Source organism: Lepisosteus platostomus, chromosome 2, assembly GCF_059453375.1.
Source record: "Lepisosteus platostomus isolate fLepPlt1 chromosome 2, fLepPlt1.hap1, whole genome shotgun sequence".
NCBI classification, from domain to species: domain Eukaryota; kingdom Metazoa; phylum Chordata; class Actinopteri; order Semionotiformes; family Lepisosteidae; genus Lepisosteus; species Lepisosteus platostomus.
In genome coordinates, this window is record NC_142612.1 from 75,935,452 (window position 1) to 75,996,924 (window position 61,473).

At 35.3% G+C, this 61,473-nt stretch overlaps 1 protein-coding gene across 3 annotated transcripts; it reads right to left on the reverse strand.

Annotated features, from left to right (window-relative positions):
- Positions 1-21,575: 21,575 nt before the first annotated feature.
- Positions 21,576-56,298, reverse strand: zbbx (zinc finger, B-box domain containing). 3 transcript variants are annotated; one of them, XM_088618570.1, is made up of 20 exons: positions 56,140-56,298; positions 54,973-55,093; positions 54,537-54,650; positions 48,173-48,269; positions 47,068-47,116; positions 46,800-46,912; positions 45,146-45,241; positions 37,938-38,099; positions 36,344-36,527; positions 34,205-34,325; positions 32,520-32,623; positions 31,512-31,621; positions 31,223-31,284; positions 30,588-30,766; positions 29,877-30,160; positions 28,712-28,874; positions 26,712-26,876; positions 24,497-24,715; positions 22,630-22,717; positions 21,576-21,965 (listed from the first exon to the last, which is right to left on the reverse strand). In XM_088618570.1, exons 2-20 carry the CDS (start codon positions 55,032-55,034, stop codon positions 21,884-21,886), a joined length of 2,454 nt encoding a protein of 817 aa, XP_088474696.1. In that variant the 5' UTR covers positions 55,035-55,093; positions 56,140-56,298; the 3' UTR covers positions 21,576-21,883. The 3 variants fall into 3 exon arrangements, with proteins under 3 accessions (XP_088474696.1, XP_088474686.1, XP_088474706.1); XM_088618560.1 differs by having other exon boundaries at positions 30,588-30,769; XM_088618580.1 differs by lacking the exon at positions 26,712-26,876 and having other exon boundaries at positions 30,588-30,769.
- Positions 56,299-61,473: the final 5,175 nt, after the last annotated feature.

The window sequence follows — 61,473 nt, forward strand, 5'->3', positions numbered from 1 at the left end:
CCAGTAATCAGCTTGTATGGAGGTGTTATCATGCATGTTATGCTGACTTTTACCTTGGTTCAGGCCTACTGCTGTGGTGTGATGTGAAATTGTGATGATGTGCCAACGGTTATCCCCTTCCTGTCAGTTCTCAAGGAGGACATAGTGCTAATACTACACTGGTACCACTTCAAGAAAACAATATCAGCCTCCTGCCATGGCAAGCTTTTTATCCAGACCTGAAAGACATACAGTACAATAGACTCCCTGTGCTCTGTGGAACCAACTCACCAACAGCATCAACAGGATACCCTTGCTATATATTTAAATTATACTTGATTCAATCCACTTGCCCTGGGTGTTCCATTTCTTTTGAGCATCAGCCGGTTTTAAGGCATTCAATAAGAAAGCGGACACAGGTACAGTACACTGTTTCAGTGTCATCTGTACTGTCATGGTCTTACAGTCATTTGAATTCTACATAAAATAATGACTGCCGCTGTGCCTGGAGAAGCAGTTCTGTTTTCCAAACTGTCACTCTTGATGTTTGAGGTAACATTAGGAAAAGTTACAATGCTGTAACATTGTCCTACAGCAGATCTTCCAATCCCCAGCATGAATAACACATTATCATTGCTCAGAGTCATATTAAGCAGCATGCTTGGGAGCCTCTATTTCCCACCATGTTAAAGTTTGGTGACTTAATTCAGTGACATAAATGTATGCATTAATGGGAATAATAACCTCTTGTTTTTTTAATGACTAATCTCTATTTAGAGATTGTAATGTATGACGAAATGTAAATAATGTAAGTAATGTACAGTATGTTATGTATGAAGAAATCACATTGACTCACATTGAGATCCGAGCAGGGTGCAATAAGAGCATCCCAGTTAGTGCGGTCAAGGCTTTCAAGTGTCAGTACTCGATTCCAACCATACTTTGTTTTCACAACAGCTTCTGCTCCTGGCTTGTAGGCAGGTGGAAACAGGATGGTATTATGGTCAGCAACACCAAGACCAGGCATAGAGAATGACCTATAGTACAGTATATGCACCAGGAAGAGAGCCAATGATACCTGTCAAGGATTTGTTTGTGGCGTATGACACTGTTAACATACTGGTGATATTGTAAAGCACTTTCCAGAGAGTGGTGATTAAAATCACCTAAAATAAACTGAGGGGCATCAGCAGAGACGGAACCCAATTTATGAATAACACTGACAATGTACTCAGATGTCTTATTTGCATTGACTGAGGATGGATATACACTAACACAAAAAAAGTCGCAGGAATTTGTGTGGTAAATAGTATGGATGGAGAGACACAGCCAAGAGCTCTCTATCTGACACACAGAACTTCTATAGAACTACTATGGTTTTACAACACCTCTGATTAACGTAGTGGTCAACAAATCTGGTTGTTTAGCCATGTCTCCGTAAAAGCTAGGATAGATGTATCCCTGTATTCTTGTAGATACTGTACTTGATGTTCACTTACTGTCCAATTTGTTCTGCAACGTGCGCATATTACCTTAATGCACCGGCGGTATAAATTTCCTCTTTTCTTTTTAGTCTTTTCTTATATGACCGATCTTATTATATTATTGCTTTATTATATTATTACTTTATTATATTATTATACTGTTATATAAGGTATTTTCTATTAGTTAAAAATAGTCTTCTGTTGTGATATACGTTATCACTGTAGTATGACTTTTAGACAAACCTGACCAAAGGCTAAAGATATACAGTGTGAATACCAAGTGTTATGGATGTAGTAACAATGATAATTTATAAATATGTGCTGTTGAAGCCTTTTTTTACTAAATAAACAGATTAACTTTCACGAAGGAGATGCAAATGTTAATACATGACAGTTTCAAAAGTTATTTGAAAAGAGTGAAGCAGGGAGGGCAAGAGGAAGAGAGAGCACAGTTTTAGTGCTAGCGCAGCAAGATGTCAAACAGAAATCTATTAGTTGACAATTTAAAGTGCTACGCTACTTGTAAATTTAATTAACAGGATTGAATTAAAATACCTTTTTGTCACTTATTGAACCATTTCACATTGCCCCAATTGAGTTTTAATTAGGCTTTTTCATCATTCTTTGTCATCTTAGATCCCATGGGATCAAGGACGATCTCTTAGTCCAAATCTTTTGATGTTGTTCTTGAGGGCTCATTCTAAGCTTCTTCTTGTACATCCATTCCTTAATTTATGAACATCCTGTTTACAAACTTTCATGACAATGAAGCTTGCATTTTCCAAACTTTTTATCACAGTTAGAAGAGATCAAGAAAATCTCTTTCGAGAAGAGATTTTCATTTCAGCGAACTTCTTAGAGCCAAACCGAAGATGTCATCTTGGTAGTATGACTTCCTCCTACACACTCCCACAACACAGTTTCTCAGTGCATCTGCATCCTTAGAATGTGATGTGGTGTGGAGTTAGCTGATGAATGATTAATGCGGAGTGAATGTACTATAGCATTTCTTCTCGGTTACGTATTCCTGGATTTAATCCGAATTCTCAGTAGACTCTGTGGAGTTGTGGATTAGTGCCGATTATATTTGGTAACTAGGCGCTAAGGGTTAAGCCATGAGGAGCTCCCATAGGTCTCTGAGGAGACAAGTGAACATGTTACTGCCAGTGGTTGTGGCTTTGCAATATTCTTCAAAGGTGACTATTAATCAACTGATTGTTCATTTCATTGGAATAGTTTGATTATCCCAACATATAAGAGGATGGTTGATCTGAGAGTGCTACATTTTGTTTTTGTATTTACTAGCCAATGTACAGTATTAAGTAAATTCAAGACTTTGCATGGTCTTGTCCTTTCCATCAGAGAAGACAGGTTTGGAAGGCAAAGTTAGCCATAGCTGCACTACCTGAAGGGGAGAGATTTGTGCCAGAGCTAAAGTGATTACTGTATGTCATCAGATGAATATAAACCTTTTAACTGATGCTGTACATGATACTGTTCAATGGCTTCCTTATGCTCTATGCATTTTTTGTGGCTGCCTTCAAAAATCCAATTCATCATAATGAGAGTATCAGGAATATATTTCAGGTGATCCCTCAGTAACCTCCTGTAACATACAGAGCACAATTCCTAGAGAGTGGGGAAATGTGCTCAGCTATGGAAACAGTAGGGATGTTAATGGGTATCCCATAGTGACAAGGATTTCTCTGGTATAAGCCATGTTCGATTATAAATTCCAATGTATTTGGCATCATATTAACAAAAACAAAATATCAGTAATGCCTAACAGAGTCTTAATTTTTTTAGGAACTTAAAATGTTTGTTCAATTTAGTAGCTGCATCTCATTATATATCTGTACACAATGATAAATTTAATGGGTGTCTTTAAATTAAAGCTCGAGCCTAGTCAGCCAATACTACTATTTACTTTTAAGACAACTAAGAGCAAATGTGTCTTTCTTCTTCTTACCCAACCTATGATTTCATGTGTTATTCAATTTCTAACATGAGCCCAAAGGGTAAATTAATATTATGTATTCAGCTATGTATGCAGATTTTCGGACACATTCATAATTCATGAGATAATAATTAAAATTCAGATGTTTTAGTGTTTAGGTTTGCCAGTATGAAGTGGTGGTTTTGCTGTAAGACAACAGTTACTGTAATCAAGTCTACAAATTGTGAACAATACAAACAGATATGACCTCAGGTAGAAGATTATACATGCAATCATTCTGCTGTGACAGAAATCAAATCAAATAAACTAATCATTTATATGCTTATGACATTTCAAACTTTATATGCACAAAGTTATCAAGGAAATATTTTCAAATTTCATGTTAATGTAAAAATACTGCATTGTTTAGTGCCACAGTGTATACAAACATATAAAAGATACATTTAACTTTTAACACTACTAGCCTGAGGTTCAAAGTACAGAAAGCTTAATGACATACAGTATGCACACAGATTAGAAGGTAATTGAGAGTAAAAGGCAAAGGTGAAGACAAGCTATAATTACTTTAGAAAATAGCCATTAAAACAGAGAAAAAAATGCTTCTTTATTCAAAGAGCACAAATTATACTGGAACACATTAGAATGGTTTTGTAGTGGTACATGGAGTTTATTTTGCTCTGCATAATAAAATGCAATTAGAATTTATTTACTGTATAATATACAATGATAACTCGGAAAGTTGCCTATAATGTACATAATAGAAAGTCCATTAGTCCTGAAAGTAAGCACTATAATTTTAAGATGATATTATGCTTTCATTGAGCTTCATAGAAAAAGCATTTTGGAGTACACTTATTGTAGATTAAGGATGTAAAAAACAACTCACATTAACAAAGCAAAAGAAGCTGACTAAAATGTGTTCACCCAAGTTACTATTGTATGAAAAGTATGCATTTCACCCAATTTGGGAAGATTGTTTTTTAAGATTTAAAATGTAAACATGCTCGGAAAAAAAAAACATAGAACGTGAATTTGTCAGATCATTGACTTAAGAAGACAAGAAAGGTCATTAACAAGAAGAGCCATTCAGCCAATCTAGCCTGTGTGATAGTTAGTAGCTAATTGATCTGGGGATCATAGGATCCAGCTTTGTATAAGCCTGGGTATCAGCTTGATCAGCGTTGCTGGGTAGCTACAGTAGTTCCATACTCCCACAGCCTTTAAATGAGATTTCATCCTATCGCATGTCACCCAAGCCATTCATTAAACCACCTGCCATAGTCTACAATCATTAAAATCCAACATCTGAGCCATACTGTATCTTCTTCAAACAATGTTTGATGTCCCAGTTGGAAGATGGAAGTTGGAAGCAATCAAGAGGTTTTTGCTGATCACATGACCTTAATTCCATTTTTTTTTTTTTGCTCCTTGTGTAGAGAAGTGTATCGGAAAGTGCGCTTATGTAAAAATGTTGCTGCAGAGGTTTGGGTCAGCTTCATTTTGTACTTGCTGGTTGGTCTCAGATCTGTTATATCAGTTCTGTATGTATCAATACCAATATATTGTCCTATACCAATATATTGGTGTACTGTACTTATATTTCAGTTTTTAAATTGATATGTAATATGTAATGTTTCATTATCTGTGGACCTGGAAGGACAGACATGACTTTTTGTATACCTAGATTGAAAATAGATTGTATCTACAGTAAAAGAAATCTGGCAGTCTTAGTAATTTATCGATCTAATTTATCATATTTCTCTCATTAAATCGTACGGCCTGAGCATAATTTTTGTTTGCAATGAATAATGTTTGCGCAAGTTCAATATTTTACGCATATATGTGTGTGTAAAAGAGATTCAGATTAAGTCTGTCAAGCCCTTTAAGAATGAAGGCATGAATTTCCTATACCTACAGTATATGCTTCTTCATTGTTTTATTGTCATATCCAAATGTTTTATTATTCCTCCATTTTTTATGGTTGTATTTCGCTGCATCAAATCAGAACTGAAATACATTGTCAGGAAACCACAAGATGAATGATGCACAACTCCCCTCACCCCACTGGGATATAAACCTGCCCACCGGCTGTAAGTGCCCAGTAGGCTGGAAGACTGAAGCGAAACCGTACGTCAGAGACATCGGAAGACATACTGATGTAGACATCAAGACGTCATGACACGTTGTGATTTCTCTCTTTTCAGCATGGAATTAACGGATTACTTGTCACTTGTATTATTATTTTGAAAAAGCAATGACGGGTTTGACAATGATGTGTGTTTCTCTTTTATGTAATTGAGATTTTACGATTCTGAAAAAGAGCCTGGATAGCATGGATAGATTAAGTAAATTATAAGCATTATAAGAATGACACATCAGAACACTGTGTGTTCTTATATGGGCCCCTAATTGTTATATGGTAATAACCAAATAGAACAAAATGTGCTCAGTTCTGTGCTAAGCTTTTTACATATTTTCATCATCTGTCTGTCAAGATACTGCTTGAGCTGATTAAAAAACTACTTCTGTCACGTCTATCACTCCAGTAATTCTTAGTGTACTGTCCTTGAACAGCATGAGTACCCTCTTTATGGTTTCCCAGTTAGGAAAAAAGGATTCTTGAAAATATTTGCTGACCTGCCCCATCACTTTCAAAATCCTCAGAGATTATGGAAACTACCCTTACCTGCCCAGACCTGTGCTGCCCGTCTAGAACAGATGGTTAATTATTGGTGCTGTTCCAATAAAAACACTACTTTAATTGCTGTGGATTCATTTGCACACCATCTGCATATTTGATGACACAACACAAATTTCACATTTTGTGTACTGTGGTGCTGTGTTGATTTAAGGAATATTTTTTTAAACACTTTCTAACACAAACCATGTAAGACATGAAATTGTAACTAATACCAGATATTATCAAAGAGCTGTCAAAGTTTGTTATGAGTGGCTTTAAAGATGGAAGTGTTTTGTTTTCCTTTCCATGCAATTTTAAAACTGCCAGTTCTTATTTTCTGTTATCTAAAGCGCTTCCTTACTGCGTAAAATGAAACATTGATGCCTCATTCGGAAACAGGACTCGTTTGAGCCTTTTGTGGTTCTGCTGGATATGGGTGTTTCCAAGGCAGGTTTCTCAATGTTTTCTTAGATTTGGAGGACTATAGTAATCCTTCACCGTAATGTGCTGTGTTTCTGTTAGTCATGGTCCTGGGTTGTGAAATTACAGGACAGAATTCAATCACTTTAAAGTGTTGTTTGGGGCCCACCTATGGTTCACCCATTATCTCAAACATAAAAGTAGAATGTGTTTGCTGAGATTCTTAGAGGCTTCAGGCAGAGTTTCCTTTATCTTACTGTTAGTATAGCGGTGCTTTATTACAACACACTGGGCTTCCTAATAAAACCCAGAATAACGGCAAGATTCTAATTAGCAGAGACAAAAAGTCTTGAAGTACCATGGAATAAAATTCTTTTGAAAAGTTTTAAATAGGCACTCTGAAAGCTAATCCAAATCTTTGCAAATGTCCTGCCAATACAGCTATGTGTTTTGCTTTGCACTTTGGCATATGTTGTCAGGTGTTATCACCTGAGCTGTCTTTAATTCAGTCTGAGATTATGCCAGTAGAAGCTCAGGCAACTGAGCTTGAGAAGGTAAGGAGATGTTTTAACAGTGCAGTGCGTTAAAGATATGACATTTCTAGTTTACAACTGATGTCAGTGAGATGTTATCAGAAACAACTTAGAGGTATCCTTCAGGAACAGTTTTCCTAATCCTGTTAGATGCGTACTAATAGACAATGTTGTCTTCAGACCATCACCCCTGAAGAAAAAAAAATCAATACAAGATATTGCTCTGGGTGGATAATTTGATTCACTTCATAAGTCTTAAGATGGTTAATTCTCTTGTGGAATTGATCCTCAGCAAATTTAAGATTGATAGCCTTTGCCGGGTCATTCGATTTTTTGGGTCTTCATAATTACACTAATTATGCTCATTCTGTTATTGTGGTGTCATACAGTCACACAGTTTTATTATTAGGAGTTGAGTAGCGGAAGCCCATAGCGATTTAAATATTTTTCTAACAATTTAACGGCTACATCTTACAGAAAACTGAATTTCATGCTCTGTCTTTAAATTTAGGAAAGTGATAATAAGAATACATTCAGAAACCATAAAATTACAGGTCTCATACAAAGCATTAATAATATATATGGTGGCTTTAAAGGTCTATACTGTAATTTTATTTTTTACCACACACCTAGTATTAAATAAAAGTGCAGTATAGTTAAATATAGTTACTGTATATATAAAATATATTTAGAAAAGTGTCATCTTTTTGTAAAATAAATAAACTGCTGACAAGAAGGAGCGACCAGCCATTCCTATGTACAAATTGCTTAACAGTACATGACAGAGCAAGTTGAAATTGCCAGAACAAGTTATTTTTTATTTCTTGTTTTGAAAGGGTGGTTTTACATGGAGTGACCCAGCAAACACAGCAGTCTTCACCTGAATAGTTCTGTAAAAGGCGATGATCCTTTTCAACAACGCGCCACGGCCATCCTGTGGCCAAGGACGTTTGTTTTCATTGTGTCAGATTTCATTTTTTTTTTCTAAATAGAGGAAATAATTTGCCTAATTGCCCAAACCGAATCCTATTTTTTTTTCTGGTCTGTTGTCAATTGCTGATATTAAGATAATGGCAAGGTTGGCATTAGAAAAGCAGATGGCTACTGTATATCATGCCATAAAATACAATTAAAAAGTATGTGATAAATGCTAAAAGTGACATAAAGCCTTTTAGATTTCTTCTTGACTGCTTTGATTGGGCTATCTGGAAGCTCTCTGGGATTTTGTGGAGTTGCAAATTCAACCTTTAGATTACTATAGATCAAAGGTAAAGATAGGGTGACCTTGTAAGGATTGCTCAGAATTATTATATTATAATTATTAATCTTATTCAAAATCCAGCAACCAGACAAAGGTTTTCTGTACAGTGTTTGTTATGTAAAATCAAATTTAGAGCTTCATCAAGATAGAAATACATCAATGAATAAAAAAGAAAAAATATTCAGATTTTCTGTGACAACACTTCTGTGCTACCTGAATAGATAGATAGATACTTTATTGATCCCCTGAGGGAAATTGCAGAAATTTCTTAAGGTATTGCTGAATTGCTGAATCTCTTAAGGTAAATTCTTCTAAAGGAAATAGACATAAATATTCTTCTTAGCTTGCGTGCAAGCTCTGCTCTGCTTTATTGATTTCCGGTGTCTGCAATTGCAACATGGAGAAACCATGGAGAACTTCCTGTTCTCCCTTTGCCTCAAAGAGGTCATTGTTAAAGGCTCTAACATCATTTGGCCAAGACCTTGCTAAAGGTTAACATCTATTAGTCAGACGTTCGACAAGCTCCACACGCTGCAACTGATCAAACCATGGTGACACTCAGATTCCTTGATTTTTTTTTTACTTTTTGAGAATGGCGTGCTCTGAGTGCTGTGGCGCTGCATATCCGATAACTACAGTGTTCTCTAGGGACAGTGGGGGGAAATTGAAACACAGAATACAATCCAGTTTACAACACTCAGATGTATCCTGGGCCCTGAGACTCTTTTATAACATTAAGCAGAGGCATGAAGGCAGTGCTTCCACTGCTTGTAGTTTCTCCTTTTGCTAACATCACTTGTTCTGGGGAGAGCTTTGAGTCTCAGCAATGGAGCTCAGAAACCTTTTCTGCATGCCCAGTGACTGTAATGAGCTGGTCTGAAAAAGTATCTGTATAATCTGCTATCATATCTTTCCTCGTGGCTTCAATCTGCAAAATCCTTCCCAAAACTGATTTGCAGATTTCTGTGATCTAAAGCTGTTCCAGTGTTCAGCTCATATTTCAAAGGGTATTTCATAAATGCACTCATAAATATGATTTTTTTTATTTATAGCACAATCATTTACATAAGAGTTTAAGAGCCAAATTACACACTCTGCAGGCAGTTAATGTTTACTTACGCCATATCTCTGTATGTGCAGTGTATTTTATTTGTAATGTATGAATTAAAAAATAACTAATTTGCATTTTCAATTTTATTTCTAATTACCCCCAAACACTTCAACTGTCATCAATCAAGATAAAAAGACAACAAAAAGAAAACAGCAAACGTTAAATTCATTTACACATGGATAACCCATAATGACAGTTTCGAAATATCTCGCTCTCGCAGCTTATCAGAGCTCATTTCAGTGTAGGAGAGCAAATCAACAACACAGATTTGTGATTTTGCTTCCATGCACTTTACTCATGACTTAGATTTTGCAGTTTTCATTTTTTAAGTTAATTTAATTGAAATAATGTAGTCACTTGAAACACTTTATCATATAATCATAACAGATGCCTCCACAAGGCCTACTGTTGCCAAGCAAGAAAATAAAATAGAATTCAGTAGAGTACAGTTTTAGAAACAAATTCTCATACATACTGTTCAAGGTTTCCCAGCCCTGGTCCTGTATGCCCACACATATGCTGGCTTTTGTTACAGCCTAACTCTATGTTCTTCAATTGAACCCTAATTAACTTATGAACAGGTTTAATTTGAACTGTTCGTTTTCGGCTCTTTAAGATGCTGGAGGCTGCCTTTTAACTATTGCATTTCCCCCATCGATCCATCCGTTTCCTAACAGCTTCTCCCAATCTTCCCGTCGAGGGGGAGTCAGAGCCTAATCAGTAATGGATGGATATGCCCTGGATGGGATGCCAGTCCATCACAGGGCAGACACACAGACACAAACGTTGACACACACACTCATATATAGGGCCAATTTTCCCAGAAGCCAACCTACCAGTGTGGGAAGAAACCAGTGTAGCTGGAGTAAACCCACACAAACATGGGAAGAACAGACAAACTCCATACAGACAGCACCACAGCTCCTGAAGTGAACCCAGGATCCCAGTGCAGTGAGGCAGCAATGCTAATTACTGCACCACTGTGCTGCCCTATTGCATTTCATAAGTAGCATAACATTCTAAACGTTTGAGTAGAAAAAAACCTGCATGTGTTCCAATCAAGCAACTTATTGGTTTGATAAGGCTTCAATTAGGTAATTGAGCTCAGGTGGAATGAAACCAACAGGTATGTGAGTCTCCAGGATAAGGACTGGAAACCCATAACCTGGAAGACTGTTTGTGATAAGTGTTTGCATTAGTCTTTTCTTTGCAAGCAAAGATTCTGGGAGGCTTCATAAGCTGTTCCTTCGATTAACCTCAAGGTATGAAAGTCGTATCATAACTTCTCTGAATGTGGTCTTATGGAGTCTGCAGTTTGTTCTACGATCTGGCTTCTTCATTCCATTTAAGGATTGTGATTGATAAAACTAGAAAAGGGTAAGAATACCTGTATTCATGATTTATAACGTTTAGTCTGAAAGTCTGTCCGTCTTTTAACCTTCTATATGACATCCGTGTAATTGTTATGGCACAGTGGCCAGATCATATCAGAGTATTGAAGGTGTGATCTAAGCAGAGCATTATAAAACTTCACCATGACCTCTGATTTGTTTTCTGCAGTGCAATTCCTTTCCCACAGGCACCTACACGGTTCTGCATGATGCAGGTTACATTTAACGGGCTGCATTCATATTCACAGCATGTTACACTTTTCCATTTATTAAAGTAGAAATTTTGTTTGCTATGCATGAGCCAATTTCTGTATTTTCACTGAAATCAGCTTGGATTTATTTCTCCGGGCCCATGTGAATAGGTTTGTGTGGGTTGGTTTTTTGGGGGGTTTCGTTTTCCTATGAATGTTTTCATGCACCTCTGTGAGAGGTAACTTTGAGAGCAGTGTAGTGTATAATTTAGCCCTTGTAAAATCCAGAACACTGCAGTGAAGGTAAGGCTTCACCTCGGAGGGGATCTGTCAGAAACAGGTATCCTATAAAGAGGACAAGAATTAAAAAAGTGACAGATGCTTCTCTGAGACTTTAGCATCTTGATGCTTAATTTCTACTAAACGTACATCTGCGGAAGGCATCGTGACATTTACATTGACCGCTGCTTAGATGTGGAGTTATAGATTCAGACAGCTCCAGATTTGTCCCACAACAGACTGCAGTGGTTGGTGAGTAATTGTAGGACAATGCTTCAAATCAGTTTATCTTAAAGGAGGCTGACAACTGCATCCCTGCAGCCAGGAATGATAAAGGCAAATTTGCTTCCCTAGGTTTTTCCTCTTTTCATTCAAGACCATTTTAATCAGGGGTGCCTGTACAATTTCCAGGTCTGTTTTGCACCAAATTCAAGGAACCCTCCCTAGTCTAGTACCAGGTTGTAGTGCAATATTAAATATCTATCCGGTGTTTTTCTTCTCCATTTTGGAATTGAGCTTACAAACCCAAAAGTTTCATGCCTAATGTGGAAGAAAATACAAGAGACCATCATTGTGAATCCATTTATAGAGATCCTGCAACTAAATAACAATAGACTGGCATTGATTTGTCTCCTTTGTAGCTTGCAGGGACACAAAAACGCTTGTTGGAAATCAAAAACATCAAGCTGTACATTGTCATACGGTATGTGTATGTTTCTGGGCTACAGAACCATTTGAACATGCGCTCATGAATTTCAATTAGCTCACATATCTGTTTAAAAGCTAAGCCCATTACCAGGGCTGTGTGGCTTTGTTCAGCTGAAGAGAAGAAATTATGTCCAGTTTGACAGCTAAAAAATAGTGAGGTCCAGGCAAGAATCTGATTAAAACTAGAACAGGCGTTGATGATCCTGGATGCTGTTAGCAAAGATAAAAAGACATAGAAAATTAATAAAGAACTCCTACATTGTCCAGTTTAGACATTTAATTTCCCATTTTATTCAGTGAATGTCCTGTCTCTGCCTTACTATTTTTAATCTTATGTTCCACATTTAAAAATGGTTTAAATGTGTAATTCAGTACTGCAGCTAGACTTTATTGTAAAATTGTTGCCTAGTTTGCATGCATTGTAAAAGGGCTTTTAAGCTCGTCTCATGCCTGAGTTTGGAAGAGAACCTGTTCTACAGTCAAATAAAAAGGAGTAATAAGGTCCAGAACCTTATTATAGACTATATCTGCATCCACTAATTAAGACTGTATTGTGCTAATGGTGATTTTCTTGTCCCGTCTAAATGATTGTGTTATCAACGTGGTACAATGTCTGAACGTTTGAACTTGGCTCAGGTTTCAGAGGCAGACTTTAATATTGCCACTCACATTAGAAAGAAGAACAGAACATTCTGATAACAGATTAGGATCAGAATTCTACCACCACAGCAGTTGGGAAAAGTGGCCTGTTTCACTAAATTGGGGTAATTATAAGCACATCCATGTCTAAACAAGATTAACGAAAAAGTGTTAATTAAAAGTCAAAACAAAGTAGAGGTTTTTTACAAGCTTTGCTTATTTCGTTTTTAATGAGAACCACCTGTTATTCTCATTCATTTAAATTCCCCTTTCAAAGTAAATTAATCCTCTATTCCATCACACAGTTCTTTAAGGGAATATTTGACTTTCACTAATGTGTATCATTTGCATAGTATTATATGAAGATAAATGGCAGAAAAACAATGTGTGATTTTATTAATGTGCTGTTAAATATCATTTGTTTGATATCAAAATATCCCAGGCTGTAATTCTAAAACTGGAGCTTGTGTTACACTATGGATTAACAAAACAACAGTAAAATAAGTCAAAACAACTATACTGTATATTATTTATCTGACAATAAAACAAAGAAAATAATTGCAATTTCAAGTTAAATTCTTGCATGTGTACAGATATGTATAAGCTGTGTTTAACAACATTGAAAGCAGATGTGTTTAAGCAGGCTTCTCATTTTGCATTGTGAATATATGCTCGAAGCTGGCTGTCACAGAAGACCTTTTTAATGCTCATCATGGGCACAGTTAGCTTTCACCAGTGTAACCAGCACATATACAAGTATGTGTCTTACAAGCAACACCAAAGCAGGGAGTCAGTTTCTCCAGCCCTGTGAAACAGTGAAAGCTGTTCATTCCCATAAAAGTCATATACACTCACTAGCATCTGAAATCAATTTAAACAGATCATGGTTGCAAGAATGACTGTTTCAGCATTCCTGATATTATGACAAGCAAACTGTTTTAATTCTCACAAAAAAAAACAATACATTAAAACAGTACAACAAAGAAATCCAATATACATAACGGATAATAAACACAATATATGAACAGTGTCTGAATTGACTGACAGAGGAGTTTAGGCTGCAGCTTCACCATCTCACTACGTTCCAGCACCTGCAGAGAAATACTAACATACCCAGAACCTAAAATTTACTGTAAATAGAATCACCTTCTCATTAGGTCAGGAAACATAAGAGACGTTGTTTGCCCTATTTTGTAGCCCTGGAAAGGCCAAAACACAACAAGGGAAAAAAAATGATCTGGCAAGCAGTTGTTTCACGAAAATCAATTTCCTGAGGATCTGGCACTGAGACAGAGCTGAAGTTCAGAAGCCAGAGTAAAATAAACACGCTGTCATTGCGAGGTGAGTTAAAATCCTGCTGTACCTTCAGGTAATTTCTAAGAGGACCCCTTCACTATGGTTCTCCTTTCTAGCTTTCTTGTAGAGCCATTGATGTCTGTTGTTTTGTTTTTATTCAGCTTTTTTCTTACTCAGCACCGTCTATTCTGAGAATTTTGCCTTGGACCGGGAAACAAAAAAGTCAAAGTTAAAAACAAAAAGAAAATTAAAAACAGGAAAATTAAAGACAGTCCCTAAAGGAGGTTGCATAGTATCCTTTATAGCTGACCTCAGTCTTCCAGTAATTTTTTAACACCTACCAACAGCCCAGATCTCCTATGTATTAGAGTCAGGATAAAAAGCAAGAAGTAGGTGGGGAAGAAGAGGCAGATTCGAACATGGAGTGGGTAATTTTATGACATTTCCTTTAGTACCCTGAGCTTACATTATTTGATATTCAAGTGGGAGCCAATTTCACCATTGAATATAACATTTGTACTCAGGATGTGTGCTAATGGGTTGGAACTGTCCTGTGCTCATACCATCACATTCAGAAAACGCCAGCAAGCTGCTGTGAACTAGCCACTGCTGTGTTCATACTGTACTTTGCTCATCTTCTTCCTTGACTTTCTAAGCTTACGAAACTCCAAAGGAGCAGCTGAAGAGGGCACAGTTCTGATGGAGCCAGCACATACTAAAATGTCATGTTCTCACCTGACCTTCACAAGTAATAGATTCACAATCAATGGACACCAAATTATAATTTATATCAGACTAAAAGACACAGTAATGGAAGATCTCGTTTAAACTGATACAGGGAGATTTGTTGTTCTAGGTTGGGTGTTACATATTTCATTCTTCCAAACATATGTTTTTAAGATGCTAATGATTTAATTTATACTGCTCCCACGCAAAAGATTAGAGAACAGCAGCAGTAAGCTCCACGCTTGGTAGTAATTACATCACTGGAAAAGTCTAGCCATCACGAGTCGAAGCAGCTCTAAACGAGATGTGAGTAGTGCTTTGACATCTCTTTGGCATGTCTTCCTGTTTTTTTAATTTGTAATTGTTTGATTCAACGATCACTAGTTTTAACCTCTTTTAGCCAGGTATGCTTTTATTATACTGTACATTCATATACTGTTGCTAGTTGCTATTAAGATGCTTTAGGAGTGAATGTGCCAACACACATGACTCACAGATTCCTATTATTCTTGCACATTACATGCTTTTTTCGGTGTTTTTTTTTTTTGGCCAAATTGTTGTGATGTGATGAACTTGTTCACTAATAGGACTCTATACGCTATAGTTGTTTGTACCAGCAGAGCTATTACATTTTCCTCCCATTTAAAAATCCATTGTGGCCATCAGCAGGAGAGGTGTGCAATGTGTCTGGTGTGTGATAAATTGTGTTTGTGTAATAAGCGCAATGCAAAGCAGACCTTGAAAACTACCAAGCAGCTAGATCAGTTTATCAATCTCTTGCCAGGAGCTGATGCTTTGTATTTTGCACATAAACATAATTTATCACCTACAGAAAAATTCATTTCTCTCACTGCCAGATCTATGGGCCACCCAAATCTAATTAAGAAACAAATTGTGATGACAATGTGAAAAAAAAATGTAACAGTTTTTTATCTCCTACAGGCAAATTGGCTCTTAGGCTTTTCTTCTAATATAGTCGGTCATGGAAGAGAACAAACATGTTCTCATGGAAAGTCACAGAAATGTCGCAGATTTTCTGAAACCACGTAGGCTTATTTCCTCCTCTTCTACATCTCGTGCATACGTTGAAGTCAGTGTGTGGTTTGGAGAACTCTGGCCACTGCATTAACATCTGCTGTCAGTGTGTGTTTTTTGTATTTGTTTCATACTCAGGCTGAAGCAAAGACTCAAGGGGTGAGCTAGTACAACATGTCACAGCAAGGAGCGTTTTTCTGTTACTGTTAGTTCCACTGAGGCAGAACGCAACCTGTAGATATATCCATTCTTTAATATTTGTATTGCCCTTTATTTTATTCAGAATCAGTGTAGCTTTCACAGCTTTGTCAGTTGTTTGAAATATCGAAAGTGTTATCTTTTTTTTTTGCATATCCTTGCATGTAAAGAAAATGCACAGCTAGAATAACAAAAATATAAATTATCTGCTGATCTACAGAAGCAAAAGAAACCAGCCCATGCCAAGCTCAAGACGGAATCAGTATTGCCACATCCGATTTATTAATTACATTTAATTGTCACATATACTTCCCATATACTGGTGCTTCAACTTGCATAATCTGATACACAGTAGAAGCTTTAGGTGCAATAGGAGGTATTGAATAATAAAGTCTTCATGAAGTGTCAAATGTTGTCATAGACCTTCCATTAACAAATCAGCAAAATACATTTATGAATGAGGGAATTCTAATTTAAATACCAATATTGTCCTTCCTAGGGTAATTTTGAGAGCTGTCTCAACATAAGGCTCTCAATATTTTTTGGTGCTTGTTATCATTCTGTCATGTTCTTTCATAATCCAAATCTCCTGAAATGCTCCTTTACTGGCAGGAGAGTCTTTAGGGGCTTTTTAAATAATCAGTACTGCTTGAATAATTACGTACAGTACCTAGATTTAAGTGTGGGATAGCAAGGCATTGTAAAACTGAAAGATCGCTTTCATTTGCAGCCTTATAGAGTCCTGGGAGACAATAAACACTGATTTGACTTTTCTGTTAATGTTTCATTTTACCCTGAAGTATCACATACCCATTTGAGTGCAGTGTAGTGTAGGTATGAGCCCACAGGCGCAATTCGCTTTTAACAGCACAAATAAAAGAAATATTGTCCTTCCTTGTTGGTCTTTTTACGTCTTCCTTTTCCATCCCAGAAATTTTGTTGATTATGTTATGGAATCAAGCATTGTATTTCAGAGAAGGAAGAAATATATTCACACGTTAATCCAAAGAATAGGATTAATGCAAACAATAACCAGATTAAAGACGCATAGTGACAGAGTGGTTAGGATTGCTGCCTCACAGCTCTGGGGTACTGGGTGTATTTCCTGGTGCACTATATGTGCGGAGTCTGTATGTTCTCCACATGTTTGCATGGAGTTTCCTCTGGATGCTCCAGTTTCATCCCACAGTCCAAAGACATACTGGTACATTAATTAGCTTCTGGTGTGAGCGTGTCTGTGTCTCTGTCTGTGTGTGCCCTGCAATGGACTGGTGTCCCATCCAGGGCATATCCTGCCTTGCTCCCATTGCTGGTCAGAACAGGCTGTGGTCCCCCACAGCCCTTTATTGGATAAAGCAGTTAGAAGATGGGTGGATAACCAGATAGGGGGGAGTGTGTGCATCAGAGACCACTTAATCATATATTAGATTGAAATAGCTCAAAGTATGACGTAAATAAGAACAGTCAAGAATATGCTGGGTAAACAAGTGACCCCAGCAGGGGTTTCCCTATGAGTCTGTACTGGTAATGTCAACTATGATAAAAAAAGCCCCTATACTCCTGCCTAGAAATGTATATAATACACAGTATACAGTATGAAAAGAGCTTGTAACAAAATTATTGTACTCACTTTCACTGCCACAGTGAATGCAATTGCTTCACCTCTTTAGTAAATGAGGCTTCACATACAGTGCAATATTCTGTATATCACTGCATATTTACAGAAGGAGGCTGTCGAACAGTAACTGTATCAATAAGCAACTTTAAAAAGGCGGGCAGAGTAAATCAGTTCACTGGTATAAGCAACTTAAAACAGAGTAGCTTAGATTGGGGGGTAATGCAACAGCTGCAAAGGCAAGCCTCTTACAGTACTGGTGTATTGTAATTAAATCTCTAACCTGAGACTTCAGGATCAGATCCAGTGAATTGCAAGGGATAGAAATGGATTGTGCTGTATTGGACAGGAACAGCAGAGCGTTATCTGCATGGAACAGCTATGTTTGTGAGGTTTCCTATCCAAGCGCTTTGTTGGTGGGTATGGAGATTGCAAATGCTTGGTGTCCAGGACAAGTTCAAATAATTACAATGAAAGAACATCGAGGATTCCTGCTTTCCCTGCCAAGTCAAAATGCTGACCAGCTCTGCAATCTACGCCAGTTGATAAAGAATTGCTTAATAACACTTTCGAGATACAAATCTGCTGCTACTGTTTACCTCTATCCGAAATGCATCTGAGGAGGCAGCCACAGCTGAAGAATAAGCAGCTACACAAAGCACACATTCTGAATTGTAAAGGATTATTATACATTCATCACTTTCTATTGATTGTGTGCTTGGAGAAGCGGTTTTATATATACGACAATCAAATAAACTCTATTTTTAACATCACATTTATTAAATATCAGTCTTTTAATAACGTATAATTAAACTGACATGTATGCCTGAAGGCAGTTAATAATATTCTGATTTGACATTTGGAAATGTTTTTTTTATTATTTTTTAGTTGCAATTGGAGACCTTGTGTGACAGTATTTTTAAATTAAAACTAATATGGTTCTGGAAATTCAATTTTGGGATCATACACTTACAATGATAATTACATACTTTAGTTAGTACTGAAAACAGTCTGATTTTCCAACTCATGAAGTGTATCTTAATGTGTTTTTCCTCTTAATTGTTTTTATTAATATTTGGAGTACTTCATCAGTCTCTACATGCCTACTGGGTCCCCACATTTGGTTTTCAGTACTATAAAAACAAATGCTATTGACGTTTTACATTTTCATATGATGCCTCAATAGTTTTACAACTCTGTGCATCAGCCATATCACAGTATCACCATAATTACAAATATACAAGTAACAAATTAATTACAGTGAATATGCATAGTTTCAATTCTAATGTTATTATTTAACATCTGTAAAAGTTCTACTGTTAATATTGATCTCTTTTTGACTGGTTTTATTTTCACTTGTAAAGCAAAAAAACTTTCCTTTTCTAATGCCGATCATTAGAAGTAAGGAAAATATGTTCCTTCCGATGGTCTCAGAAAAATTTTTTAAAGTGTAAACAGTCACTTTTAGACTAATTGAAACCAACACACGCTTTCCACATTTCTAAATCAGAGAATGATCATCAAGAAAATGCAGCATCAAGAGAGGCCCAGCTGAGACAACCTGTAAAACAGCTTTTCTGTCGAGAAGGAAGATCAGAAAACAGCCATATTAAGCCCATCTAGGATAAAACTCAGGGGACAACAACTTACACAGGGAGGCAACCAATTTGACAAAATAGGAAAGGTTTCTGATACGGTGATAAAGTGGCAATTTTAGGTTAGTCTTTTCATTAATTTCCAAGGTACAAGGTAAATCCTACTCACTGGTGCCCAAGGCAAAGTGCTGCTGAAACTTGAAAGGGTCTTCTATTTTCACATCGATTTTAAAATCATTGCTGGCTTGGTAGGATTTCGATCATTTTAGGGTTTTGGCTTGGAAGAAAAAAAATCTTTACTTTCACCCATGAAAACTTGGTTTTATTTAACATTGTAAATAATTAACTTGCACTTGCATCTTCCTGTTAATCTAGCAAAAGTGACCTGAGGCTACTAATCAGTATGAGAGGCAGTTTTAGTCTGATTAAGCATTGATGTTATGACTCAAATGAATCTTCAGTTCTGGATATCAGAAACTTATCGGCTAAGGTTCAGTTAGGTTATATGTCATCACCACTGAACTAATTAACCACTAATAATTAAGAACTGTAAGTACTTGATCCACAAGTGCTTTAGAACGTTTTGACTAATGCACATGGACCTTTAAAAAATGATAAAATCCTTGATCCCAGGGGTGAGGGATAAGCTCAGAGCTGGCTTTCAAAAAGACCTGAAGTGTGAAAAACGGTTTAGCACAAAATCATCCAATCGGGTCATTGTTCAGTACTGTGCTGGTTGTTTGTGTTCTCTATCCATAGCAACATGAGCCCAGTGATTGTGTTAAGACATTTTTTAACAATTGTTTTATTTTACTTACTGTTTTTTTTTTTTTTGCTGGTGTACTGTCGCTTACTTGACAAGTCAATACATTTACAGGCCCATGTTATGCACAAAGTGCTTTTGATTATAGTTTTAATAAATACATTGAGGTCTCCAAATTTTCAAATAAAGGAAGAATTACATATTCAAGATCCATTGCATAATCATACCTGAAATCTAAACTTGAAAGTAACCAATTCACAAATATTTAAATACAAGGATCATGTAGTAGTGATCACATTATATAGGGAACAATACAAAGAAGAACAACTATATGTTCAAGAGCAAAAACTGCCTCAATTCAAGCTTGGTATTATAAAGCAAGTATGAAAAAAGCAAGTCCCATCTTGCCCTGACCTGTGGGTTTTAATCCTGTTTGTTTTATAAAGAACACTGCACAGACTGTGCCTTTCAGACAAAATAGAATGTGTAATGTTGGGCTCAGTGGATTTGTTAATTTAATTTTATACACATTACTTTAAAGCTCAAAGCTCTATTAATAGGATAAACAAACTTTACTGGTGCTTAAAAGATTCAGAAATTGACCATTTGATTCTGGGATATTTTCCTGAATGAAGACTGTGGAGAAAAAATGTCCTTTTAATTAAATGATGTTTGCAGTCATCATGCCTTGTTATTGATTTTCTCCAAAGAACTAGATAAAGAAAAATACCATGCATCGTTAGAACAAGAAGGCTACCATATAATCTACACCTACCTGATTCTTACTTAAGGATCAGAAAGTCTGCAGCTCATTGTACAGTATACTGAAAAGAAAATGTTGGACTCATTGGGACATGCATTATTTCATGAAGGGATGCAGTACAATGACCCAATTAAATGTTTTTTTTTTAATTTTGCTTTCTAAGAGAGTGTAGGGCCTCATTCTCCACTGTGTCCCAACTGCCTTCTAACAGTTGTTGGAAAAAGAAATTAACAATTCGTGAAATTTGGTCAGACACCAAGTACTTTACATTTATTTAACAGAGAAGTACTGTAGGTAGGTCTTAATTGTGCAGGCAAACATGCATGGCATACCAACACATTAAATTTCTGTGAAGTTTAATGTGGTTGTTTTCTTGGCAAAGTAATCAATGTGGGCCAACAATGAATTATAGTAAAGACAAATTAATTGATCTTACATGCCTGCATTCCTTTTGACGCAAGATATCAAAACGACAAACATTATTTGGGGGCTGAAGTCAATTTAGTGATAATATTCTATTAGAAAGTCAATGGCCTGTGGAAGAAAATCCATTTGTTGGACCAAACAAAATTGTATACATTCATGTCAATTAAATACAGTAAAGTACAAGGAACTCTCTAAATCAAATGATCCTGCCATTTCATTTCATTTTCATGTTGGCTGAACAATACACATGCCAACTTCTTTAAATTGCTAAGGCCTTTCAAACATCTGAAAATAAACTTTTTTTAAAATAAGATTAACATTCTTACGCTCAATTTTTAATGTTACATTTTTTTAGGTATTTTGAACATATTACATCTTTTCCTCAATTAGATTTATGGTCGGTGTAACTAAATGTGTATTCACGGTGTCAATGATCAATACATACTTAATTTGAGGCAAACAGTTTCCCAATCAACCAAATATATGTTAAGAACATTCTTAAATGAAGAAACAAGAATACATTAATTACTTACTGGTAACGTCATCCAAACATTTATTTTCAAATATATACCAAAATGACATTAACAATTTAAAGCTTGCAAAGTTCTGCAACAGGAGTACAACTGCAGCTTGTAAGCTTCTTACAAACATGGGATAAGCAACTTGATACACAGAGTTATAATAATACAGTAGTGATTGCAAATGGCATGCTTTTTTCATACCACACCTTGGTTTTGCTTATCTGGGGGAACAAATTGATCTGGCTCTCAAGATGAAGAAAGTGTCAGACAGATACGTGTATCTATTGGTTGTTCTCCAATTCCCATTTACAGTCATATTAATGACATAACATTCTGTTTGTCTCTTAAAATCTCCTCATCTTCATCATCTGTGTGACCTTCAACATCCCAGCTTCTAAAAGATGAAAGCACAAGCAGAGTTTTAGCAACATTACTGGAACAACTTAAAAAGAAGGCAAAGACTTACAGGCACTCCTGAATAAAACATGAACACAGCTAAGCATGTATAAATATTTCTATATTACAGCATGAGAACTGTTATTCTTTTTCATAGTTGGCAACAGTATTTGTAGACTTTTTGAATGTTTACTTTAAATATTGCTGTTTCCAAGGTTGCAGGGACTACTTCACCCCTATTTGCTAAAGCAGGATAATAAACTCAGGTCCTCAGGGGCAACCGTCTGCTCTGGTCTTCACTCTTAACTTTGCTCTTTCTTGCTTCATTGACCTACTTATTAGATTAATGAACATTTTATCCTCTCTAGTGTTTCGCAAATAGCTCTCAAATCAGCAAGTTGGATAAAATGACAAATTTAATATGAAATGAAAAAGAATCTGCAGAATAAGACAGTTGGATTTTGATAACAGTGAACCTAAAAATTTTAGCAATCTTGCAATCTACAGATTACAAAATCTCAACTATCTAAAATATTTTAGGTAATTTAAATAAGCGTAATTATTATCAAATCATCAATTAAGGAAACAAAAACTCACGTTATCAAGCAAATATTTATGAGAAATAAATTAAAAGACTATTTTAATCTCTACAAAATACCTACTTTGTAGAAAAGGTCCTCATATGGTTCTGTGATCTTAATCCATTTTGACTCTGATAGACATGTGGATCATGCAGTGATTTTATCACATCTAAATATATTAAAACAAAGAAGAATTTTATTCACATTGATAACAAAAATAGTTTACCTCAAAGTAAAAAAAAAAGATTTTGTGGGCTTTAAAAGATTCTAAATACCGTCAAAAAGTCATCATGAATTCATAATCTGATTCATTGATGTTTTTTGAAATTGCACAGTGATTGCCAGTTTTGACTTTGCTCTTAAGAATGATCAGTATCTGACAGCCTAAAAACAAGACTTTAAAAATGAAATTTCATTAGTCTGTACTGAATCTTCAACCATCCCAGAAAATTATTCACATACTCCAGAGGAAGATATAAACTGCCAATAAGCACAATTAACCTTTTATTTAAAAATATCACACAAGCTTCCCTGAGGAAAGCATTTGGTCTTAAACCATAGTACAAAGAACAACTATGTCCATAAAAGTTAATTCAGTGCACATTTGCTTTTAGAAATAACTTCACTTATATTTAAGTATATTTTAACATAATACATTCAGGGGGCTATAAATGGACAAGAGTTCTTTGTTAGATAGTTTCTCCCTAAAGAAGATTGTTCTACTGAAGTTTACCTAAAAAACATGATGTATTCCTGTCTCAGGAATACATCATGGAAAATTTACCACTAATAGTGAAACATTAATTAGCATTAAAAAGAAATATTGACCAGTGATAAAACAAAATTTCAATGGGGCTTAGGTCAGGTGAGCAAGGCATACAGTAGCTGACACATTTAGAAAGAAAATCATTGTTATACAAGGTCCACTGCTGGAGAGTCCACCTAATGTGCTTTTCCAAAGCAAAGGGAATTGTTCTTTTGATAAGTGGGATATCTTGATTTTCAAAAGGCTAAATCACCTCATCACTTGTATCCAATCAACTTTCTCATTTATTAGGCGATTTAATTAATGCAAATCAAAATGATACCTAAGACATTTAAACACTATTGAAAATCCCCGTACTTTAATGTTCTAAAATGATACTGTACATGCATTAATAATGACATACACCCACACCTCTTTTTACAATGTTCTTTTTATGGAAATTCGATCCTATGATTTGTTACCTGCATTTCAAATAACGAAAGCCAACTTTCGAAACTATGAGGAAGTGATACGAAGAAAAATTTCTAAACCTCCGCCACATGTAGAGAGTGAAGGGAAAGGTGTCATAAGACTTGTTTCATAATGTGTGTATGCATCACATTCCACTAACTAGTGTGGGTGAGAGCGAGCACAGAGCCTACGGAGTAGCCTGAGAGAGATGTGTGATGCAGTTCACCACGTCTTGCTTCGTGTGTTCACTAGAGTGGGTGCTCTTACTTACGTTACTTTATCATGAACCCTAAAGGTTTTGAGAAAATAAGAAATAATAGGTTTTCTCTTTCTCTACAACTTTTTGCTAGCGTTTGATACATATAAAAACAAAATGTGCGGGTTCTTGGGAATGCAGCAGGGAGAGGCTAACTCACTGGCTAGATTTGTCTCATGATTTAATTCTGTTGCACCGCTTATTTAAAAGCTGCTGTTAACAACTTTGTTTTAATCCCACTCTGCTCTTCTTCCTTCCAAGGAATTGGCCAGACAGAATTGCAAATAAGCAATCTTGAGATCTTGAGACCCTATTGTACCTTGCATTGCATTTTGGAGTTGCTATGATCACAAGTCTTACAACAGTTCCACTGCCTATGTCAACTAGTTGTGGATTTTTATGTGTTCTATGAAGAAATAAAACAAAGTATTAATCCTCCTTATTCCTCTTAAATTTACAATCTGTAATAGAATTACCTTTGTCATTAACAAGCATTTTGAATTCTTCTTCCAAGCTTGCCAGTGCATACTTAGCAGCTTCATCTTCTAGGTATGGATCGTCATTCTCTGTACAATCAATGGATTCGATTTCCGAAATTTCAACTGCAGCTCTGGAAAGTGGCCGTGTAGCTGCACCAGCTGATCTAGAAGACTTAGATTCTTTCTTCGCAGTTGACAACAGTTTCTCATTTTCCACTGGAGTTCAGAATGGCAGGCATGCAGAGACAGTTCAGCACATGTTAAGACTTATTTGACATTCCTTTAAACCTCATTAAGGTTGTTAAAATGGCACAACTGGGGCATTTATTCTGTTTTGCGGTTTCAGAATATGGGGAAAATTCGGCTAATTCCCCGTATTTTTAGTCATTTTACAGTATATCACAAAACGACATACCTTCATAGAAAATAAATAAAAAAATTACCAATTCTGAGCATTGTTTAGAAAACAAATAACATGAAAACACAGCTATTTATACCATGGCTAATAAACATTATATTCCCAAGGGCTTTAGCAGTAACTAGAGCAGAAAAGTCCTACAAAATATTAAACATTAATTTTCTTTGCAATTTAAATATTCCTTTTCTAATTCCTAATAACTTCCATACCGGCTGTATTAAAAATGTTAACAATTTTTTAAAATCTAATAGAGATTATTAATTTTGACTGAACCTGTTTTATTTTCACAGTTCAGGCACTTGAAGTAAGCCCAAAATTTGATTTGTGATGAAAGAAATTAGACCTGTCACAGAATGAACGGATTATTTTTACAAGCCTTTGAGTGATCTGCAGAAGAACAGACTTACCTTGGAAAGGGTCCTGCATTATATAATGTATTATTTTTTAATAGAAGAATCATTGCCAAGGGATCTATTTAAATCACAATTGCATACTAAATTAGTTTGAGGAACAGCTACTATACATCTGAGTTCCAGTAGCCCCAGATTTAAATGAATAGCTGCCTTATTTATAAAAAAGGGCTCTTTAGTTCTTAAATATTAATGTCTTTGTGGCCTTAGGAATATGAAAAACTCTATCAACAGTGAATTAGGTGTCTCATAAAGATCTGCAACTGTATACTAAAATTGTATTAGGTAGTAATTCTTATTATTAAGTAAATTCTTAAATTATAAAATGTGGTTTTATTTGGGAAGAATCAATAATTGTTCCATTTCACCAAGAAACCAGTAGTTAAGTTTCTAGTATTTAGTTATTTACAGTAGTTAATTTTTCTTTAACAGCAGTACCTTACAGCTCTACAAACATTATGTGTCTAATCAACAGCTTTACTCATACACTAAATATAGTACATCAATTACTTACTGTATATCAGTCATCATACTATATAAATCAGCTGTTTTAATACATTAATCACCTGCCATATTTGTATTCAAATATATAGGGGATTCCTTATTTGCTCGACTACTAAAGAAGCTTATTGCAAGCACAGGTTGAGACGCATACCCAAGCCATTACCTGACTGCCAACAGGACCCACGCATCAGTGCACAGCTGGTTGAGCACCTCCAGGGTTAGCTGTCAGGGAGGCAGATGGGTTTGCCACACAAGCAGTGACCCTCTCAATAGCTCCAAAATATATACTGGTTGGATATCCAATACTGTCATTATTCTAATGAACTTCACATTGTTCATTATTATTAACCAACTGCGAATATGATGGTGAGTCTTCAATGCAGCAGTTCATACTAGGAGCACAAGAACTCCAGCCACAGTTCTGAGAAAGGTTTCATTTCAGTATATATGAAAAATGTAACACTGTATTTATAGACCCACTATGGGGAAGGAATTAATAAGGTAAATAAAATGCACACTCCCTCATTAATCCTGACTCATCAAAAATTATAGTGTACTTTCATACTTTCCTACTGAGCTCAATAGTAATAAAATAACCCCATTGAACAAAGGTTAAGTTAAAAATGTAAAATGAGAATTTAATTTTAAATTAAAGGGTGCATTCCAGTGAAATTCATTTGCTGCCTAAGCTGAAGCTGTTATTAATATTTGCAAAGCAGCAGGTGACACTGATTTTCAAAAATTATAATGAATAATGAGAGAACGAGATGAGTTTAACAGACTGAAAGCGTTCAACATAGCGAACAGTTGCGTGAGACACAGCAAGCAACACAGAATATAAAGAAAGGAAAAAGTGTGATAAGAATGTTTAATTTCCTACCTAGCAATTGCTGTCGTTGTGTAGATGAGTCTGTTCTAGCAGCATAGATCAGTTGCTGAGGACTGCTTAATGGTCTGCTCCAAACACTGCCAATTACACTGCTGACAACTGACTCATCGGCTTGTTCTGTAAAACTGCTGCTAGGTCTCCAGTCCTCTTTTCCAACTGTTAAACACACACATACCTGTTGAGACCCGTTTGTTTTTTTTCCCAGGTAATTTAATTGCACATGATCTATGCTCTGCTCATTCACCCTCTCTCCGACTACATTGCCCTTTTAGGAACATGTAAGCTATCTGAAAATAATATGGAAATGAAAATGGAAATGAGGAATTTGAGATCAGTCATGTGTGTCATATCAAGTAATAAAATGATTTTTTTTCCTCACATTTTAAAGCCGATAGTCATTTAGCTCAGCTACCACATACTAGCCCAGATTTTACATTTAATTGAATTGATATCCTAGTTTAATTGCTCCTGAAGCATGCCAGGTCTGAATATGTCATATCACTAAACAGAGTCCTATAGTTATTCTAAAGACAGCAGAACATTTTTCAGTGGATATATACAGTATACATATACTGTATATGATCCTCCATAATCTGATGGCTCCTCTTTAGTTTGTGTCTCATTCCCCTATAAAATATTTATACTATTACACAATCCTGTTTTTATCAATACAACACTGGGTGTTTTCAGTAACTAATATACTATAGAAGGCTCACATTGTCGTAAGCTACAAGGAATTAAAACTTCATGATGCAGTCAACAGGCATTGATTTTACACAATAGACGTGTTATGTTACTTCAACATATTATTATACTAACTGGATATAAACAGGCAAATATTTATTTAAAAAAAACTATATCCCTGGCCTTATCGACTTCTGCAAGCTGACATGTTGTAATTTAAACTTTACACAGTTAAGACCATTCTAACAATCATTTGAAACTAAGTAGAATATTTTTTTCTTTCTTTAAAAAAGAAAGAAAAAAATAACTATCAAAAGAAAATAAATCAATAGTTCTTTTCTGACTTGCAGAATCCTTGCTTTTTATACTGTGGGATCAAGCATTGAAGCATTGTGAGTCTATTCAAACCCTAAGATAAGCAAACACACAACCCAGTATCAACACTTGTATTTAATTATCTGAGATGTAAGATATAGATGTAAGATACTGCATTTTGTAGTTATCTGAAAACCTTCAAGGTCATTACTTAGAAAAGTGATTGTAAGTCATATATACTATTATCTATATCGCAATAACAACCTGCAATAAGAACCACCATTTAGGAGTATACAGATTAATACATTAATTCATTACAATATAAAATATAGTCGTCTGGGTATGCAGTTTGGCCCTCAACTTAATTATTTATCTAAAAACAACAGCACTGCAGTGTCCTTCAGACATTCTTGATAGTGTGTTTAAACTTCTAGTCACATAATATTTACACTTGCATCTGTTCATGTTGACTGTATGCTCTGAGGTAAAAATTAAAAACATAAAGATTTTGGTACAACCAGGGATTTTAAAACAAAATCAGAATGGGTTTGTAAACAAAAGGTTCCTTCAGAATAATTCCATTCCCTAGACCTGGATATTCTACAGAACACATTACGCTTTTTCTTTCATTATTCCTTTTTGTTTTTATGCCGTACAAATATTTTCCCTACTGTCTTCAAATAATTAAAATACAACAATTTCAGGTTTATGCAGTTAATTTTAGCTCCATTTAAACTTAAGATTTCCTTCCAAGAAGTACTTCATCCTCCATAGCAAGTACTGATTGTGAATGAGATCTAACAATGGGAAAAATTGTACTAGCTTTTGTGACATTTTAAAAAGTCACTATGATCAAAAAGTCAATATAAAGTATTTTTGTTTGAGTTTAAAATAATTTTGTTTCACAGGTGCCTTTTCTTTAACTTCAGTAACATCACTTTTATATTGCATCCTTACAAAAATGCTACATTTTTTAAACCATTTAAACTAACCTGCACGCAGGCATTCCTCATTTCTACCAGTTTCCAGTGAAGTTTGAGGAGGAAAAGGATCAGGACAAATACTTTCAGGTTCCAGGCCTAAAGTAAGAAACCCATTCAAGCCACAATACTGGTCTCCTTTCATCACTGTTCTTTGAGCAAGACTGTGCAGTGCCTACCGGGAAAATTGAAAATGCATTAGTAGGTCATGTATACTGGAGCTGAGCTGGTCACCCTGCATTGCTTTTTTTAAAATTGAGCTCATGCTGTAGCCTCTGAAAAAAAAATGGAAAACATCAGACCAGACCATTCACATATGCTAGTTGACATATTTAATAATATTTAATATATTTAATAATTTAATAAATCATTTTGAAGTAGCTGTGAGAGGAAATAAAAGATAACTTTTATTACATTTCAAAGAAGCAGAATATGTTTAATTTTTTAACATCTAAATACCTGTGTTCTGGAGGTAGTATGAAAATGGGGAATAATTATTATTTTTTTGCCAAAGGAATATAATTTCTTAGATGTAGTACAAGCCTAAGATGACAACTGTCTGTGATCAAAAATGTAATTTTACACATTTAATAAATGTTACTTTTTTCCCCTTCCCCTGCAAGAATTGTATCATTAAAACTAACAACAAGTGTTACTTTGAAATTACATTCTTAAATGCCTTGGGATTTCAAAGTAGTCTGCACTGCAGCAAGTAACAAGATATAAAATTAAATTATTTAAAGAAGAATTATCTCTAATTAATCATTTTTTGCATCATTAAAAACCTGTGAAATGATATTCCATGGTTCTGAATAGCTTATTGTTCACTACTGACTGACTTTCTCACTCATCTAACAAGCTGACATTGCCATAAGTGCAATTAGAAGTACAGTATGTGAAGTTTGACCCAGACACACGCTTTTGTCCTGCTTTAATGCAATTATACTTTTTAAAAAATGTTTAGCCAATTGTTTCATAAACCCCATGTGTGCATCTAAGTGGCCATTAAAGCCCTTTGAACACAAATTACTAGAATAATTAGTATATCTTTAAACCATTTTGCAATCTGACAGAGGCTACAGTCTGTAGAAGGGAAATTAACCTTTCATTTTTATCTTTTGTGCAGCACTAGTTCAACATTATATTCAATTACCTGAATATTTTACGAATATTTTACCTTAGATGGTTGTAATGTAAGGCCCAGGTCTGTAGGACTGCTACTCTCAAGCCAGTGATTTGGGTTGGATCCATTCTCTGAAGTGGATGGTGAATCTTCAAAATGCATGTCTAACAAAAGTGATGCTGTCTGAGTACAAGTATGAGAATTCACAGGTGAACTTTCAGTTTGCTTTTCTGTTCTTTGTCTCTGTCTTTGTTTTGGTTTCTGTGGATATTCATGAGCCCTTCTTTCCATTTCAGAAGAATCCTTCAGAGGAGTTTGTCTTGATGTTTTAACAGAAGCTACATGAAAAAACATAAATTAGATTTATTACATGACCTATTCATGCTCTTGCCTTCTTAAAGTGTTAAAAATATATTTTGGAAGGGTTTACACAAGCTATTATTAATGCAAATCCAGTTTATATAACATTTAGCTAAGCATCGAGACAAGAGTTTTGATTACGCCTGTCACTAAGACATTAATAATGGTTAAATAGTCTTCAGCTTTTTGATAATGTAACATGAAAGTATATTTCTCTATAAGATATAAGATAATCAATAAAGCCATTTACTTTATACATGAATATGGTCAATGGCAGTGCACAATTAGGCTTTATTGCCACAATAGGTTGTCTGATACCTTTACACTGTGTGGAAATTGCCAATTTACATAACTGCTTTTGTCAACCTAAAACGCTTCCGGATAGTTGTAAGGTTTTCTAAATACCTGCATTTCCTGGTGAGGGACTTGTCCTATCACCTGAAGACAGAGGTGTTCTTTGCAAGGATGGAGTACACATTTCAAGCTTCTTCAACTGTTTAATCTCTTTGTTTCCTGTCAGTTCTTCAGTTTCCAATAAGCCATGCAATTGTGGTGAGCCCCCCCCAGTCCTTTCAGCTTCCTTTCTTCTTGGGGAACAAATAATATACCAAGTGACGCTTTGTGACATGTTACTCCAACCAAGAAACATATTTGAATCTAAACTATTGTAGTCTTTCCTTAGATTTAAAAACTAAATATTTACTGTACATGCAGCCCAATTCTGTTGATTAAAAACGTGTTTTTTAATCTATGTAAAAACAAGTCTGTACAGACATTCATCCATCAACTCTAACACACTTATCATCAATACCTGCAGTTATTTTGTTTTTACACGAGTCATGTATTTCACTACAAAATGAAAATAAATGTTTGAAGCCTGCTGATAAGCTTGAAGTGGTTTCACATTAAAGTGGTTTCACTCTAAATTCTGCCTGTTGAGTCTGTTAATATTATTAAACACCACACACCAAAGAAAATCTTTTTTTATTCCTTTACCCTTGAGTATACAGTAAATGCACTGTTATTGAAAGTTATCTTACTCTTTGGAATCCTCTTCTTGCACTACACAATAGGTTCTTTTCTCCAAATGGTCTTCAAGAACCTGAAACATGAACATAAAACATGTGTCCCAATAGCCTATCATTTGTCACATAGCTATAATTTTGATGTACATAGTTCTCTCTTGTATCAAAAGTACTTCTATTCATTTTCAAATTGTCTTAGAAGCATTGATTGGGATGTCATCTTTATTATGTATGAAAACTACGTAAAGGGATTTGTACACACTGATGTCTTACATCACATGGGAGCAGTTAGAAATGTACTTACCTCATCTAACTCCAGCACACTTAAGCGTGATTCTGTACGCTGAATATATTGATCTATCTTTTTTTCTGTAAAAAGCGAAACACAGTATCTGTGTATCTCCAGCTCTTCAGCTGCAAAATGACAGAAAATATTTTAAAGACAGAAAACCTCAGTGTAATCAAACCCTATGGACTAAGGGCTATGATGTAAAGGGTGAAGTTAGACTGCTTTTAAAATATGTCCACTTACAATATGACCAAAGCAATGAGCAATGAAGGTCAAGAAAACATTTTTGTTTACTCTATCAATTTGTGCTGAGAGTTAAGTTGCTATACTTCAGGTTTAAGAACATGGTTTAAGTACACCACATCTACAAAAAAGATAATAAATTACATAACTAGTAACTCAAAAGCCATAACACATGTGGTTATTGTTTATTCACAGGCTTAAAAGACAGGGATTTTGCCACTTCAAGTGGTCACAAGCATCTCTGTAGAGAAATCTGACAGGTCTGTAATTTTGTATAATTTAAGGAGGCAAAAAAATGTCAAATGCCAAGAGCAATGTTAAATAAATAAAGCACCGGTTTACAAAAATGAATACTGAAAACCGTAATTGCTTTCAGGATAATCATGTGTGTGTCAACACTTTCATTCAAATAAAATTTAATTGAAACTGCATGTCATAATTTTAAGATTTGCCAGGTACTGGAATGCGTGACGATATGTAAAAAATTACAGTTTGGTCGTCCCCCAGTTTTCTGATGGTTGACCAAAATGTTATCATACAGTCTCTGAGAGACAAAATATGGATCCTCTCCAAAAGACGTTTAATTATGTCTGGTCAAGGCATACTTGTGGGTACTTTTTGTTTTCTTCCAATCACTTTTTTTCACCTTTTACCTCAAAAAAAGAACAATACATTTCAGCAGGGAGATTGATTCAAATATGATGTAGACTTTTGACATGAGCAAAACAGAACATGACCTACAGTTAAGTACTGTATTGTTTTTAAGAAAATTAATTTAACCTGTCAAACTTAAACCTTCTTCATCTATCAATCTCTTTGAATCCACTGGAGGTCTTTGAAATGAAGTGACAGAAGACACGGCTTGATATTGTTCTACAGGAGTTCTGGAAAGAAAATAAAGGTAGGAATTGATTTAAGTGCTTCTAAAATTAATTATCTTGTTTTTTCTTTTGTAACCCCAGATGGATAGAGGACATCTGGCACTTCAATATTAGGTATTTGAAAGATTAAAACAGACTTGAACCATGGGTTTAGTCAGAATATATATGAATGAATTGGGATAACTTTGAAATATCTGGACATACAGTACTGTATACTGTATTTATAATGGCTCCATGTTTCACTCAGGTACGTGCAGTGGTGAATTACATGTCTTCCCCTACATGTAAAGCACTTTTGAATCTTTGAGAGTGAAAAGCACTGTACGACTGCAAGGAAATAATATCAGTAATTACAGTACTTCTCATACATTATCTTATGTAAAATAATACATACACTGTTTGTCTGTATTTTCAGAATTTTTTGTCCAAAATGCTTTAATACTGTTTTCTAGATGTTATTAATAAGATAACATCCTGAACTTTCTAAACATTAGAATTCAGAGTATGTTATGTGCAATGAACCCCTAAGGCACACTATCAAAAGTGGTGATCTTCCACACCACATGTTCTTCTGCATTCAATACCATGTTGCATTTTAACTTATTAAATTAAGGTTGCACATCCTCAATGTAAGAAACATTACATGAAGAAATACTCAAAAACCCATAGTCTGAAACAATTATGTAACTTAACAAACACCAAAAAATGCAAAGTAAAATTAAAAGCAAAAGCAAAAATCTAATCCTAAAATCATTTTCTATGAATATGGCAGCAAAAAATGTGCATTTTAATCTTTTTTTTCAGACTGCTTCCAATAAACACTTCACAATTCCATATATTCTGACTTGTTATGATATGAAGGGATGATCTGACATGCAGGCAAGATGTCATGGTCAAATTATGGGACAATTACTGAGGCTTTTTGTACACTGAGGTTTGTGCCTTGTATATTGCACTGGCCAGATCCGAAGATTAGCACTTGTCTTACACTGCTGATTTTCTCTTGCTGTCAAATGAAGGTTTTCCACTGTCACTGCAAACACCACACTTCCTTTTGTCGTGTGCTGGGGATTTGTCATCCGTATCGAAGGCTCTTTGCTAGACACTTAAACAGCAGAGCCTCAAGCTATTCTGCCCTACTTCTACAGCAAGCTGTGCTTCCAAATGTGTACAATACAGGAAAATGGATTACTACATTGGAATAAAGAAATTAAAAGGAAATTGTTAATCATATACCATGTAAAACATATGTAAAAAGGCCTAAAATGTACAAAGATTACATTAAGAGACCTGAATACTGGGATAATGACAAGGTTCCTTACTTATTATGTTTCTGAAAGTTGTTTTATGGTATTAGCTTTCTTCATGTTTATACATTGGTAGAACACAACAAAACATATAAGAAGATAACCATAAGCAATTGAATGCTATGTTACTTTTGACAGAGCCAATGCTAACTCTCCTAAAAACATACCATATGGTGGAGTTTGAACAACTTTTAAAATAATGCTTAATTTTATTACACAGGTTCAAAAGATTATAATTAAGATTTACAACTGAAATATATATATTTATAGACCTTACCGTCTGTGTTTTTTCAACAACAGCTTTTCCATATAGCTCAAACTGTGTTCCCTAAACTCAATATCAATTGGTTTTCTTTCTTGCACAAGGTCTGCTTGAACTGCAGACACTTCTGTTGACACTGAAAACAATGACAAAAATTTAGAATTTTGAGTTGTTTAATGTAGCTGGACCACTCTGTATGGAACTACAGTATGTGAAACAAGATCTGGCCAAATACTGTACATCACAGAAAAGTTAAAATATAGAATTACAAATGTCAGTGCTCGCTTGAAAACATTTTTACTGACAAACTGACAGCACTATTTATTTTATGGCGACTGGCAGATTGAAAATTTTACTCCTATTATGTTCAGCAAAGAATTGTATAATGCTTCTGCAATGGGCTTTAGAACACTCAGTGAAGCTAATTTCCTTCACTATACATTTTCCAACAATCACCTTCTGAATTTCTGCTCAAAAGCTATTTACAGAAGCAGTAGGCACAGTAAATAAAATCCAAGGAGAAACAACAGAAAGCAGAGATAATAAAATAGCGTACACAAGAAAATGGAACAAAAATAAAAAATAAAAATGATATATAAGCAACCGTTCCTTTCACTTTTTGCAGACTAGTTCTGATTTCTACAAGAAAAACTGCTCTTTTAAATTACATGTGCATTAATTGCAGATTTCCACATGAAACAGCACTGTTTCTAAACTAAGTTCTTGGAAGTAAGCATTTCTACTTTGGTGCAGTCAAATTCTCCAAAGACAGGAGTCATTACCTAAAAATGCAAGTGTGTTAAATTTATCTCCACTGCAAAAGTAAGCAGTTTTACCATACAGTGGGAGTAACAGAAAATGATGCAATAACAGAATTTCTGTAGCCTGAGAAAAATTCACAAGCTTCTTTTTAACTAAATTTCAATGGATTTGAAGTCAATATTTATGGAATTCACTTTTATAACATGCATTTAATCCAAGTTTATATATTAGCTATTAACAATATAAAATTTTATTTCAGTATCACCAGGATATGACAAAGGAAAAGGAAAGCTTCATTTCAGAATAAATCAAAGGAACATTAAAGGAGAACTGCAATAAAGAAATACTAATAATTCAAAATGAAACAATACTGTCACTGTCCATGAAGGCAAGAAACATTTTTGATTTAGCTACTTTCTTTACATAAAATATGAAAACTGTATTATAGCTTTATTATATGATCTTCTTTAAGCGTTATGGGGAGATTATGCACCTTTAATCAAAACAGTGGAACACTGCAGAAAATGTACACTGAGAATATACTGTGAATCAGAAGAAACCTATCGACCTATGCAAATTTGCTATGTCTGTTTTATTGAACAGACATCACATAGGTGAACACATTATACTGATTGACATTTATCATCAACCAGAGGATTGATCAATTGAGGGAACTGTACAGTACTCATGTACTGTATAGCGCCACTAGGTGATTAGAGTGTTTGACCACCTTTGAAAGCTGTCCATACATGTGCTGTCCTGCTGGTATATTATCATATAAGATGATGTTTCTCAGGAAGAGTAATAACAAGCGAGGTCCCAGGACTTTATAAATGCAGAGCCTACTACTCATGGTCTCCCAGACATTGACAAGACTGTAACATCTTGCCAAGTTAGACCCTGCTGGTTAAGAAGAGTGCAGATGGTGAACAATGGTGTGCTGACAAAGTCCAATCTCCTACATACTGATGTTATCAAGGTACTTTCCTCTTAAAAAACAGGGTCTTTTAGTTCATTTTTGTGTTTTTCTTTCTTGTTTTACATAAGGCTTAGCATTTAACAGGTTTTCAAACATCTCCACGCCTGTGCCCAATCACCTCTCTCATGAATGAGTGCCCACGTAACAAAATCACAAAATTTAATGTTATCTCGAGTCAGTTATGATCAATTAAACAGAATGATGGTAAAAAAAACTTTAATCGATATCCCAAAACTCTTTTTCTAAAAAAAATTTTGTACTGTATAAATACAGCGGAGGTTTCTGATGATTTGCCGTATAGTTTGTCGTTTTTTTTAGTCAAACAATTTTTACTTTTTTAAGTATTCAGATTTTATTGTTGATAATGAAGCTCAGCCTTTGCACCTATTGTCTATAGTGGTTAATCCTTGTACCTGGGACGGATTCCAATGGTTTCCAATTCTGATTGTTCCTTCCATTACTAGCTCTCCATTCCATTAGTACTTCCTGAAAGGAGTTTGCAGATTCTGCCTCATCAAATGCACCACTTAGTAAGGACTGGGTCTCATCACTTGTGTCAGGATTTTCAAATTCCTCCTCAGGGTCTAAGGTTAAAATCTTAAAAAGCAGCAGTAGTAAGACTGAATGTACTGATGAAGTCGATTTAAAATATTACACATACTATACATAAACACGTACATGAACATACTGTATATACTGTAATAAAATAGGTCGGTCCTAGAACAAAAGAAACAATAAAACATTAAAGAGCAACATAAACTATTTTTCTCGGCGTACAATGAAGAGTTCATTGGTGCACTGGAGTTACAGCTAAGTATAAAAGATTACAAATGAAGTTCTTAAAATCTAAAACAAATTATTTCAACGTAGGTTAGAGGAGAGTATTTTCATGTAGTGGTTAGTGTATGACCATCTTTGGTATGACGAGTGTGGAGGTACAGTACAAGCAATGTACTGTACACACATTGTGATACAATGGGAAAGTAGTGCTACTGTGGTTTTAAAGCCAAGTTCCTAGCATAATGCCTTGAAAATGTATGAGTGTCTCATACATGTATAAATATGTGTAGAAATAATTATACAAACTGCCTGACTAAAATTTTACATCAAGGCACTGATTAGTTTGAAGTTATTCATTAGTTTGTTCATGCAAGTTGAAACATTATCAAATTTATTCCCATGAAATTCGGTGCTTGGTGCACCCATCATCCCGGTCATTGTACAAATTGTCTCTTTGAAGTAATTATTTTTAAATTAACATTATTATCAAATGCAAATTGGTGGAAATTCCAACTTCTGTAATGCACTTCAAATTAGCAGAAAGACCCCTACAAACTCATTAATATTAAGCCTTAATTTTATACCTCATTTTGTTATAGATAATAGTAAATGACATTTCCACCTCTAGCTTGTGAGCACCTAAATTATTAAAATCAGCAGTATATTTAAGTTTTAAATTCAGGAGGAATCTGCATAGTGTTTGAATACAGAACATACAGTATGACAATATATACTGGTTTATGTATTCACTGACCTAACATAACTTGTTATAATGATGAATTTTAATCTAAGCAATTGGGTATCTGCTACATTTTGAATCAGTGACTGTGTAATTACAAATTTAAAATTAAATGAAAAAGCAGAAAAATGCAACTATTGGAGAAACTTAGATGCACATGTTAAACATGAAAAAGCAAAAAAATCACAATTTACCTTAAAATGTTGCACTTTTTAAATTCCCTAGTAAAATCTACACAACATGCTATACAAAGGCATACAACAATGTTTTCATCTATATTTAAAAATTACAGTTTGGTCTGAATTTTTAATTTTATGATCATATTTATAATACATTAAAAATCTGCCCTTTTAAAGCTTGCAGTTAAAGCTACATTGGGGATAATCCCAATTTAGGAAGCAGAACCTGCACTGGAAACTAAAACACAATAATGTGCAAAATGTTGAGAGAAATCACTATCTATTTACTACTTCAGTGACCTCACTTACCTCAGCATTTCTATTAATTTCAGGTGACGGATTTCTTACAGGTGACTGCTTGCCCATTACGGCATCCTTCTGTTTGGTTTTCACAGCTGATTCTTCAGGATCAATTTGTTTCTTAAACTGACTAACAACATCTAATGTGCTGACGGAAGTCTGGATCTCCATCTGTTAGGTGAGCAATAAAAGATATAAATTAAAGATTGACTTCTGCATCCTTCGAGGCCATTTAATTACAATTCAAATTTAACCCGACAGTGAATTTAATAGTCTTGTTATCTTGTAATGCAGATTAAACAAGAGTGTTGTTTATTAAACTTTAAAAGTTAATAAACTATAAAAGAGTTAATAAAAACTTTGTGTACCATCCAATAAACAATGTTTGTTTATTACTAGCAAAGAAATGTACTTAACTTGACCTGTTAAAAATAATTAGTTTGCTAGACAATTTGTGGGAACAACTCCACTACAATGTCCATTTAAAAAAAAAAAACTTTTTTTATAAAAAGAATACCATAATCAGTTTAAAGTCTTATTTTACAAAACATAAAAAGAAGCATAAAACAAGAACAAGCCATTCTGCATATTCAAGTTAATACATTACATGATTCTACTGAATTTAATTAGCCTGTAGAAAGTGGCCCTGCATTAATAATTGTCCGTAAAACATTAAATTAGGGGTTGCAAATGGCATTTCTGAATTCTTTATAAATGCTAGTCAAGTACTAATAGGGTGATAGAAGTGTGATAAAACCAAGTTCTAATGTAAAGTAATTGCATGTTAGTAACAAAATCCTAATCCTGACCATAGCCAGAACCAACGCGCCTAACCCTGGAATTACTGAGAAGTTAGTTCTTACCATTTATAATGCTTCATTGATCTACTAATGGCTAGTTTGTTATCCATTTATAAACATTTCTAAAATTAAATTTAGAAAAAAAATTAAAGCTGCAAGATTTAGAAAGATTTAGCAACCCCTAAAGAAGGAGTGCTTCTGCAGATCTTTCTTTGAATTAATTATACGTGATTGATCATATTTTGACTGAGATAATTAATCATTACTGAGTCTCTTTGAAATAAAACTGTGAATTTCAGATCTATAACTAAGAAGTACCTCATCAAAATCAATCTGAAAATTCAAGTTAGCAATATCATAAAGCCTACATGTGCCAAAGTTTACTGCAGCTACTTTAAGAAACTGTTAAAACCTAAGAAAGATACCCATCTATTGAACACATCTTTTTATTATACTATAGTTTTTTAGATAATTTCTGTTTGTATTAAGTAACCGATTCTATGTTTTACACATTAAACAAAGTGTCCTTACTTTCCTAGTTTATTTTCTTATGTCTGTAAATTCCACATTTTGGTATTCGGGCACAACACAAGAATGTCAACAATAATTTCTATAGATTTAAAAATGTTAACAATAAACAGCAGTTAAACACTTGTTTATGTCTTTTCCAATATTTCCCATACCCACGGGGCAAATACTGTCAAGCCCTAGCAAGAAATGCTAGTCTTAAAAGTTGGTAATCTAATACTATATTTTCTTAAGTGTCAAAGACATCATTACTTGCAATCATTGATTACAATATTGTCATTAAATAGTGCAATGACTAATAAAACAAAAATAAACAATACAATTAAATACATAATTAAATGTTATGCATTTAAAGTTATAAATTGTAAAGTACCAGGCATAATCAAATCCATTAAATTCTCTGTTCACATTTCCATTTTCCTGAATTTCTTGATTCATTTAAACCCTGCCAAGGTACAAACTCAACTGAGTACTGAAAGTTGAGTACTTGAAAGCTAAGATAATAAGTAATAAGTAATTAAAATATTACTGTAATATGTACAGTACAATGAAATTGTACTTAAAAAGTTATGCTCAGAACCTTCCATTTCAATGACCTAAAAACATAAAATATAAATAACCACATGAATGCCTTAATACAAATTCTGATTGGATTTGTATTTCTTACTATAAGCAAAACATATTGTTCATGGAAATTAATCAAACATGACCAGTTCAAATCTTTTTCTTTACCTATAGGCCTGAAATCTGGCTTTCAATGATACCAAGAGGTAAAAAATAAAACTTGCAACTAAACACTCAGCAAAAAAGAAAAATCTGCATTGAACTGACAAAATATTGCTTTGGCAATATAAAAACCTAAACACATATTTTGTGTACTAACTGAAGGCAATACTGTATAAGCTGCACAGTAAATAGATTCTTATTGGAGGTCTGGCCCACAGTTTTATGTCTAGTCTTTCTAGATTTAATTACCTCCAAACATACAGAGATGGACTATGATTTTAAGTTACACTTTTGTTCACAGTGCTGCATCATTGACTTAGACACTTAATCAAAGTAATCATACGCCTCTGAAAAGGAGAGTAGGTTGAAATCCTGCCCCAGGAGTTAAAGCTGCTTGTCAAACTGACACAATTGACGTGTCTGAAGCTCCAAGACTGCGTTGTGGTCAAGCTAAGGATCCCTTCTGAAGTTGTATGGGCTACAATTGTATATTTTACTGAATTTAACTTGTCTGGGTGCTCTTAGCTGAGCACTGAAGATGCCCAGAGAGCCAAACAAATTACCTGTTGTAATGAACATCATTCCAGAATGGCTCAACTGGCAAATTTGCTTAGAGGTGGGACAAATTACGAACCATAGATCAGCTACTGTCAGGACTAAGACCGAGTATATGATTAGTCACCTAAGACGATTCTCTGAGCAGTGGTGCCTGAGATTTACTGGTTTCCAGTGAGCTTCCAGCATCATTAGCAAGACATCCAATATTCTTTCAATTGATGCCACCTCTTCTGCAAGCACTGTGAAAACTTGCACTGTAAAATGGTGGATGGTTCTGACATGTGCCTTTTTCAGAACATGCTTCTCCTCCCTACTGCTCTAGTACACAGTTTTGCAGAGTTCAAACTGAGTTCAATCACAATTTGTGATTAAAGAGAATTAGGTGGGTGTATTGCTTTAGGATTTTAAACCATTTCAAAGTATTATTTCAAGATTATAAATATATATTTCATTTTCAATTAATTAGGAGAAGAAGTCTAAAATGTTCTAGAATGTGGATTATTGTTGTACAGTGTATTCAGTTTTGATTTAAATTAGTTTTTTTCTATACACAGCCAATTTAGACGAGCCAAATTTTGTTTTAACTATATCAGCTCACAGCCATGAATCCCCATGTCCACACACAGGGGAGAATAAGGAAGAGTTAGAGAGACTCCTTCAACTAACCCATGTGGCGCTACGCGGGGCATGTTCAGCGCGGAGGCAGAGCCCTTTTCTGAGGGTGACGCGTTGCCTTGGCCAGCACAGCTGGGGCAGTTAATCTTGGATTAGCCACAGCTGGGGAAGTAGGTTGAGAACAGACTGAATACTTCACCGGAAGAACCAGCTAGCAGGACTAGTCATGAAACCCCAGGAAAGAGAGATATTAGAGCGACAGTCCCAGAGGTGACTGTGAAGAAAGAGGTGTAAGGCCATCTTTTTTTTGGAGTTTTTTTTTTCTCCTCCTCTCCTGTCCCCGCTGTGTATCCTTATCAGGACAGGCTGAGCTTTACCTCCCCTGTCACGCCGCGTATGCTCAGCGGGGCAGGTTGAGTGTTCAGGCCTCGCTTCTTTTTACTCCAGCTGGGACGCCACTGTTCCACACAGACACTTTTTTCTTCCTTTTCTCCTTCTCTTTTTTTTTGTTTTACTCCTTTGTTTCTGACCTCACACCGGTGCCTCCAGCCCTTTGAAACAGGGCATTGACTTTTACCGGTGCTCACCGTGCCTCCTCCCAAGAACCCGCATTGTTACCCACCTTCGAACTAATCATCTTCGAACACATCTCAGCCCTCACTGGAGGTCCGAAGCCAGCTGGAGAAGAAGGGCATCCCTCACTAGCAGCACTGCATGCCTGCCAGCACTCAGGAGGTCACTGTGAGAACCCGACAAATCCCACCATATCCAGTCAACCGTGCACCACTGCTTGAGGAATTCCAGTCAGTCAGCAATCAAGATGACCCTGACTCAAACCTATGGCCATAGAGCTCAACCTGTGCAAGCATCTTTACCAGTTGAGTTATTTGGGGTTTGGGGGTATTTTTGTACTGGGGGATCCTTTTGCATGCAGACAGCAATACAGCTTAACGCTTTTTTACCCAGACTAATCTCTTTCCTGTAAAAAAAATGAGATTCTTAGATTTTCTTCATTGTCAAATCAAGACTGGATTATTAATGAATGCACTGTTGTCTTGTTACATAAGCAATTTTGTAAATAGGATACTGAAAATGGCCTCCTTATTGCTGTCAGAATACATTTTTCACATCTGCTTCACCTCTATTAAATATCCACATGTCCTTGAAGCATTATAATCAGCACAATACTGAAAAAAATATGTTAAGTGGGAGGGTAAACAATTCATATTCATGTTATTTTTCAAGATTCTTGATGACTGAAAACTGTTCAATTTCAACAAAAAAGAAATGTAGGTGCATTGTGAAAAAGGTTATAAATTTAGGCCATGTGATACTTTCACTGACTGACTGCTCTCAGCATGAACTTAATTCTGCCATCTATGTGCCTGAATTTCAAACTCAGTGGAATCCACATGGGGTGTAAGTATATATCCCTTCACATCAAAAACTTGTCATTCATGACTGGCAGCAAAGATTTGTAGTCTTAAAAGAGCAGTCTTTGTATGTCTAAAAAATAACCTCTTTAATTCACCAAAATGTCTCCTGTTAAAAGTATGCAACACATACTGTATATGGATAAATAACCTCATACCTATTGCAAAGATACAGTTCATTGCATGGTACAGTAAAATTGCATGGTTCTATGTGAAAACACACAAACAGTATACTGTGGATGTTATATATCTTGTTTTATTTTTGCTGTGCAAGTACTTTATGGACTGGATTTCTGGTCTATTTTTCAGACAAATGGAGCCCATTTATCCTGAGTTGAAATAAAAAGGCTAAAAGTGAGCCAGGTAATTTGTGTTGGATTTTATTGGCATGTTTAATGATGTTGAAAAGCAAGCTGGAAGCAAATCAATGTGACCACAAGAGATATGATTAGGTATTTTCACTTAATGGTATATACCTTTTAATGTGCTTTATCATAAGACATAAAAAACTGCACGCACCATTTCTACAAATACCTGTATCTCTCTACAAACTCTAACAGTTTCTATTACAGTTGAAAAGGCACTTTATGCAATTTCTAGAATATTTCCATGATTCATTACAGCAAAGGTACATGAGAAAGAAGAAAAGAACATTATGATTATTACATTAATTTAAAGCAAACTGCATCACTACCCTGTAAAGCTTTCAGTGATGCTTAATCCAAGTACTACTTTTTGCCAATAGATAAAGCTAAATGTGTGCATATGTGCTGATTTTATTTTGTTGTTGCCATTGGTTGTTGTTTTGAAAAAGGAAAACAGAAAGTTATGACATATTGTTAAAGGAGTAGATTTTAAATCAAACAACGTTATGTGAAACTGCTGCATGTACAGTACAACGCACTAGACTTTATTTCAAATTCTGTGTCCAATTTTTGTTATCACATTGCAAAAAAGAGACTGCTATCATGGAGCCAGCCCAGACGGGAGAAACTACATGCAATCATGGTCTTAAATAAATGTCCTACACTGACACACTAAAAGAACTGAACCTTTCTAATCCTGAACAGAGAAGAATACAAGGGGAGCTGAGCCAAATATTCAAAATTCTTAAAGGCACTGACAACGTCAACCGAAGTGGCACTCCCAAGCATCTACAAAGTATTTATAATACACAATTCCTGCACCCATTTATTGCTCTACATCAGTTAGGTTGATCCATTTGGGTGTGTATTAAATCAAACAGTCTAAATACATAAATTCAATAGCAATGTGAACAGCACACCTAACCTGCAGTATTCACACAGCAATGTAACAGTGGTTGGTGTTAATTATAATGGTTAACAGCGGTGTAAGCATTTTGGTTCAGAATTGAAATCCAGCCTTGAGTCTACTTTAGTAAAATGCTTACTAACCTAGCAATGTTAAGCAACAGTGCTTCAGCAACGGTTAAGACAGAAAGATTGAACTGCACTTTAAAATGCTGGATCAATTTTATTTGACAAACATGATTCATCTGGCTAGCATGACATTCAGTCACAGATACAACCCTGTTGTTAACATTCTCTTGGAGTTATCAGCATTAGGTTAAAGAGTAGAGGCATAATACATATGTTTCAAAATATAATTAGTATTTAATGTTCTTATATATAAATATTGTCTTCCCATTTGCATGCAATTGTTAATTGCAATAATTATCACATTAAACAAAGAGCAAAAAATAGGGTTGTACAGTGCAGTTTTTGTTTTTAAAGAAAATTTTAACAAAAAAATACACGTCAAGGTTTATTTTTTTATAGTTGCCAATGTCCATTGCAGGGTACAAATGCATTTTGCAAAGTGCAAAGTGTTTGATGTATACATGGATACTGTGATGAAAATCTTTTTTTTTAACTTTACAAAGGAAAAGAAAGCAAGGTAAAACAAAAACCTCACTATATTTAATTGTTCTCATGGTATTAGAAATGTACATGTTTAAATACTCACTGTACTGTACAGTAAAACCTCTAAGATATAGGATTCAGAAGCTCAGACCAGATTAATTCCTGAGTTAACAATGCACAAGTGGCAGAACAAAAGGTACTACAACACAGTATATAATAACTTAAGTGCAATGAAGTGCAAGATATGCTAGCAGCTCTGTATGTTCTGCAAAAAGATGTAGTGTTTCTTGAGTCTCACGATATCACCATAATAGTAACGTAGTGTGTTGTAAACTGGCAGGTTTTGATAAAACCAATTTTTTGCCAAAACATTAAATCTGAAATAATTAGACAACTGGAATGAATAAAACCTTTTTACAGTATGTTGCAGTTTACAAAAAAAGTATTACACTTTTATGAAAAATGCATTAGTTCTTCTGTCCTGCAAACAAATTATTACATGTACTGTATCTTCACCATATCTAGTTTTAGAAGTTAATATTTTGTGACCAGTTAATTTTAATGTGAAAATGGTACTGAAATATTCTATTCTTCATGCTTTGGGAAAACAAGAAAACCAAAAGTCATTCTGTTGTCCTAACTACTGTAATTATGACTTTGAGAGTTTGTCATACCTGAATAGGTATCATTCTGTGGAATTTCAGTGCCCCCTTCTGGTGGAATCTGGCAAAACACCCAATGCAGTAATCTTCTCCACATTCCACACACATCTTCAAAGGAGTAAAAAAAATCTTTAGAAGATCGTCTTAACAGTAAAACTGATATAATATATATAATTCTATATCATCCAGAATAATAAGGCTATATATTTATATAAAATGTGCACCTTAACCTAAAGGGACCTAATTATTTCTAAAAACACAAAATACTACTTAAAATCAGGAACAGCTAAATGAAATAAATAAGAAACAAAAAATACAATACTAGCTTATCATAAGCACACAACCCTATCCATTACAGAAGCTCTGTTGGGACCTACTGATGTTATGTACCACCTCTGTGTACTTGCAGTGATATGCCCCCTTTGACAGACTTCATGTTTGGCAAGCTAAATATGGCAGCCTGTTTCTATTCAATGTTAGGAAGAAACGCAGCCTGATTTCACAGCTGTGGCCATAATTGACAGAAACAGACAAGCTTTATTTTGTGACATAAAAAGGAATAAATAAGGATTAATTCATTCAAGCTACTGTGTTAATTTGTCTTGGTTTATTAATTCCTACAAGGTTTGCGTGATTCTATTGATGTAATAAAAAACTTGTTTAACCTTGTGCTGGTCACACTCTCAATAGAATTATCCTTCCCACTATGTGTTTTGTGGATATGAAACAAAAGACTAAGTCATTATCTGCATACTTTACAGGAACAGCAAGGTTGTTACCAGCTCCGTTCACTATTACAAACAGCAATGAATATACTGTTATACTCTCACTTCAGTGTCGTTCTTGGAACATGAACTTGGTGACTGTAATTGAAATCAATGCCTTGTCTCTGAGTTTAACTGTAAATGTCAATGAGAAACTGAGAACTAACGTCAAACGTACCATGCATGCTCTGTCTATAAATAACTTTGCCATGAGCTGCTCAATTAACCTCATTGAGCATGAATGGGCTATACATCCTAGTGCACGGATTTCCTGGAGCCCTCTCTTAAGATTCTATGCCAGGAATGCTTCATTTTTTTTCAATTTGGAAAAAGGAAAATGCTACTTTAAATTTATAAGAATATTTGCACCATGTATAAGGAAAAAAGCGGCTACCGTAGATAAGACATTAAACCCATTTGTATATTACCACTGCTTCCATATTAAAAAAAACAGGGGCTGGTAAACATAGGCAGCAATGTACTATGGTCAAATATTTGCATATGTAACATAAAATCTAAACTGGACTGATTTTGAAATTATAATTATAAGATATTGTAAGATCTTGAAATTATGAGATAGGAAAAATACATTTTCTTTTATCTTTATTATCACCTTGTCTTTTACAAGATTGCCTGTTAAATGAAAGAAAAACGTACCACAATTTCCACAAACTGTAATTTTCAAACAGTCTCATCAAATAAATAACACTGTCCATGATATCTGTGTGATGTAAGGCCTGGATACATTGATCTGCAAATGTCGTCTGTACATTCTCTCAATTTATTTTTTACATAAAACATTCACGTCTCACCACAATTTTCCTGATTTATATGCTAAACAATCTGAGACTCCTTGGAAATGCACAGGCAGCTGTTAAGTGATTTACTAAACTGACACCTACCACCCCGGCCTTTTTTGATTCGCACTGTCCACAGTCTTTTCCCTTCAGTTTAGTTTTTCGGCTTGGTTCCAAACTCACTGATGTTTGCTGTTTTGCCAGTGTTTTCTTGAACTCTGCAAAAGCAACATTAAAAAAAATCAAAACCTTCACGAAAATGACTTGCTTAAATTACAATAACCACGGTTATCGCAAACAGCATTTTATTTTGGTTGCACAACGTCTATTTCAACAGTACAGAAAAGTGACATTTTTAATATAACACACATACCTTCAGGTTGATCTTTGAGAACTTTTACCTTCATGTTTCCAACTGAGAACTATAACGAAAAGAATAATGCAAATACATTTGTACTTAATTAGAATATTAAGTAATCCAAGAAAACTTAAAGGCTTGTTGAACATTGTAGGAAAAATATTATTATGTTATTAGCAAAGCTCCATTGTTCATTGTACAGAATAATACAAACAAATCATGTCTTCTGTTTTTTACTGTAATTTGCTGTTAAGCAGTTAATATGAGGAATTCCTTTCAGAATGATAATAATACAGATTCTTCCTTAGCAAGGAGGAGCTAGCCATTGAAAAATATTGTAATTAGATATTAATTAGAAATTTCAAGCATTGTGCTGCAGCTTCACATTTTAGGCCTTACTAACGGTCCTGGTAGTTACTAACGATGAAGAGACTACATCCAGAACTAATTGCTACAAGTTGACCACAAAAAACAGATTTCTGTGAAACTGCAAAATTAAGAGTAGCTACAGGGTGGGAATTCCCAGCTACAGGGTGGTGTGGCAGTTACTTCAACAAATTAAAACAGTTAATTATTTTTCTTGTATGTATCTACAAATTATTCACATCATTACTGTATATGAAACACCTGGATGTCCCAGCAGCTCTATATAATTATCTGAGCACTACCAGTGTTGGATGGGACTAGGGAAATCTCAGTTCACCATGTTGAGTGTAATCAGAAATGGTCTTGTCTATCCTCGGGCAGAAAACAAAGCTCTGCTGCTTGTGCTTTTGGCTTGCAGACTGCAAAAACGCTTGTCAGATACTTTTCACCAGACACCAACAACATGACACCAAAACAAACCATGCCAATACATTAAAACTTTGAAGAACATCAGTTGCAAACGGATGAGGTAGCCATTTCATTTGAGGATCTCATCCATCTGTATGATGAAGGAAGGCAGGGTATCAGCTTCAACAACATGGCTGTGTAGCTTTTTCCACACTCTCACAACCTTCTGTGTAAAGAAGTGCCTTGTGTTCTCTGTCTCAAATGTACTGCTCCTTAGTTCCCACTGTGTTCTCTATGTGTTAATTGTTTTACTCTTGATCCTGAAGAAGTCCCTGGGTTTCCTCACCTTTTGAAAACTGTTCTCCTTATTTTGTGCCGGTCCTTGGGTTTGATTACTCAGTCTACCAGCTTGTCCTGACTTCCAGTGATATACTTCTGAATTTCTGAAAGACAGAATGATATGCACTACAGAATAGAGTAACAGGTAAATAATAGTGATTTAAGTGGAGTAGCATCAACTACTTTTCCTGGAAATATAGAATGATTTTACTTCCTTTGTCATTTTATGCAACATTCCATATTTAAGGATATTTTGAATGGATTAGATGGAGAACTGTACATGGCAAAACATGACATCCACAGCTTTATGACATCCATAAAAATACTTTAATACAGATCACCTTGCCCTTAAGACTGAGAAGACATGGATGAAGCCAATTAAAGATATGGACCACTGTGTTTTATAGCCTTACAAACATTTAAGACATATTGAATATTAAAGTACTAGATTTAACCTACTGTAGGAAGTAAATGTGTATCAATCATACATAAGGTCCAAGTAAATTAATGTTTTGGATGGAACATTGCAGGACTAGCTCAAAGGAAAGCAACACACAATGGGATGGGAAATAAAACACAAGGATGAATAATTTGGACTAATTTAGGTTGAAACCTTAAAAATGAAAAGTCCCTGCTTGCACCCCAGCTCCATCTTTTGAAAACTCTATACATGCTAGAATATATTAATGTTGTTCTGTATTCAACCAGCCTGCATAACCAATGCAACCACTGCTTCGGGGAGATAAAAATCATGATTTAAACATACAACAACCACAAATAATCCAACTCATCTATTCTAAAAAGAAATCTAAAATCTAAGGCAGATGCTTTAATAAACAAGTATATCTTCTCAACATAGACCATGGACTATGAATTTAATATTTTCAGTCACTGAATTCCTAACTCCATTACATTTTTGCAGTACCTTTATTCAGTATTTTTCTAAATGATATATACTGTATGTATTTAACTATTATGTGCATTTTTCACTACTTTTTGCATAAGCAGTTTCTAAATATATCTTCATCACATTACACTGTGTAACTTACATGCAATGATAAATGAATTTCACTGAACAAAGCATATGTGTTATGCTGAAATATAAACTTATCTTGGTATGCATTTCCCCATGGAATTCCCATGCAATTTATTATGATTGAGCATGTGAGGTGGAATTATTGTACAATGTATTATGATTGAGCATGTGAGGTTTATAATGTGATATATGCACTATCCTCTACAGCAAGCAAACTTTCATTAAATAAATTATGCCATTGTGTATTTTGACAATATGCCCTCAAACGGGTTCTTCATAATCCACACCACGGTAGTCTTTGGGTAAAAATTATAGCCTTATTAATGCAGGGGATTTTCAGAAAATAAATGCACAGGCCAGAGGGTCTTGAACGCTGAATGTGGAGAGCTACAGGGTTGTCAAGTTTGCATCCAAACCAAGGTCTCAGTTATCTAATTGAACCAAGTAATGCCTTAAATACTGAAGACCAGGATGATATGTAATATGCATCTAATTAAAGATACTTATAATCTCCAACATCAGTGGCCATGCTTATCACCCATCTCTTGGCTAACCACTATGTTCTGCACAGCCAAATGCTCAAATGTTCAAAAGTGAGGCATCATTTTTAATATACAGTATATGTGAGCTGAGAAAGCCAAAAAAAGGATTAACATTATTTGGAGACCAAGTTTCCCTTTTGTCTTACAAAAGTCTATCTCTAGAGACTAGAGAGCAAAAAGGGACATCGCAATTTGTATGAACTGGTGAAACCAGCGGTTTTCAACAACATGGCAAGTTCAACATTTATTGTGCTTCATTAGAAATTTGTAAAATTTTGCTATACCACCAATGAATGTATTTTGTTACTGAGATATCATACCCAGTCTGTGAAAAATTGGGACTGCAATTCCCTTTTAAGAACAGAAAAATGGTTACAAACAACAGAAGGCCATGCAGCATATAAAGCCTGTTTGGTAGCTATAATTTAAAATCTAAACTTGAAGCTCGCTTTTTTACTAGGGCTTTACAGCTTATCCTGTATGTTCTTGTTTCATTTTTTTTACTTTTTATTATATTTTTCTTTCTCTCTTCTTTACCACTATGTACGACATCCTTGGGTGTTCAAGACTAAAAAGATTCAGTTCTTTAATCCTGTCAATGCAGGCCATACCACTGAGTCCTGGAACACATCTGGTTGCTGGACTGAATCCAGAGCTACAACACTTTCTATAACATGATGACCAAAATATATTGTACAAAATATTGTACACAATCTTAAAGAAGCCTCACTAATGCAATATACATTTTAATATAACTTCCCTTGATTTTAATTTCTACCCTTTTGTCCATATATCCTAACATTTTGTTTGCCTGATTTTTTTCTACTTAGTCTACAAAATGTAACAAATGTGTCAACATAAACACTTAAGTCTTTTTCATAAGTAGCCTATTCTATCTCATTGTTTCCCATTTTGCATGTACAGTTTGTTTTTCCTTCACTTGCTTACATTAGACATGAACTTCCAGGTGACTGCCCAGCCTTGAATATTTAAATCAATCTTACTGAGTTTCTTTTGCTGTTTCTATGTTGGCCAAACAACCCATTTTGTTTATCATCTGCAAACTTGAGTAGGTTAACTGAACCAGAATCTAAATCAATTATATAAATTAGGAAGAGCAGTAGTCTTAGGACAGATCCCTGTGGCACATTATTGATTACATCAGCCCAGTTTGAACACTACCTCTTACCTGTTCTCTCTACTTTCTATTTATTAACTAATTTTCAGCCCAAATACAAATATTGCCCTCAACGTCTACTATCTTTAATTTGACAATTATTGTTTTATGAAATCTAGATACACCGTACACTGTCCACTGTATGCTCTGTCCATGCATTACTGTTGTTGTTCAAAGCACTCTAATAAGTTGGTCTGACAGGACTTACCCTTTCTTTGTTGACTGTTTCCTAGGATATTATTTCAATATAGATGATTCTCTAGTTTAGTTCTAATAATTGTTTCCATATCCTTACATGTAACAGAAATCGCATGTATCTGTTTATAAATACTTGGATAAAGTTACTAATTGTTGTTACTCTTCTTGTGGATGGACATTGCAATAGCAATTTTGCAATGTGTGGGTGCTATTCCTATGTTGTTTGAATATTGGAGTTGGTACAATATAATTTGGCCCTGGAGATTTATTAATCTGGAGTGCTTCTAGCACCCAAAACACTATAGCCTTTTCTACGCTAAAACTATTTAATAAAGAACTTCATCTTTCCACTGCCTGAGGCATGTTGTTGACTTATTTTTCAGCGAATACCTGAGTGAAATACTCATTTAGTACATCAGCCATTTCTCTTTCATTTCTCATTGCTGTCCTAGATACATTATACTTTTTTTTCTGAATGCTTATGTTGCTGTTTTAGTACTGAAAAAAAGGATTATTAATTTTAGTATCCATTGCATTATTCCTTTCCATCTCTCGCTTCACATCCCACATCCTTTTTAACCTGTAGTTAGAATTTATTGTACTCCTTTCCTAACTGGATCCTGTGTTTTTTAATCATTTTATAGAGCACTTTCTTCCCATTATATATTTCCTAACTGATTTGTTGAATAAATTTAGCTTTTACTTTACCCACTGTCAGGATAAATCATTTTTGTGCTCAAATTGTTATCAATATCTATCCTATTCCATTCTACTTATATTAAGCTGTCTGATTCCTTTTGTACATTTAACGTTCTTATTCGGTGCTGAATTACAAACAAAATCTACATTAGGTGGTCTATAGCATACTCCACACATTATACCTTTAGAATAGTACATGTTTAGTTCCTGAACTAGAATATTATTTTTGATACAGTGCTACACCTACATTATCTTTCCTATCTCTCTGTGTATCCAGTAATATTACATTAATCTCTATCATTTTCAGTTAGTCATGTTTCTTTGATTACAATCATTTCATTGGGGTGATCAAGTAAAATATGTAATAAATTAAACGGATGCATGTAGAATGCTATGAAGAGGTGGTATTACTGTTTTGTTTGCAATCATATTTTCTATTTCTCTTTTACACCTAAACCACAGACTATTGAAGAGAACGTCAAAATGTTACTCAAAATGAAACCATGAGATAAAAGAATATTTTTGTGGCAAAATCTAATGTTGCAATTTACACATATTCATAATGATTCACGTGTATTCATATTTTTCCCTTTTTAATTTCACATTTACAAATATAAGTTTTCATTATGTTCAGCAGACATACTGTATGTGTGTTGTATAGCTTTAAAATTCCTCAGCAATGTTCAGTGTTAAACCTCTTGTGATTTCACTTTCAGTCTGCCTTACAGCCACATACCAAGAAGTGATAAGTGCCTTTCAATAAAACATGTTCTCTTGCAGCTGTGATTCTCTGCTAAAGGTCAATAAACTCTTCAACACAAGATTCCAGCTACTGGTTCTTGGAAAAAAATGAATATATACCTTCTCAGACTCAATAAATCGTACCTGCAAAGAAAATATTTAATGTTCTGAATGTGTGTATATAAATGAGAAAAAAAATATTAATCACAATATTTAGATTAATTATCTTCATATCAACATCATTACTGTACGAAACCAGTGCACTTCTCCTAATTGACCATTTTCAAAAGCTATACTCAGAACATCATTAAGAAAACAGTGTAAAATTAATATAAATTAGTCAAGAGTTACTTTTATATATTGAATCACTTAAAAATGCCACAAACGCTATTGGTTCCAAATGTACACGAGTTACATTTTGTATGTGACTCTGTATATTTTTGGACCATTAAATTACTGCTGGAATTTTTAAGTAAAAGCTTTTTTAGTAAAACAGTATTTAACACATCTGAACAAAAACATGTAATATTGCTGTACAGCTATTACAGATTCAGAAGAAAAAACATACTGTGAGCCATCCTGTAAAATATGTGAAATATGACAGGTGTTTTAATGTCCATCCATCCATTTTCTGTTTCATCCTATTCCGGGTCACCGGGGAGAGGGGGCCTATCTCAGTGAGCCACCGGAGCAAGGCAGGATACACCCTGGGCAGGACGCTAGTCTATTGCACTTGTTTAAACATGATCAAGTAAATACTGTACAATTATTAAGTCGTTTAATATATCTCTCTCCTCAACGAATGTACTGTAATTTGACTTAAGAAAAGAAAGTAGGCAGCCTGTAGTGGAAGTTTCAACTTCAGATTATATCCACTATACAGTTAAATATTGACATGCTACTAATAATGAAAATAGCAACAATTAATGATTGACTGCATTTGTATAGTTCTTTCCATCCCAAAGGAACCTACATTTCTTGGGGATTGGTTGCTGTAGCACCTAACTGGATAACACATGGTCCTTAACACTGTGTTCTGTGTGTTGACACTCAAAAGCACTGCTCACGGTGTTAAAGGTACGCATAGGCTGCTGTTCTGCATGCTAAAAGTTACAGATGGTAGACCAAATATCAGACATTTTCAACAGTCCCTTTAGTCAGAGCATGGCTAACAATGTAATCTTGATAATAAAGCTCTTACATATTAAAATAAATAATCTAAGACTTAACTTAAGCTGTGGATTAAATTTGGCTTTAGTGAGTGATATAATTACTGTTGGAAAGACTTCCTCTGCATTTTACAGTTTAAAATGAGCTATGCACATCTAAGGCAGGAAAAGTCAAATACCAGCCCTGCCGGTGTTTTTCCATGTGGGATTTCAGCACAAACAACTTATTTGTTTGAAGAACCATTGGTTAATTCATCTCCATAATTTAGCAGCTGTTTGTACAGAAAGGCTGCACTGCAGTAGACCTAAAGGCCTCATGTCTCATGTTTGTTCACCTCTATTCTAATAGTATATTATTTGGTAATAAGAATATGACTCATGAGGTTGTCAAAAGATGCTCATCCAACACATCTTCTATTAGAAATGGAAATTTAGTTCCTTATGGAGCTGCTGTAAGCTTCTTAAATAACATTATTGGCCAGAAAGCAGTGTCAGTAGCTCCTAAGAAAGATATATTGTATATGAATCTGAGTTCTGTATGAGAATAGTAGTCTAGCAGGCAACTCAAACAGAATAATTCTAGACATATGAGTAGGGAGCTGCGTTAGCATGCATAGGCTTCAAAGGAACAGGTAAAGGTTCATTCTATGCTGAAAGGTAAAGAAAAAAATATAACTTTTCAGTTTTGAAGAAGGTCCACCTGAAGAAGACATCCCAGTGAAACTTAGTGTTTCTTCTCTTTACCTTCCAGCATGGAATGGGCTTTTATCTATTCCTTTGCAGAATAATTCCAAGGCATTTCCACTTACTTTCTTTCCTCTTTTTCTCTGCTCATGCTCTGTCTTAGCTGCTGAAGTCTACTCTCCATGTCTTTACTCTCAAGCTCCAGCTGTACTGTCTCAAGCTTCATCTCTCCAAGATTCCTGAGGTGGGAAAAATAAGAGGACATTACACTCTCAATAAATAAAGATGTGACAAGTAGAAAACTGAGATTTAATCTGGTAACTTGTAAAGTAACCCTTATTTTTTCCTGTTCCAAGTTAGGTTTGACTGAGTTAATATAAAAGTGATTAAAAAAAACTTATGTAAACTACTTATTATATTATACCTACTACAAAATAAGTAAAAATATTTAACAAATTCCATTGCTTGATATTACATTAGCTGTCAAATACCCAACTACACAAAGAGGCTTAGATTCACTTTGATTGAAACACAACAATGGAAAAACCACACTGCTGTTACCTGGCCTTTAACTTCATTGACTTAGGCTTGTTTGTAACAACCACAAAATCATTTAAATTCATGGTTCTTGCTGAAGGAATGTTTTTCCAAATGTTGAACAAGCTTCCAAGACACTTTTTCCCTGCAATAAATATAACAATCACATTTTTTCACAGGACAAAAAACTTGTCTCTAGACCTACAAATTCATATTATCAATTAACAGGAGCAGTGACTTAAATGCCATGTTTAACTTTAATAAATTAAGTTATATACAATTAAAAATAATTCATCATTCCAGGTTTTTATCATCTTTCCTTTTTTACGTATAGAACATAACCTTGCCTTTTCACATTTGGAAAAAATAGATGAAAAGGATGTATTAATAACAGAATACCTATTACACAGCTGTTAAAGGTAAACCGTGTAATGGACTGTGAAACCCGTGTAAACAGAAGTAAACCTGGCTGAGTTGACTTCAACTGCTTATGAAAAACCTGGGACAATTTATTACAGCATAAAATTTGTTCTTTGTGAGGATGTGAGGATTTGAGATTGTAGTAAAATCTGCAACAGAAATGCAAGAACATATTTTATGCTTCAATACAGCCTACTTTGTTATTGTTAGATTAGCCATTGATACATGATTGATACAGTTTGTAGTGGCTGATTATTTAAAGCTATTTTCCAAGACCAGAGGTATTTTCGTTCAGAACCCGATGAAAAAGCTAGGATTCAAACTACTATTGTAGTCTAATATGCATGTCTAGAACCATATTTTCACGTGATAAAAAACACACATGCTTGCAGAGGTGTATTAGCTACTATCTAGGAAATGCACATACTGTATGAAATAAGTTGAGACGAACAAACGATGTTAAAAATTACGCTTTTATCACAGAAATACCTTACTCTGACTCAGCAATTTTATAATGCTGTCCAAAGTCGAATCGTTTTTGTTCAAACTTAATAAACGTGAATAAACTGAAAATAAATGTATTACATATTTAGTGAATTAATGAAGCAGCTTACAACCATAAAAGCAAACGTCACAATATACAGGTCTTTAAGACTATATTACATGTCATAGTCTATTACCTAAATACCGTAGGCTACGGTATGTCCGTTTTCATAATGAACATGATTATAATATTCTTGCTTACACAACAAAAAGCAACAAATACCGTACCTTTAAATATCTTCTGCGCCAACGAATATTGTTTATATATATATACTCTGTTTAAACTATTTCCCTCGCTTTCTCCCTCTCTCACAGTATTAACAAAGTGCTTTTCTCCTACGTCAATGTGCAACAAGTGTTGATGAGTAGGACCGCTTGTGTATTGGTGTCCATGGAAACGGTAAATCTCGCGAGAGCCTTTTAACTTCTTAATGGGCACTTCTTGTAACGTATTTACTAATAAAAGTGGAAAAGAGGTTTTACACCTGTGACGGATGGCCAATATAGGTGTTAGATAACTTCTGATGTTATTGCTAAGATCACAGGTAACTGCTGATAGGCTCCCTTGCCTTGATAATTAGGGCAATACTGTAGGTTAGAAAATGAAATTCGGGATGAAATCAAATGCTTTTACAATACAATTAGAAAATAATGAGGGAATGTGTGGATGAAAACACACCTTCATCTGCTAAATTACGATGTCGTTCAATCTCACAAAACACAGCAGATATCTTTCAATCCCAGTTTTGTTTTCTTTTGTGGGTTATTTTTTTCTTGGGGGACAGGGGCTGGGTGTTGCTTTGGCCATGAAGAATAAGCTTTAGATTTTAGTGCCATCATTGTGCTGAAAGGGACTGTGGTGAAATGAACAAGTCGCTCCTCAAAGCAAGTGATGTAGGTGTGTGAAAGTGAATTTACCAAACTGTCTCCAAGCATATAAATATATAATCTTGAGTGGAGATAAAAGGCCTAATAATTTTTCCCCACTAAGCAGTTAACAACAGGTCAGTGACATTGCATTATATCTGCCATGCAACGATTCTGAAGCAGCACATCCTGATGTAGCCATCTACCAATCAGGAATTCAGCTCACACTGCATTAGATTTAGATCATTAGGCTTTGGTCACAGTTAATGCTCTTTTAAATGACAGGCTATTCAAACACACATTGAAGAAGATTTTGAGGTGTACCGCATTTGGGATTAAATTAGTGTGTGCACTAATGAAATCTAGTAAGAGCTCAAATAAAGAATCATGGAGACGTACAAGAGTAATACATTTAAGGAAATATTATTGAGGGTATGTTTAATTCCATGTAAATGCAAGATTTCCTACTCTGTAGGGCATCCACTCAAATTAATGCAAGACCCTACCAGCTATGGTGCCCAAAATGGCCACTACAGCTGCATGCTCAGGTCCTGTGTTTTGCTATAAAGGTCAGTGTCAATGTATATAATTTTCAAGGAAATGCAAACACCAGAAAGGATGGAGTTGTGATGAACCAATGCTGGGGTGGCAGGTTTAATCACATCAAGAAATAAACATATAAGTCTTTGAGTGTACATATTTAGCAATGAGTATGTGTGCATCTTGCAAATGTGAACAAAAAACGGGAAAAAAAATCAGAAGTAAAAACGAATTAATATTTGTGGCCAGACTGATTTTTTTTCTTGAAAAATAAGCTGAAGCTAAAGTAATAAACACAGTCTGATGCTTTCCAGGCGAACCCAGGGCTTTAAGGAGCTCTGTGTCCTCCTAGTGATTGGGTGCCGTCTTCCAGACTGGACGAGGAAACCTTCCCCATCAGTCACTCTTGGCTCAGGCTGCAGCTCAAGGATGTCTAATTTGTATTCAAAAAAAGGTTTCGGATTTTCTATTCCATGGCAGTCTTGCATAGCTTCCCTCTACTTCACCTCTGAAAAAAAAAAGATGAGGCTGATTTCTCAGAAGGGTGCCAACCTTTCTTGCGCTGTGATAGTACAGGAACCCACCTCTCAACAGGCAGAGGTCAGATCACAGCTTGACACAGCGAGCAGGGATTCAAGCCCACACCCCTACGATGCACAAGGTTAAGACAGTCTGCTAGCATCCTTCTTTCATACCTGCTACTTAATCTTATTCTCTCACAGCACAAAAATGCAATTCTGTCCTGTAACTTCAGTTCCAGCAGCCAGGAAACTACCAAACCATGCTGCAGCATACTGATGAGCCAAAAGGATTGGATAGGACTGCAATAATACGGAACAGCAGCTGAAATTCAGCCCCTTGAGGAAGAAATCTAATAAACATCTAAATGTTTCTGTGACTGGAAAATGTCAACGGATAAAGGTACTTAAATGGCGAGCCAATTGAATTATATTAAAAAAGAATAAATTAGTAAAATGTCTAGGATTCTTTTTTTCTATATATTTTTGCCATGTATCAAGTAATGTCATAGGAAAGGCTTCTCAGATGCTTCTTTCCAGCTTTGCTTGAAACGGCCCCAGATGCTCAGCATTTAATATCAGCATGTCGACAGCTACACCATTTTTCATCACATTGGGCACAGATGAGGGAATATCTCTTTCTTACCTGATCATCTAAAACACAGCTTTTGTTTGTTTGTTTTTTCGTCCCATGTTGGTCACAGGAAGCGGCCAAGCAATTCAATTTGTTAACGTTCAGGGGCATGTTGTCAAGTGAGTTTTTGAAAAATTCAGACGCGCAGTACATATCATAAAGATTAAGATTTGGATGGAATGAATCATTGAAAAGCTTCCCAGTGAAAGGTTTGTTTTCCAACTCCACCCTCTGGAGTTTTTTTTCTTTATACCTTGGCTCCACTAGGGCCCATAAAAGACTTTCCTGACAACAGTAGTCTCTGGCTACTATGACAGAAAACATATTGTATTTGATATGTGAGACCATCCAGCCTGACAGTAATTCCTGTTAACCTCAATATCACATATTTCATAAGCTATTCAGGATACACCCCCATGCCTGCTGAAACTCTCCGGTCAGTGTTTCAAGGTTAAAGACTCCAGCGTCTCCAGCCGGCTAAACCAGAAAGCAGAAAAATGGGTAGCGTCTCCTCTTCTCCTTGAGCCACGAAGTAACAAGTGAACTGATGACCTTTTCAAGGAGAAGCAAGAGTGCTTTTATGACAGCTGACTTTTCAAAATGTGGGAAAGGGCCTCAGAGAAGCTCAACAAGCGTGAAACTTCCCATGAACGTTAGCTGGCAGTTGACAAGCACAATAAGCCCATGATGGGCCCTTCTTTCCCTGCACTTTTCAACAGCCAATTTCTGGAACACAGGGAGTGGAAAGGAAGCGTACGCTGCTGATAATGCCATCACTTGGGATGGCTGCAGACGGCCATGAAGTTAACTGCTTAAGCTGCTCTCCTCTCTGCTCTTTCTCTTCAGAGCCCTAAGATCCCACTCGGGGACAGGTGTCTATAACAAGAAAAGAGCTTTACTACTGGCTATTTTTGCGCGTGGAAATTCCAAATGAAATGTTTCGTGTCAAGCTTGCCGAACAATCAAAGCAACTGCTGGAGTAATAACTGCGGCGTCTTGAACACATTCTCATATTCAGCAATTGAGATGACAGCTCCTAGCCCTTAAGAACAAGGCTGTTAAATGGCTGATGCACTGGACCGCCAAGCTGTCAGACTTGGTTTCTATTAAGTATTTTCTGATAATGCGGGAGCTGAGCATGAAACACTCGATAAAGAAAATAATACATGTGAGATATCTAAAGGCATGCCTTGAATTCTGAGGAAAGCTCACTACGCAGGAAGCTTACATGCCGAAAGCTTACAACCTGAGTCAATTTAATAAGTCTGTGGGAGGTTGCAAATAAACCTGCATTTAAAAGACCTGATGACAGATACTAATTGTACAGAGATCTTAATGCTCTGTTTATCGTAAAATTTGCCCATATCTGTGCTTCACTCCCTTTTGGATGAAGGTCAGAGGTGTTATCTTAAAATCCACACTGTGAGATTCAGACTTGTGCATTCACTTCATCGTGCAACACATGATGGAAGTTTTCCTACTCTGGCCATGTCATGGTAGGCAGATTTGTGTTGAAATGCTGCACATAACTGCAACTTCATGCGTCTTTCTTCCTTCTGTGTTTCTCTTGCTCACACTGCCACCTATAGGAAATCTTTTGCATGGAGGAGGTTTTTCAGACCACTGCAAAAGGTGGTCCAGAAGTCAGAAATTTCATTAATAATATCTGATGACTATTGAATTGTAAGATGTTAATGCATGCGTTGCAAAAGTGAATCAGGTTTTTTTTCCGTGTCATGGGAGTACAAGGATTTTTACATAAATTTTAACTAATAGCTATTATAATAACCTATAATACTATTTTTACATTCATATATTTTCCATTTATCTTTCTTACCTTAGATATATACAGTATGTGTCCCACTATTTTTATTTCCTGTATTTCTTGTATTCTTGTGTGTTTCTCTTTTATTACGTTACTGATTGTTTCTTATGCATTAAGCCATTTCATTACATACAGTAGCCCACTGGATTGTCAGATTGTTTTGTCTTTTTTTCAATTACTGTATGTTGCGTCTCTTGTTTTCCAATCTATTGTTTTAGTGGTCAGCACCTAATACATACAGTTTACTTTAATGAGCCGAAACCCACACGTGCCTGATTTACCACAGTACTGCTGTCAGGTTTTGATTGGCAGATTTGGATCACGTGATCTGGGGTACTGTATATAAACCCACCTGTGCCTTAGGCAAGAGAGAGAAGACAAGGGAAACAGTGGAAAACAAGCCTACAGCCAGAGGGCACCGACAGCTGGCCTTGGGGGAGATATTATGTATAAACACCTCTGCGCTACAGGGAAAAATGGGAAATATTCACTCTTTTGTGTACAACCAGGCACTAAATGTTAATAAAAATAATTTTATCATTTTCTGTGTAGCTTTAATTTGCCTATTGACTGTTCAAAGTATATTTTATTCAATTTGGCTTAGGCCAGAAAATAGCCTTAAGGCTAAAGTACACTAAAGAGTTAAAGTTTGATTTGACCAAATCCTCTCCAGCAGTAGAATCAAAATCAAAATGGTCAATTCTTCTGTTCTTGTTGTGTTTAACTCGAATTTTTAGAGGCTCTCATGAGTTCCTGTTGAATCTCTACTGCAATGGTTCTGCAATATTTTAAAGCCCAGAAGCCTGACGTCTGCTGAAGGTTTTGATTAGCAACAAACATGCTATCAATGTCTTGAAATCTGCCCTCTCCTGATGGGTTGCCCACTTGGCATCTTTTGGGCCGCCAATTGGCTGACACTATTTTATACCCTGCACTGGTGGCACTGTGGTGAGCATTTCCATGCTTTTCCTGTTTTCCCCCAAGTTCTCCAGTTTCCTCCCCATCCAAAAAGTAAATTGGTTTGGTTTGAAAGGGATAATTTACAGTAGCTTTTCTGGGAATGTTGTACTTGGGGGATTTGCTTACCAGCACAGCTGGTACTGGCCAAGGGGTTATACTGTAGAGAAGCAGAACCAAATGAGCACAATAGGTTGAATACTCTCTTCTCCTTTGAGGCC

Bases quoted from the DNA above. Each gene is read 5' to 3' on its own strand.
- zbbx (XM_088618560.1), bottom strand. From the start codon at position 55,034: ATGAATTTAAATGATTTTGTGGTTGTTACAAACAAGCCTAAGTCAATG. The intron at 24,716-26,711 runs GTAGGAAATTAA...TCTGAACTCCAG, and splicing joins ACAACGACAGCAATTGCTAG to TGGAAAATGAGAAACTGTTG. The intron at 21,966-22,629 runs GTAGGTATTTTG...TTCATCTTTTAG, and splicing joins ATGAGGACCTTTTCTACAAA to AAGCTGGGATGTTGAAGGTC.